Source organism: Prunus avium, chromosome 8, assembly GCF_965620075.1.
Source record: "Prunus avium chromosome 8, drPruAviu1.hap1.1, whole genome shotgun sequence".
Classification (NCBI taxonomy): Eukaryota; Viridiplantae; Streptophyta; class Magnoliopsida; order Rosales; family Rosaceae; genus Prunus; species Prunus avium.
Window position 1 is genome coordinate 29,910,278 of NC_142291.1, and position 72,089 is coordinate 29,982,366.

The 72,089-nt window shown below is 35.3% G+C and overlaps 2 protein-coding genes, 1 long non-coding RNA gene, 1 other non-coding gene and 3 pseudogenes across 4 annotated transcripts; 5 read left to right on the top strand and 2 right to left on the bottom strand.

Annotated features, from left to right (window-relative positions):
- The first annotated feature begins 6,476 nt into the window (after nucleotides 1–6,476).
- On the top strand, nucleotides 6,477–8,322 carry LOC148292516 (pentatricopeptide repeat-containing protein At5g39710 pseudogene; annotated as a pseudogene).
- LOC110753481 (pentatricopeptide repeat-containing protein At5g39710 pseudogene) lies at nucleotides 7,404–8,322 on the top strand (annotated as a pseudogene).
- Nucleotides 8,323–33,446: 25,124 nt separating this feature from the next.
- Nucleotides 33,447–33,774, bottom strand: LOC110753484 (signaling peptide TAXIMIN 1 pseudogene; annotated as a pseudogene).
- A 10,555-nt stretch (nucleotides 33,775–44,329) lies between these two features.
- Nucleotides 44,330–44,611, top strand: LOC148292517 (uncharacterized). The gene has a single exon (XM_088245847.1). It carries the CDS (start codon nucleotides 44,330–44,332, stop codon nucleotides 44,609–44,611), a length of 282 nt encoding a protein of 93 aa, XP_088101973.1.
- Nucleotides 44,612–53,032: 8,421 nt separating this feature from the next.
- On the bottom strand, nucleotides 53,033–54,372 carry LOC110753482 (uncharacterized). Its single transcript, XR_002526177.2, has 2 exons — nucleotides 54,233–54,372; nucleotides 53,033–53,588 (listed from the first exon to the last, which is right to left on the bottom strand). It is a non-coding gene; the product is annotated as an uncharacterized LOC110753482 (long non-coding RNA).
- An 11,306-nt stretch (nucleotides 54,373–65,678) lies between these two features.
- Nucleotides 65,679–65,785, top strand: LOC148292518 (small nucleolar RNA R71). The gene has a single exon (XR_015827218.1). It is a non-coding gene; the product is annotated as a small nucleolar RNA R71 (small nucleolar RNA).
- A 3,023-nt stretch (nucleotides 65,786–68,808) lies between these two features.
- On the top strand, nucleotides 68,809–70,598 carry LOC110767916 (CDPK-related kinase 6-like). Its single transcript, XM_021971580.2, has 4 exons — nucleotides 68,809–69,010; nucleotides 69,084–69,146; nucleotides 69,248–69,417; nucleotides 70,079–70,598. The coding sequence occupies exons 1-4, from the start codon at nucleotides 69,008–69,010 to the stop codon at nucleotides 70,188–70,190; spliced, it is 348 nt and encodes a 115-aa protein (XP_021827272.2). The 5' UTR covers nucleotides 68,809–69,007; the 3' UTR covers nucleotides 70,191–70,598.
- Nucleotides 70,599–72,089: the final 1,491 nt, after the last annotated feature.

Consider the following 72,089-nt stretch of genomic DNA (forward strand, 5'->3'; position numbering starts at 1 on the left):
ATTTTAACATAGAGAGAGAGAGAGAGAGAGAGAGAGAGAGAGAGAGAACACTTATGAGAGGAGTACCAAGAGGACCATACAAGATAAACACTTTTGGAAAAGAAACGTGAGTCAATTAAAAATATTAAATAATAAGGCAAATGAGAGTTTAGCTTACAAATCCATGAACACTTGCTTCTCCTTCTATACCAAGAGGACCATACAAGACAAATACCTTTTATGGGTTACAACACCTGATTGGAATTATTAAAGATGAGGGAAAAGATCTGGCTTGTAGAGGGCAATGCGATATCGAGTTCCTTCAATTGGGTATTCCTCCTCCCAGAAATAGAGCACGTCCCCAGCTGCAATCCCTCTGTCATTGACAAACACTCTCCATCCTCTAGACTGGAAAACTGGCTTTTCGTATCTGCCCCTTTTTCTGCTGGATAATTTGAACTCGTAAACCTTGTGCTTCTGGTTGTCGAAAACTCTGATTGAGACATCACGATCTGGATCGGCACGAGGTAGCATCGCAAGCATGGCGCTGGTCACCACAAGTCTTTCAACATCGCTGGCCTTTAACACTTTCTCAAAACGATCAACAAGCTCCATGGAACTCTCTCTCTCTCTCTCTCTCTCTCTGTGAGAAAATGATAACCAAAAAGCTTGCAACTTTGATCGCTATATGCCCTGCCCTGCTCTGCTAAGTGAGGTTGGTTTATATAGTTTTGAAGCATATTGGCCTTTAGTGCAGCGATGTTGACAGTAAGTAGTAAGTACCCTACCCATCCAAGATAAAGGCAGAGAAAAACGTATGTTAAAAGGAAAAATCAGGTCTGAAAACAAAACTCAGCCTCCTTCTAAAAAACAAAAAGCAATATAGCTCTGCTCTGCTAGGTTGTAGGTTGTATAGTGCCAAGAATATTTATATTCAATATTTGTACAGAAGAGAGAGAAAGAGTCAAAACATTTGTTTTGAGGGTTTTCTAGTGTCAGTGTGGATTCCATCTCTAGTTTTGTTCAAATGGGAGCATTTTTGCTCACCACTTTAATCATAGGTGTACCTTCACCACCATCCTCAAATGCTTGACACGTGTCCATAGACATAACCATAGTTAACTTTTGCTTTATATTTATGGAATCATGATTATACCTATGGACACGTGTCAAGCATTGAGGATAGTGGTGAGGATACACCTATGATTAAAGTGGTGAGCAAAAATGCACCGCTTTCCTCATCATGCCTTTTGTTTTTTCATTTTAACCAGTAGTAATTATTTTGATATGAAAACCTTCCTTTTTATCTTTTTGGCTTGAATCCTTCAAACTCTTGCTTTACAAATTGACTTTCTATCAAGCCTACTTTTGTTTCGATGTGTTACTTTCTATCAAGCCTGCTTTTTAGTGCGGATAATTCCATCTCTAGTTTTGTTCCTTATCACTCCTTCTTTTTTCTTTTTCTTTTTTAAAATTAATTTTAACTAGCAGGAATTATTTTGATATAAGTTTAAATGTAGAAATATTATTATGATGAGAAATATAGCATTAATAAGATCTGAAGGAGATGTTTAAAATGAGTCTAATATCAGACATATTTTACAACATATACTATTTACTAGTGAATTAATTAGGGTTCATTAATGTATTAAATTTTAACTGTCTGTTGTTAATGCCATTTTCAAAAGAGAGAAAAATGGTGACCATAGTGATTGGTCATGTACAGAAGAAACAACGGGCCCACACGTACCCTCACCCATGCCATACATGCAACTTTGCAACTTTGCAACTAAAGTTGTTGTCAATGGTCTGCGTTAACTAACTAATTCAAATTTATGATGACAAAGATTCCAATACTCCGTAATGATTCAAACATATCATCTTCGAAGAGTCCAAGTTCGCAATAAAAAGGGAGAGGCCAAGACTGGAGTGTGCACTTTTGCTGTCTCCTTGGCCTGATCAATGGCAGAATCCACCTCCTTTTCTACATCCTCAACCTGTAATCATCAATCACATGTAAATGATATGTATGCTAAAAAAAGTCTCCAATTTTTTGTTTCTGTTTTTTTGTTTTTTGCTGACCATTGTAGTAACGCCGACCATTGATAACTAGTTTAGTTTCAATGCCTTCTTTCTTTTCATTTTAACTTTTTTTTCATTTCTTTTCATTTGTTTTTTTATACAAGCATTGTTTTCATTTTATTTATTTATAATAAGTAAGACAATAAAATATACTATTTACTAGTGAATTAATATGCACACCAAAGTAAATTTAATCACTATTTGAATGGGGTTGAGTAATGAATTTGCGTGAAAATTAAAGTAGATGTTCTCATCATCTTCACAAAGTCACTGACTTTGTCAACAGGTTGTAAATATTCCCATGTTATTCACAAATGAGTAACACCACAGTAACTACCCATCCAAGATAAATTTTACAAGAAAAAGACAACCATATGTTAAAAGGAAATTGCATGGCTCCTGATACATCTTTGGGTGCTGGGTGAGTGGAGAGCTTCAGTTTTATAGTCAAACATACCATTTATAGTCGAGATTAGACTAGGCTTGTCTGGGCTTGTCTCATGTCATGTGCACAGGTAGCGACCTAGTGGCGTTGAAGAGCCAACGGCAAATACAAAAAATGAAAGCCAACCACAGAGAGAGAGAGAGAGAGAGAGAGAGAGAGAGAGAGAGAGAGTGCGTGAGTGAATGAGATAGAGTTAAGGTAAGTTTGATTTACTGGATGATTTTAATCAACACAAAACACAATCTCAATTCCCAATCACAAGGACAATTAATGCTTCCTTCAATTGCCCTAATTATTACTTAGAAATGTGAACCTTTGACAATAAGGCAGAAATACAATACGCTTTCAGGGGGGACGCTACAGAACGGCCAATTTGGATACTCCTTCTAGATGGTACAACAATGCATCCAAGAATTAACAAGATACATATACTCTTTTTTCTTTTAAATAAGATCAAAGATAAATTTTAAAAAACACTAAAAGAAAAGAAAGAAAGAGGGTGCAGCCGATGGTATTACATCTGTTTTGTGATGCCAAAAGATGTTTTTATGGACCAACTTGATCTTGTAGTATTATTAGTTATTACTGATATAATTTTATGTTCGAATTCTCCTCCTTGACATTTAAAAAGAAAAATGCTTCATGGACAGTTAAGGTTTTGCAATTTTTTTTTGGAGGAATATTGTTAGCCAATGGTCCAAGACTGGAGTGGCTCTCTTAAAAATTTAATGTTTTTTTTTTCGTTCATGTGTAGTTATTGTTTTTGAAGATGAAGATTTGAGTATAATTTTGTAAACCAAAATAGTACCTATATTTTTTTCCATGAGTTTTACAATGGACAAATGCATGTTAATATCAAACAAACAAAGCATGCATCCATCGCCTACAAATATGTACAAAATGCATGTCAAATATGGACTAAATGCATGTCAAATATGAACAAAATGCATGTCATTTGCAAAATTAGTATATCAAAATTCATATGAAATCATCCATTAATCTAACTAAAATCAACACCAATTAATCTAACTCAAAGTACATGTGATTTGGAGGTCATGAAATAAAAGTACATGTGATTATGAGTTTGGGGTATTTTTTGGTGAAATTTTTGGAGCACATATGAATTTTTAATGAATTTCTAAAATTGATCTAGTTAAAATTTGACACATGGCGTCTTGATAGTGGACCATATTAAAAAGGAATGCAAATTGAGAAGCACATGATTTTAACTACAAACATGTCGAGTCATTTTCTTCTTCGACTGGTGTCTGCAACTTAAGTGAAAAAAATTTCAAAATCTTCTAAAATCTATAATTTTGGTTGTGGAGGTCCAATTGACGAACAGTTTTCTCTTAATGATCGTGAGATCGAGCTCAATAATCTAAGGTAAATATTTAGGGTCTCCCACAGTAGCAACAAAACAGCCTCTTTGAGGCTTTTAATTGAATACTTGGTGGGCACAAGCAAAAGGGCAAATTGCTACATGTCCAACGCATTTTTCGGTGCCGCGGGGGGTGTTAGGATACACCTGCACCTCCTTGCGCCTCTATCGCTGGCGGCGGATATGTATCATAAGCTATGTTGCACGGACACGGACATGGGGACACGGAAACGCGACACGGCGACACGAAAAATCTCAAAAAACTAGGACACGGATACGGCTAGGACACGGCAATTAAAATAATAATAAATCCGAATATACTTACTAGTTATATATATTTTTAAAAATAATTGACCAATTACTCAATACTTTAATGTCACAAGTTATATACTATTTTTAAAAATAGTCCAGCCAAAATGATGTGCTCTGCTATGAAGGAACAAAGAAACAAAAAATCAAACAGCAGTTCATAATAAAACTGAGAAAAAAATTTAAAAAATAAATTAGAGCCTCACCTCCTTCACTAGCAGTTCGTAGAGAAGAAAATAAGAGATAGGGGGAGAGAAGGAGAAAATCACGAAGAAGAGATAGAGGGAGAGAAATAGAGAATAAGAGATAGAGATAGAGGGGGAGAGAGGCCAGCACACGAAGAATAGATTAGAACTTTAGAAGATGCGGCTTCTCTTCTCCTGCTGGCTGTAGAAAGACAGGTTTAGCCCACTTTTCAATTTACATTTTTAGCCCATTTAAAAAGATTGTTTCAAATATGTCCACATATGTTTCAATAATTATGTTTGGACCCACATTTTTATTTTAAAGTTTCAAATGGGTCCCTGCCGTGTCTTTGACTTCCATTGACCCGTGTCCAAAAGTGTTTTGACCGTGTCCAAAACGTGTCTTGACCGTGTCTTGACCGTTGACCCGTGTCCAAGCCGTGTCCGGGGCGTGTCCGCGTGTCCGCGTGTCCGACACTCCGACACTTCGGCCTGATGGAGTGTCCGTGCTACATAGATCATAAGTCTGAATACATGTGCTTTCGGTTGCTAATTCAGGGTTAGTCATTGTTTGGGTTGTGCATGATTCTCTCCAGATCAATTCAACATGTTGTTATGTTTGGTCACTGGAGAAGTTTTATCCATATTATTCATCACATAATTGCTTTGTACGTTTGTTTATCAATAATATACTATCGCTTATTTTCAAAAAAATACGTAATGGGCTATATTTGGAAATAGATAATAATATAGTAAATTGCTTTTCCCCCCAAATCTATGCAGCCTATGGTTGCCTTCTTTATAGCTCTGTCATCTGCATTTCCTAAGTTTTTTTTTTCCAAGCATATGCATTTCCTAAGTTTGGTGATGCATTTTATTATCATTAATTTATATTTTCTTAATTAGTATATGTATATGTGTGTGTGATTTCTTCTTAATATGTATTGTTTGTTAAAAACCCAAAATATTTTCCATCTTTTCTTTTTTTGAAGACCTTTCCAGGGGCGATAGTATATTAAACTCACATATACTATACGGATGCTATGAATTAGAAGAGTGTTGCTTCACCAGCTAGTTGCTCGCCAGCAGATGAATCAACCTTTTTAGTTTCTTCTTTCTACAAATTTGCTTTTGTTTTTTTTTCTCCCTCTTTTTCTAAGAAAAAGGCAAAATGATGACATGTAGTCTAAGGACTGCTTTTTGGTTCCTTGGTGAAACCTATGATCGAGACATTTATTTGAATCTCAACAAATCTGATAGATATCAAGCATGTTCACTTTTAAAAGACCTTTTTCCCTTCAACCTTTCTAATAAACTGTCTTGACGATTAGATAGGTAATCGAGAAACTCATCATGCAAGAAGTAAATCAAAGCAAAATAAATCTGGTAATAAAAGTTTGGATGACAACATGATTAGCCGAAACTACAAAGACTACTTGCTTACCTACTTGTTTTCAAATTTTATCGCTTCACTAAAAAATTCCCTATTGATCGAGCTAAGCCCATCACCATCACTTTTATTGTCATTAAAACCTTAAGAGCGTCTTAATTAGAATATGTGAGAAAGTTACGTAAATGAAAGACTAGCAAGCATGTATTTTTACATCTAAAATAGTCGGCACCGTACTGAGAGAAAGAGAGAGAGAACACCATATTTTACATATTAATCCACACAAAGAGGGAGCAATATACCACGATTGCTTTTGAAGAAGACGTTCTTCTTATGTAAATCACAATTTACAGGAATCTTTCATTGCAAATATAAGAAAAATTTATACACACATGTTAAATTATGATTGGCATGAAACATAAGTTTCTACGAGGCGAGCATTTTCTCGATTTTTGTTTCAACTTGAGCAAGAAAACATCTCTAATGGACCCAAGGGTTCTAAATGTCCAAGTCCAGCTACAGGGATTGAGCAAATTCCACAGCTGGTTTCAGCCCTGGAACCGAATCAAAGCGGGGCCTGAAATTGAAAGATCCACAAGAAAAAATAGATTTTTATTCATACTTTGACTCTCTTGTAATTTTCGTCTTCTCCGTTCTACTTCCCGCTGTACTTCTGATAAAGCTCCAACTTCCTCAATTCCGGAAATGCCCCTACTGAAACCTCATATTCACAAGCCATCTTCCTACCTTGTGCTCCCTCCGACACCCTGCTCGCAGAAAGAGCAATCACATACCTCAAACGCCATCCCCACAACCTCACTTCTCTTTCTTCCGGTTTTACCCCTGAGGCAGCCTCCTATTTACTCCTCAAGTCCCAATTCGACCAGCCCCTAACCCCAAAGTTCCTCAGCTGGGCTCGGAACCATGGTTTCTTCACCTTCCAATGCAAGTGACTCGCCCTCCACATCCTCACTCGCTTCAAGCTCTACAAGAGCGCCCAACCCCTCGCCGAGGACGTTGCCGTCAACACCATCGACGATAGGGGTAATTTGGTCTTTCAGTGCCTCAGTGACTCCCTGCATATCTGCAATTCGAGCTCGGCGGTTTTCGACTTGGTGGGGAAGTCTTACTCTCTATTGAATTTCATTGATGAGGCTCTGAATATTGTTAATTTAGCCGAAGTTCATGGATTTATGCCTGGTGTACTGTCATATAATGCAATTTTAGATGCAATAAGTTGGTCAAAAGAGTCTGTTCAATTTGCTAAGGAGGTGTTTTCTGATTAGCAATGGGGTATCCCCGAATGTGTATTACTTACAATATTTTGATTAGGGGTTTTAGCGGGGCGGGGAATTTGAAAATGGGGCTGTAGTTTTTTGGTGGAATGGAAAGAAATGGATGTTTCCGAATGTGGTTACTTATAATCAAGGTATTAAATATCGATAATATCCCCGATATTATCCCGATAATATCTGATTTTTGGGGGTCCGATATTTTAACAACTAACCATAGTGTTATCGTCAATATATCGATATTATCCCGATATTATCCCGATAATATCCCGATATTATCCCGATAATATCGAGAAGATATTTTCAACATTTTTATGAATGATTTGGGCAATATATCGAGATGGGTATGCCTCCTGATGAATTTACATACACAACATTGATCAATGCTTACTGTGTGGAAGTGGATTTAAATAAGGCTCTTCATTTGAATGATGAAATGATACAAAAATGATTCCTACCTGATGTTGTTACCTACAGTGTGCTCATTTATGGACTGTAACAAGCTCGAACGAGGGAGGCAAAGAGGCTTCTGCTCAACTTGTTCTATGAGGAGTCTGTCCCTGCTCAACTGCACCAATGGTGAATTTAAGAGTGTGGTTGCTCTAGTAAAGGGATAATGTATGAAGGGTTTGATGAAAGAAGCACACCTAGTTTTTGATTGAGAGGAAACACAAGCCTAACGAAGCAGTTTATGATGTTATTATTCATGGTCATTGTAAGGGTGGAAATGTTATCAAGGCATACAATCTGTACAAGGAAATGTTGCATTCTGGTTTTTTTTTTCCACATACTGTGGCTGGTTAAAGCACTTTTCACAGAGGAGATGAACAATGAATTGAGTCAAGTCATAGGGAACACACTGACAAACTGTCAGCTTTCTGATGCTGAACGTGCAAAACTACTCGTTGACATCAACCATAAAGAAGGAATATGGATGAAGTTTTTAATGTGCTTAGTGATATGGCCAAGGACGGCCTCCTTCCAAATAGTGGAGTAAGAGCTTCTGCAGGGGGATAACTAATGGCAAGCATTCTCTTATTAAAGGGAGCAAAAAATGATAGCAAAAGTTCAAGCTGATTACAATCTTTTTGGTTGACAGAGTAACTGATGAAGCCGAAGTGCATATTCACCGTGATTGTGATTATTGTCCGATAAAATACTTCAGTGCTATGGTGGCTTGTGCAGATAAGCCTTATTACTCCATGCCCATGTTTTCTTACAATCCAGCCAACCTTTTTATGAAGATTCTTCATTTATCATGCAGTTACTTTCTTACAAGTTCAGGTAATGTGTGTGTGTGTGTGTATGGATAAGGTTTTTTTTCATCATGGAAGAGAAATGGAAATACATTGGCCGTACAGATTGTTGTTTTTGTATACTATGTGTACTCATGACTCATTATTGGACTTTTCAGTTTCAGTTAACAGATAATTGCAGTTTAATCTATTCTCTGCTACTTAGTCGTTCTTCAGAAGATAAAATAAGTTTCATACCAAAGCACAAGCAAACAAGGACCTGAAGAAGCATTAGCTCCTGTCTTCCTTGTAGTGTAACTGCAAATAATGTTTCTCTGCACTGCCATCTTCGCTTGCCGGTGTTGCTGGAAGTTGACATCTTGTGTTGCCTTAAATGTATCTTGAGAAGCCAAGGATGTGGATCTCAAGCTGCATCTGATGAGATTTGAAGAATAATATACTGTCCTAAATATTGATTTATGGCGATTAAATCTTCAGATTTTACAGATGTATATATCTCTGATGATCTGCTGTATTTTGACAGCACAGTATACAAAATTGTAACCTGATATTGTAAGTGTAATTGGGCAAAATTATTTGTGCAGCTATTGAGTTTGTTTTATGAATAAGGTTTGAAAGAAACATCATGCATGGCATTTGATATGGTACTATGCCTCCCTGAAAATCGGATCGGCAGCTACATATATAACATGCCTGTTATGTGATCAATCTTGTGAATGCTAGAATTTCTCGTATCCCAATTTGATTGAATAGACCTCTGAAGTCTTAACCTATTGACCAAACTAAGTCTAGGATCGACGCTGGATTGGTTACCTTGCAGAACTTGTGTATCCTCACCAGAACTTCCAGGAACCTCAAATCTATGGAATTTTCCATCAATCCAGCGCCATACAGTCATCTGCCCTCTGTAGCTGTGTTTCACGACCAAGTATTAACATTTACTTAGGATCTATGGCACCTCACTGATGGAGAGTAGTTTACTTCTTGCTTAAGCGTATCTTCCGTTGGCATCATAACTGCTATGCTACTCATATTGTCTCTTACCAGCATGGTCATTTTGCTTCTTCTCTCAATTAATAATAGGTTTATGATCTCAATCACATTTACAAGCAAACCACTTTAACATGGTAGATGACAGATACAGAATACTTGTAATATACTGACATCTGCCATAAGGTAGTTGACAGAGGAAGGTAAATATAAGGACAATTGTAAATGTAATGACTCATGAGATTTGTTTGGTAATAAACTTTGGGTATGAAAGAGAAAAAGTGAGATTAAATCAACATAAAGATATTATTTGTGGGATTTCTGTTCACTTTCTTTAATTTTCTCAGTAACCAAACATATAATAACTAACAAATACATACGATTCAGGTTACTGTTTTTGCCCATTTACAAAATCTTCTTCTTCATAGCCTATTTATTCGTAGTTGCTGCATCGATGAGGCTTTTATTTATTTAAATTTTTTGAATTTTTGAATTTTTTGATTAGTGAGGAGATGGGAGATCAAATTGCTACCCCTTTTAACATTGGAAATGAGCAGTTACCACATTGGTGGTCTCCCCCTTCTCCCCTGCTTGACACTCAGGTTCGAAAGGGGTTTCTTTCCTCTCCCAAAGTAACTAAAAAAAACATTTATCTAAATCATCTCGATTGGGCTGTTTTTGGTGGCTTTCTATCTTGAGATCTGTTGGGTTGAGAACATGATTGAAAAAGTATAGGCTAGGACACGTGTGGAGGACTAGACTAGGTTAGCTTATAGATGACTAGATTTCGTGTGAAATCAAAGAAGAACATGGATATTGTCTTCGCACTTGGATGGATGAATTATTCATAAAAAATTGATATCTTAAAGTTATCCCCACCAACTCATCCCCCAACTTAAGAGACAACATCCATATTTTCTCTTGATTGCATACTTTCTCTTGGATGGATATTTAGCTGTAAACCAAGCTAGCCTAGTCTAGCTAATCCAAGGGCTGATTTCTACTGTAGTGCTGAGTTTCATTTTTTCGATGTAAACTCTAACCATCAAGCTTGCTACTATAGTGTTGATGTTAGTGTGACGTTATGCTCCACGTGTCAACAGTAAAAAAAATTTGAAAATCAGTCGTTGATGTCAGCGTGACATCAGCACTGACCCACCAGCCCACATAGCCCAATGGCTACAAACCACGTTGCTTTTCATGGAGCCTCTGATAAAAAAATCTTGCCAAATCCAACGGCTGTCCAATTTTTGACTAAAAAATTGAAACAAATATAAAAAAAATTCTAGAATTTTTTTCTATAAATACCTACCAATATTATTCACTTTTCACACCAAATCTTCATACAAATTCATCTCCTTCTAATATTTTTAACTTTCCACACCAAATTTTCTACCACAAAATTCCATTTGTGCAAAATACAAATGGCCTATTCCATCGAAGCTGGAGGGTCATGGACAAACGTTCGAAGAGGTCAAAATCTTGGTGATAAGGTAAAAAAAAAAAAATTGTCGTTTTATTCAATTTAATGTCATATATATATTTCTTGCATTTCCAATTTCATTTTTTTTAATAGATTATTCAAGGCAAAACAAAAAAGAGGAAAACCATTACACATGGCTACTCAAGTGAACAATGCCCATAGTCGGTTCTAGTGGTGCGTTCCGTGTCGGAAATAATGGCACTATTACGTCCTCCAAAGGAAAATACTCCCCCACATCGTGATCCGGTGGAACCGCCTCCGCCAATGATTGAGTCGTCCTTGTACTCGATTATGTCGGACTATGAAGACCGGGAGTATTTCAATTGTATGATGAGTGAGTTGGTATTTCAATTGTATGATGAGTCAGATATGAATTTTATAATAAATATGGACACGTGGCAACCGAAAATCTTATCCGAAAATTTAATTTGAAAATTTTATCCGAAAATATTATCTGAATTTTTAGGTGAGAATTTTATAATAAATATTGACATGTGGCAACCGAAAATCTTATCCGAAAAACTTATCAAAATTAATGGTTTAAGTATAAAAAATAGAAAATAAATTAAAATGAATAGTAATTGCCATTGCCCTTACCTTTTGGGTGAAACTTAAAAAGGTAAGGATGCCACTCTTCACGTGAATAGTGACAAAGCTTGCCTTGCCTTTGCCCTTGCCCTTTGGGGGTGGAGGTGCTCTTAGAGTTGCTTATTAGCATGACATGAGAATAAAAATAAAAATAAGCCTTAGTTGCTAAGTTTCATTTTTTCCATGTAACTTGCTCTTGTCCCTATAATTCTATTTTAGAGTTGCTTAGGAATAAAATAAAATAAAAGCCTTAGTTATACTGGATAACTAAGGCTTATTTTTATGTATTTAGCCTTTAAGCTATAACTAAGGCTTATTTTTATGTATTTAGCCTTTAAGCACTTTGGTGGGATAAGATTAGTTGCTCTACAAGTTTTTTTTTTTATTTTAAAGGCTTTTGAGCAGTGGTAGATCTAGGATTCTATGGACAAGGGGTCACAGTGTAAAAATTCCGAAATTTTTATACGAAGAAAATAATACTAAAAAAATATAAAGATAGAACTTCCATTCATAATTCATAAAAAAATCAATAATATAAGTTACAATTGTCCACGATGAGTTTTTATCTTTTGAAAACATTGCATTATAGTTTCGTTATCAATATAAGTAAAAACATCCCTCTCAATGTAAACAATATCTCATCTACTTCAATTGGTCTTGCACTTGAACTACCCGGATTAGACGGAGAAGGACTACCCGTAGATAATTTTCTTTTAAAGAATCGTTCTATAAATTTAAACATTAATTAATTCAATTAATCATTAAGTTTTATCCAAATTATCATATGAATATGAAAATGTCAATAACCCACTACCAATAATCATTCAACCCCTCTTATCCCAGCGTGCATCCGCCTCTACTTTTGAGCGTAATCTTGTACTTGTAATTATGGTCACAAGAATTTATATTTTTTCTTGTTCAATACTTCAATTAGACTTTGCTTCTTGTCACCAAGAATATGGTGATGATGAGTAAAGGTCGTTCCCAAGGGCGGAACCAGGAATTTTTCAACGGGTGGGCTAGCTAAAGTTATTAGCTTAAAATTTAATGATTATTTTTTTGGTACTTACAATTTCTGTAGTCATTCTAGAAATTAAAGTAAACATTAAATAATATAAACCACACTAGTTCATATCTCCATAGAATAATTTTCAATAAGTTTTAACATAAACCAAATAGGGTTTAACATCATAGTGGATTGAACATCTAAGGCTTTTTACCTAGATTGACCTTAGGTTCTTTCATGCATTCATATCATACATGAAAAATTGTGTTATGTAAAAATATTGACTAAGTATGAAAAATGGGTTTTTGGAATAATCATTTTCTCAAGATAATTTTTGGCGGCTTTTATTCCTCACACATCAAATAAGAAAACTTGATTTTATGGGATTTTAGTATGAAGTATATATTGACTTAATGAGCCATCATTTTTAGCCTAAATCGTATTTTGCACTAAAACCGATTTTTCATAATTTGATTTGGTGGGAATTTGATTTTCTAGTATTTTTATTTGAATCCAAATGGGGGGTACTTCCTTATTTACATTGTAAACTTAAGTAAATGGAGTAATATAAAAATAAATAAAAGTAAAATGACAAATAAGGTAAATGTTGAAAATGGAAATAAGGTAATCTATACACCGCCACTGACTAGGCTAATATTGAAAATAAGTTAAATATATAGGTTTATATTTTTTTTCTTAAAAAACCACACTGGGCTACAGCCCACTGTAGCCCTTAGTGTGGTTCCGCCACTGGTCGTTCCTTTTTTATTTATTTATGAAAAGTAAAGGTTGTTCTTTTTGTCCATATCCGATTCATTAGGGTAGAAGCCCATGAAGACCCTAATCCTTGGGAAAATTTAAAAAAAAAAGTATATGCCTTTGAGCATAGTTAGTAAAATATAGAAACAGAAAAAGTATGAATAAAATATGTATGTTAAAATACAAATGAAAAGTTTTATAACTATATAATATTTTAATATAATTTATTTAAAATTTGTAATATATATTATTTTTATTCAATATTATGTGAAAAATATGTATAATATGTGAATTTTTTCTATACGTATATTATTAAATTTTTTAAAACAATACATATATTAAACATGGAAAAATACATGCATAAAAGGGAACAAGCTCTTGGGTTGAGGCAGCGAGGTCGGTGGTGGGGTTTTTGTTTTTGCCCATGAATGGAACAAGTTCTGAAACCAGAATTGGTAGACTGCGCAGAATTAAAAGGGAATATGCAGAAGGAATTGCATTATAATTCATTGACTGGTCCAAAGGATGACCTAGAGGACTTGAATCCAAGTTAAGTTGATTCTTCTGTTGCATTAATTCCAAGTTAAGTTGAAAAGGGAATGGAGATAGAAAGGGCGGCGGGCTCCGCATGTTAGAATGAATTGAAGCAAAGGGATATGTTAGAGTGGCGGGCTCCGCATATTGAAACTGAGAGAGAACGAGTGTGCTAATCTTTACATGCCAAATCCAGAAGAGGGAGAAATTGAGAAATCACAAAAGAAATCTTATTATTTTGATATAAGTTTAAACATAGAAATCTTATTATTATGAGAAATGTTCCATTAATAAGATCTTTAAAATGAGCCTAATATGGAACATATATTATTTACTAGTTAATTATGTGGCAACACTAAAATAATTATAATCATGTAATGATTGGAAGCTTCTTCTACACACGTGCATGCATGCATGCTCACTCACGTGACCTTGTTATAATGATTGGAAGTTTTTCTCCATTAATGAAAATCTTTTTTTTTCTTTTTATAAAAAACATTTCCTATTAAAAAAGATGATAGTATACTATACTCACACATTACACATTTTCTTAAAACACTACGCCTTTCCTATTTCCTATTAATGACAACCTTTCTTTAAAAGGGTGCATTTTTGCTTACCACTTTAATTATAGGTGTACTCTCACCACCATCCTCAATACTTGCTTGACACGTGTCTATAGACATAACAATAGTTAACTTCTGCTTTGTATTTATAGAATCATGATTATACCTATGGACACGTGTCAAGCATTGAGGATGGTGATGAAAGTACACCTATAGTTAAAGTGGTGAGCAAAAATACTTCCTTCCTTAAAACACTACACCTTTCCTATTTCCTATTAATGACAACCTTTCCTTAAAACACTACACCTTTCCTAGTAATGACGACCTTTTTATCGCTGCACGACGACGGGTCACACTAGCACTAAATTATACTAGAATAATGGGACCGCATATATCTGATTCCAAAACACAGTCCCTATAGGGACTATTATTTTTTGTAAGCACGCAAACCGTAAGAAAAGATGAACACCCAAGGTATAAAAACCAACCAAACAGATGGCGACTTACATGAAAACAAAGCACGCTATTGTACTAACCTCAATAAAATAATATTTAAAAGTAAATAGAATATAAAATTCATCGTTAGATACAAACATTCAAAAACTTGTAATAACTTTGTTAACTATCTAATCTAGAGAAATGATATTTAAAAGGGCTTTTAGATATGGGTCCAATTTCAGCAATACAGTTTGATTGCAAGACAGTAATTGTTACCTATTATTTCCAGTCCTAATGCCCAGTCGTGCAGCCACCTAAGCAAATAGTGTGCCCACCAATTTTAATGTATTTATAACTCCTGCCATTATATACAAACCGAAAGTAAAGGAGGTAGATTCAAATTGCATATCTAACAGCCCCCAAATCGAAGAAATCCCAAAAGTCATGCTCTGTCTTTGCCAATTTTCACTGATTTTTTGGTTCCTTAATAGGAAGATTTTTGGGTTCCTACTTATGATTCACTATTACATATGGAATAACCCGAATTTTTTGGATTATCATCAGTTGTGGCGTCAATTGAAGTTCATGTATCCCAGATAAATTCTCTCATTCGGCATACGTTCATACTTTTCTGTTACAGTTTGTTCTTGATGCTTTCTGAGAGTCTGTTTGTTGTTGCTTTCCTCAATCATTGGTGAATGGTTTTGCTGCAAATTTTTTCTAGCATATCCAACTCTATTTGTTGGCTTATGAATCTCTAATAGACAAATATCATAACTGGGTTTTCCTCAACTAGAACCTATTGTATAGGTAATCTCTAAAACTGTACCTATGTTATAGGTATGTTGCAGAACATGAACATCATATCCCACGAAATATATTAGAGAGAGAAACAGAGAGCAGATGAAAATGGGGAAGTTAATGTTAATGGTGGTGTTGTTACTGATTTGTGTTATGATTTTGGGTGGTGCCAGTGGCCAAAGTGCGAGCAACGTCAGGGTCACGTCCCATAGCTACAACCCAGGGCAGATAAATTGGGATTTGAATGCAGCAGGGGTTTATTGCTCCACTATATCCAACTTTATTTGCTGGCTTATGAATCTCTAATAGACAAATATCATAATTTGGGTTTTCTCAACTAGAATATGTTGTATAGGTAATCTCTGAAACTGTACCTATGCTATAGTTTTTCTACCATAATCTGTCAATGGTAAGAACTATCACTTTGTGACTTGATATGGCACTTCACGTAGAACCTAACCGACAGGTAACCTCTTGAGTGTGTACCTATGGCACAGGTAACCGTTTGGCATATACCTGTGATATATGTACAGTGTCGGCGATTACCTATACAATAGGAGCTTACCTATATGATGGGTGCTATAGGTACATAATTGATTGTGGAAGATATGATATTTTTGCAATTTTTTCTGTTCTTGCCGTCTGAGGATTGTTTAACGTGATTTGTGCGATTTTTCTGTTTTTAAGGTTACCTTATTTATATCTTAGGACAAAATTGGAAGCACAACATAAATTAAAAAATAAAGAAAATAAAATATAAACCTCAGAAATTAAAAAAAGGTAAGTAATCCTACGTGGCACAAAAGTCAGAGTACTTGAATTACTAACAACAAGGGTGTGGATTGCACCCAAATTCTATCATAAGAATTGGACTTATACCGAATTAATTATATTTAAAAAAATTACATTGAAAACAATACATGCTGAAATAAACCAAGCTATTTAGTACGGTAAAACTTCTGACTCTAACTTAGAAGCTAGCACTTTTCTTTGTAGTTTAAGCCTCTACGTCAATCTGTCAAGAGTTAAGACATGAATTTAAAGAGTTAAGACATACAACCAATGAACACGTCAGCCTTGTCCAACACCAATGAAGTCTCATATCATTCACATTCATTACCAAATACAAGTGCCCACTTCTTCTTAATTAGGTTATGATTGAATTCAGACTTGTAGAGATCAACTGGTTAATTTACAATTTCCAATATTCCATAGTGATTCTATTTTGGTTGAAACAGAAAACTCAAGTGGGACTTTAGAGGGAATTCAAGGAGGTTACTAGGGTTCCTTAATATTTTTAAAAATTAGGGTCAAGTGATGAATTCTTGACCTGCAAAGAGATTGAAGGATTTGATTTCAGATTTCGGTTTTTAAAAACTGAGGTTTGCAGAACCTGTAGTTTAGTATGTATTGGCTAATATGCCACGACGTCTTAAGAATATAGATCAAAACATTGATATCTCAATCTCAATAAAAGTTGCCTTGAAGGAAATATAAGAGAGAGAGAGAGAGAGAGAGAGAGAGAGAGAGAGTTGAGCCTTGAAGGCAACAAAGCAAAGGCTGACCCCAGTCAATAAAGCATACAAGTTAGTCCAACCTACAAAGAAAATGGATATGCATGCACACACCGCTAGACAAAGCAAGCCTAAAAGAAAAGCCTACAACAAACGAGTTTTGACTTCAGCGCAGGGCTAATGTTTTATTATTTAGGAGTATTTGCTAATTAGCAGGATGGGTCCATGCCAAGGGTTTATGCTTTTTTTTTTAAAAAAAAAAAAAATTGGAAAGAAAAGGGTTTATGCTTTGAAGGCTGGAACTGATGAAGATAATGATGATGATCCCAATAGAAATAACGTGAACCATTAAAAGTAGAAATAGGGGATATAGCAGAATGAAAAAGAAACGCCATTTGATCAATTAAAAATAATACTTGAGGGAACATGAGCTCACAAATCCATTAACTTTTGTTGCCTCCCTCCCGCGCAAGAAAAAATGCCATTTGACCGTATTTCAAACTCAGGTTTAAAAGCAAAATAGAAAGGTTCCTATTTCAAACATTACTTTAACAATTTCACAATTTATGTAAAAAGGCATATTAATTAATTAATATTCTTTGGTGAATCTCAATAAAAATTTCACAATTTATGCTTTGTTTAATTATTATGCTTTGTTTAATTATTATGTTCTTTGGTGAATCTCAATAGAATCATTAGTTGCATGGGAATATAAAAATAAAATATTAATAAAATAAAAAGGAGGTTTTTTGTGTTTTCACATAGCCCCTAATGTCCTAGAAATTACACAAAAACACCCCCTCAGATTTCAAAATGATTTCACATAACTTCAAAATCCAAAAAAAAAACCCTAAAATTAGATGTAACAATACTTATGGATATACTAAAATACCCACTTATGGATATACTAAAATACCCTTCATGGTGGTTTCCTCCATGGCCTCCATGGCCTCCATATCTCCTCCATCTCCTATACTCCTTGAATCCTCAATCTGATGAGTCCCAAACCATTTAATGATTTCAATACACTCCCAACTTCAGAGAAAAAGAAAAATAAGGTCTTTCCCAAGTTCAGAGAAAAAGAAAAAGAAGGGCTTTCCAAAGTTAAGATTAAGAATACACTCCTATCCTCAAAACCTGTGATCTCAATCTGTAGAGGTTAGGATCCCCATCCATGGTGTACTCGAATTTCTTCTCAGTAACTTGGTGACTAATGCCTAATAAACACTTAGCGCAAGTGGTTGTGGAAAATAATAAATCAACCCCACCCAAGGTGCAAGGAGACTGTACGAGCTGAGAATTTTCTTTTCAAAACTGCAAAAGATTTTAGAAGATGGAAAAGAGATTGAGGAGACAAAGTCTTTTTTTTTTTCTTGGTGGAAGAGTAAGATGAGTTTGATGAATAACTTTTGCAGGTTCTCAATTTGCCGTCCGTGAATAACTTATGTAGTTCTAAGTAGTTCTGATTTGAAAACCCTAGCTGGCTACCCCTCCTCCAGGTCAAATTTCACTCTTCTGTTTGGTAGCTAGTGCGTTGCGAATAGCTAATTAAGTTTCTGGATATCATTAGTGATAATTATCAAGAATACATACATACATGCATACATACAGACAGACAGACAGACAGACATACTTTGGCTAATTCAGTTTCTGAAGATGGAGAAGAGATGGAGGAGACAGAGAAAATAAAAAAAGATGAAAACCATCAATCTCGTTATAAGTTACAAGATTAACTGATTACAACACTTGATTGGAATTAATTATTAGTGACTGTAACAGGGAAAAGACCTGCCTTGTAGAGCGCAATTCGATATTGCGTTTGATGAGCAGGCTCTTCCTCCGCCCAGAAATAGAGCACATCTCCAGCTGCAATGCCTCTATCACGAACAAAAACTCCCCATTCTCGGGATTGCAAAACTGCTTTTTGATATCTTCCGTTCTTACGGATGGATATCTTGAACTCATAGGTCTTGAGTTTTTGGTTGTCAAAAACTCTGATAGGGGTATCGCGATCAGGATCCACCGGCGGCAGTATTTCAAGCATTGCGGTTGTGACCACAAGTCTTTCCAGATCGCTTGCGTTTAACACTTTCTCAAACCTACCATTCTCCATATCTACTATCTCTGTGTGTTTGTGTGTCTATCTGCTTCATAATCTGCCTATAAATAGGCCAGGAACTGCACTTCACACTTTGTTGCCACTCAAATCCAAGTGATGATTTGCAAATCTCCGTCCGAGTCACTGGTGTCTTTTATAATCCAAAGTGGGGTGGGGTCTTTGTTTGTAAAATTCATCTAAAGTTCACTTACTTTAACAGGCGTTTTGTTTTGTTTTTTTTTCATTTTAACTAGTTCTAATTATTTTGACAATGTTTTACCATTCTCGTTAAACATCTTGAAAATGATATTATGGCTAGTTTGTTAAGCAATTACTAGTCCGTAAGTAAGTTGTATTCTATAAATAGAGCTACACTGTTCATTTGCACAATTATCAGAGATTAACAGAGATAAGAAATTTCCAGAGGTTTCTCAGATTCGTTTTTCTCCCACTTGGTTCTTTGTTCATGAGGTTTCTCATATATATACCATTTACTAGTGAATTATGCGGCATTAATAATAATATAATCATGCTTCTATTTTACAACACATACCAGTGAATTGCGTGCGCTATTTTCAAAATTGTTGAATTTGCAAAATCTAGATACATTAATATACAACAAACTAAGGTAAATCCTTCTATGGGTAATTAACTTACCTATACGCATTTATAGGTATATTATAAAAATAATTTACCTATACACATTTATAATATTATACCTAAAATAATTTGTAGGTATTATTTATCCCCCTGCAATCAGCTTTAATAATAAAATGCTTTGCCATTATTTATCCCCCTGGAGAAGATCTTATTCCAATATTTGGAAGCAGGAAGTCTTGTGCACAGTGCACGGACCATTCCTAATCCAACATATGTCCTAATCCATTTAAGTTTTGATTTTTTTTTTTGGTCGATATATTTAAGTTCTGATTAGCAGACACTTATGATGATTTGAGGCGGCGCCACTAAGGGACTATAGTCATTTTTAAAGAACTTTGTTCAGTTTCTCCTAAAAAGCATAAATGTTTGTTGGTAACAACATGCTTCTTTAATTGGCTTTGCAAAACAAAAAAAAGAACAAAATCGGAGAGACGAATTAAATATTCAAAAGAAGAAGTTTCATTAACTGATGTGCATGTGCAAGCTTTCTGGTCAAATGCTTGTCATGAAAATGGAACTCCCATGAAGGCAAGTATCTGCATCCATATCCTTGTTTTCCCTTAAGTTTGACTTATAACTTTTTTGGTTCTGCAATTTATGGGACGCTATCTGTGACTGTGAAGGACCTTTTAGCGAATGTGTCTGTGTGCAGTACTCTACACTAATTATCCAACAACTACCATTTTTTGTGTTGAACTAAAACACAGATTTGCTTGTGGGATGCATTAATGACATTATTTTTAGTGTAAGGAAAGTGACACATGTAATGAAGAAAAGGGAGAAGGTCCAAAGGAGAAGGTTGGAGAGAAGGTTGCTAGCATTCCCGCTTCCCCATTTGTGGGAATTCTGTTCACTTTCTTCAACTTTCTCAGTAACCAAACATATATACAATAGTCCATCAATCCCAAAACTCAATAACTCTAATAACTAACAAATACATACGATGTCATATATGTTACTGTTTCTGCCCATTTATTAAATCTTCTTCTTCATAGCCTATTTATTCATAGTTGCTGCATCGATGAGGCTTTTATTTATTTATTTTTCTTTTTGAATATTTTGATTTGTGAGGGGAGATGAGAGATCAAATTGCTATCCCTTTTAACATTGGAAATGTAGCCGCAAAAATTGTATCTAAATCATCTGGGTCTTAGACCACCTCGATTTAGTGGCCTCGTGCGCTTATGAACATAAAATGATTCCTACGGCAGCAATCCCAAACAAGTTACTAAGAATTTCTAAATTTTAGGCAACTTGCTACTTCTTTGAGATAAAAGAGCCCAGGCCTATCTTGAGATCTATTTGGTTGAGTAATTGATTAAAAAAGTGCAGGACTAGACTGGACTAGGTTAGTTTAGAAATGACTAAATTTCACGTGAAATCGAAGAAGAACATGGATATTGGATGGATTAATTATTCATAAAAAGTTGATGTCATAAAGTTATCACCACTCATCTTTCACTTAATTATCCTTATAATTAATTAAGTATGCACCAATAATTAACTACCCAAACCCAACAAAAGGAGATTAACTATGACATGTTCATATTAATATGTTTCAAAAGGGGAGGCATAAGTCTTTCGAGTATTAGATAATTATACACAAAATAATTATAACTAAGTAATTCAAGCAAAATAATCAATCCTGAAACTCTTTTTATGTTTTCTTCCCCATAAGCAACTTCTTGCTAATCGTCATTATTTTCATATCATCTTTCTAATGATAATGCCTGTACATCTAGCTTGAATTGCTTGTCCTCGCTGCAAGTCGAGCTCGGAGGTTTTCGACTTGGTGGTGAAGTCTCATTTGAATTTCATTGATATGGTTCTGAACATTGTTAATTTAGCCGAAGTTGATGAAGTTGATGGATTTATTCCTGGTGTGCTGTCATAATGCAATTTTAGATGCAATACTTAGCATCAATTGTCTGCTACTGAAGCAGCACACAAACCAAACAAGGGCCTGAAGAAGCATTAGGCTCTATCCTTGTAGCGAAACTGCACATAATTTTTCTCTGCACTACCATCTTCACTTGCCGGTGTTTTTGGAAGCTGGCATCTCGTGTTGCCTTAATGTATCTTGAGAAGCCAAGGATGTGGATTTCAAGCTGCATCTGATGAGATTTGAAGGATGAAATTGTTAGAATTCACAGACTATTATCTGAGTAATTTGGATTGTTGGTTATGAAGCTCAATAGCTAAGAGAAAATGAACACACCAGAAAATGCTCAGAGAGCTTGGAGAAGATGAAAACGAAGAATGGGTCTGTTAACTCATTACCAATTCACGCACAAGTTGTGCAGTACAAATAATACCTTTAGGAGAGAATATTCCTCTCTTACATCAGCTCAATCTAGCCATCCAAACTTCTATCCTATGAGATAGAGACACATGGCAACAACAAACACTCACATTACAAACTAATGTCTTAGCCGTCCATTGGACTATAATCCAATGGCTCACAATTAAGTACACAGCTTAAACAAGCTTAATGGATCTAAACGAATATTTCAGCTAAATATACTTATATTTCAACACTCCCTTCTAAGTGTTTAGCTGAAATAACCCCAAGCTTTCTTCTCAAATACTCAAAACGATCTCTAGCCAATGCCTTGGTAAAAATATCAGCAGTTTGCTCTTCTGTTTTGCAGTACAATAGATCGATTTCTCCATTTTGCAAGGCATCTCGGATAAAATGAAATCTCCTGTTGATATGCCTTGTCTTATGATGATGCACAGGGTTCTTGGTTATGGCAATAGCAGAGGTATTATCACATAGGATTGTAGTAGCACTTACTTGTTCTTCACCAAAATCTGAGAGAACAAAACGCAACCAGATTGCTTGTGCAGTAGCTTCTGCTGCACTAACGTATTCTGCCTCAGCAGTAGACAGAGCTACACTACTTTGCTTGACTGAAGCCCAAGAAAACACACCTGATCCAAGATTAAATGCATATCCAGAGGTGCTTCTCATGTCATCCTCACTTCCTGACCAGTCACTGTCACAGTAGCCAATGAGTCTAGCTTCTTTTCCTTTCTCATATGTAATGCCATAGTCAAATGTGCCCTGAATGTACCTCAGTACCCTTTTTGCAGTTCCCATGTGTTTTCTAGTAGGTCCATGCATAAATCTGGCCAAGAGACTTGCTGCAAACATAATGTCAGGCCTTGTTGCAGTCAAGTACAACAGGCTGCCAACAATCTGCCTATAGACTCCTTCATCAGCTTGTTCACTTCCATCTTCCTTGGATAGCTTTTCATTTATTGCAAGGGGAGTAGCCACTGCTTTACAGTCCTTGAAACCAAACTTATCTAGCAATGTCTTAGCATATTTCTTCTGGTGCAAGAAAATATAAGACTCCGTTTGAATCACTCCTAACCCCAAGAAATGGTGAAGCAAACCGAGATCAGTCATTTCATATTGCCTCATCATTTCAGTTTTGAACTCCATTATCAAAGCTTTTGAACTTCCAGTGTAGATAATATCATCTACATATAATGAAACAATGATAATACCACTTTCTGCAGCTTTAACATATAGGGTTGCCTCACTAGGACTTCTCTGAAAACCTGCCCTGGTGAAGTAGGAATTGATTTCCTCATACCAAGCTCTTGGAGCTTGCTTAAGTCCATATAATGCCTTCTTGAGTCTATACACTTTGTCCTCTTTGTTCTTAATCATAAAACCAGGAGGCTGATCCACATAAACCTCTTCATGCAACACTCCATTCAAGAATGCCGACTTCACATCTAACTGAAACAATTTCCACCCCTTTTGTGCAGCCAAAGCCACCAAAGTTCGAATGGTATCCAACCTAGCAACAGGTGCAAACGTTTCATTGAAGTCAATCCCTGGTTTTTGAGAGTAGCCCTTAGCCACTAGTCGAGCCTTGTTTTTCTGAACTGTGCCATCCAAGTTCAGCTTGGTTTTGTAAATCCATTTGACACCAATTACTGGTTTATCAGTCGGTCTATCAACCAACTCCCAAGTCTTGTTCTTTTCTATCATTTCTATCTCGTTTTCCATTGCCTTTTGCCATGCTCCATCCTTCATAGCCTCTTCAAAAGTCTCAGGCTCGATAATACACAAGTTACATCTTGCATACACTTCAGCAATACTCTTGTATTTCAAAGGTGTGTGGTCAACATCCGGTGATCCTGAGTCAGAGTCAACCTGCCCTTCTTCTGAAATTTCTTCTTGACTCAGGCTAGAGTCACTAGATTCCTCTTCTCTCTCGGTGAGTGACTCATTAAGAGGTATAGAGATATCACTTTCTTTATGTGCATTCCAATCCCAAGCAGCAGCCTCATTGAATATCACATCCCTGGAAACAATCAGTTTTCCAGATGTAATATTGTATAACCTATAGCCCTTTTCACAGCTGCCATACCCCAGAAATATACATCTTGTACTAGCCACATCGAGCTTCTGCCTTTGTTGATTTGGAACATGTGCATAGCACAAAGATCCAAACACTCTTAAGTGTTTAACTCCTGGCTTTCTGCCACTATAAGCCTCAAATGGAGTTTTCTTGTCTAAGGCCTTGGTTGGACATCGGTTCTGAACATACACAGCAGTGTTTACTGCCTCAGCCCAAAATTCTAGAGGTATTTTCTTCTCAACCATCATGCATTTAGCCATCTCCATAATCGTTCTATTTTTCCGTTCTGCCACTCCGTTTTGCTGTGGTGAATATGCCACAGTCAGCTGCCTTTCCAATCCCATGTCTTCACAGAATTTGTTGAATTCATTGGAAGTATATTCTCCCCCTCTATCACTTCTTATTCTCTTCAACTTATATCCACTTTGCAGCTCAACAGTGGCTTTAAATTTCTTAAAGACATAAAGAACTTCAGATTTGTATCTCAAGAAATATATCCAACACATACGAGTGCAATCGTCTATGAAGGTAAGAAAATACCTATTTCCAGCCTTGGTAACAGTCTGCATAGGTCCACAGACATCTGTGTGTACCAACTCGAGTGGACTTTTGGCTCTGCTTGTTGTTTCCTTTGGAAAAGAATCTCTGCAATGTTTTCCAAAAGCACACCCCTCACATACTTCATGTACAAGCTCAATTTCTGGTAATCCAAGTACCATTCCTTGATTTTGCAACAGCTTCAAACTGGTGAAATTCAAATGCCCCATTCTCCTATGCCAAACTAAGGATGACTCTACAGTTGCTCTTAGTGCAACCTGCAGGGTTGAGTGAAGTTTTAAAGGAAAGCTTCTATTGCCTCTCATTTGCACACTTGCAACCAGATTTGATAGGGAACTATCATCATAAATCTCAGCCTTATTGGCACCAAAAATCAGAACATATCCATGCTCCATCATTTGGCCAACACTGAGCAAGTTTTCCTTGAGACCAGCAACTAACAGTACCTCTTTGACATACCTTCTTCCCATCTTAGTGTTAACAACCAGATTTCCTTTTCCAACAACATCAATCAATTGTCCTGTGCCCATTGCCACTTTTGCAGTTACATTCCAATCAACATCAACTAGCATATCTTCTCTGCCAGTCATATGATTGCTGCATCCGCTATCCAAATACCATACATCATCACATCCTTTTACATTAGTAGTACTTTGATTACTAACATAAAACATGGTTGGTGTGGATTCGGTCTGAGTAGCATAGTTGAGCTGTTGAGGTGATTTCTTGCTGTAGCAATCCTTTGCAATATGGCCAAATTTATCACAATTGTAACATTTTGGTTTTCCCTTAAACCGACATTCACCAAAATGTAGCTTGCCACAATGTTTGCAGGGGTTTCTAGCTCCATCAGTGGGTTTATTATCCCACTTTTTGCCTTTTGTTTTCCAATTCTTTTGATCTTTAGAACCACTCTGACTTCCACTATATTTTTCAGATTTGGGATTCACACTAAGGCTAGCAAAGGCTTTCTCAGTCTTATCTCCAGAATGCCTATCTAGTCTTAATTCAAAACTCTTCAAAGAAGCTACCACTTCTTGAACCTCAATTTTATCCAAATCCTTAGAATGCTCAATAACAGAACAGATTGCATCATAGGCTGATGGCAAACTGATTAGTAGTTTTTGAACAATTCGTGCTCTAGCCAAATCCTCTCCATAGCTCCTCATTTGGTTTATCAGATCAAATAATTTGGTAATATAAACAGAAAAGGACTCATCATCCCTCATTCTCATATATTCAAATTCTCTTCGTAAACCTTGCAATTTAACACTTCTAACCTGTTTATCACCATGGAATTCCTTCATCAAGATATCCCAAGCACCCTTAGAGGTTTCTTCATGAGAGATTCGAGGGAAGATCTCTTCAGACACAGCTCCTTGAATCAGACCCAGAGCTTTGGCGTCCTTCATGAGTAGCTCAGAGACCGTCATCTTCCCAGCACCACTAGATTCTTCCTTTTCTTTCTTCTTTGCTTCAGATTCGTCAGCTCCCTTCGAATCTGAGCATTCGATTCCCTTCTCAACCAATTCCCAAAGGCCATGAGATTTGAAAATGGTTTTCATTCTTATGCTCCAGAATTCATAGTTCTCTCCGCCAAAGATCGGCGCTCTCAACTCACCACCTCCAGACCCTGCCATGGTAGACACAGATCTTTCAAGAGAATGAGTTCTTCAAATCGCAGCTCTTCACAGATTCAATCGCCCAGCTAAACAACCAAACCTGGCTCTGAGGCCATGTTAGAATTCACAGACTATTATCTGAGTAATTTGGATTGTTGGTTATGAAGCTCAATAGCTAAGAGAAAATGAACACACCAGAAAATGCTCAGAGAGCTTGGAGAAGATGAAAACGAAGAATGGGTCTGTTAACTCATTACCAATTCACGCACAAGTTGTGCAGTACAAATAATACCTTTAGGAGAGAATATTCCTCTCTTACATCAGCTCAATCTAGCCATCCAAACTTCTATCCTATGAGATAGAGACACATGGCAACAACAAACACTCACATTACAAACTAATGTCTTAGCCGTCCATTGGACTATAATCCAATGGCTCACAATTAAGTACACAGCTTAAACAAGCTTAATGGATCTAAACGAATATTTCAGCTAAATATACTTATATTTCAACAGAAATGCTGTATATAACGTGCCAGTTCTGTGATCAATCGTGAGTGGGAGGTTGTATAACGGTTGTATATTCTCATATCTCAATTAGATCAAACAGACCGCGTAAGTCTTAACCTATAGACCAAACTAGGTCTGCGATAAAAGCTGGCTTGGTTACCTTTGCAGAGCTTCTGTATCCTCACCAGAATTCTGATTGTATTCTTCTCCCAATAATTTGTCTAAGCTGTCCTTTTAATTTCTATTGATGGAAACATGAAAACTTCCAGGAACCTCAAGTCTATGGAATTTGCCACCAATCAAGCGCCAAACAATTCTCCGCCCTCTGTAGCAAACTCCATCATCCAGATTTTCATAAAAGAGCACTAGTCTTAACAATGTCATCCAACTTGGAACTTAGAACTTGAACTCTCCTCCTGTTAAGGATAGAAGGCTATGTTTCACTAGCTCAACCAATTATTAGCATTTACTTAGGATTTAAGGAAAATCACTGTATGCAGAGTAGTTTAGTTGTTGTTTTAGTATAAGCATATTTTTGATCGGCATCTTAACTGCTACTTTGTATCTGCTGTCAGTCATGGAAGAATCAAATCTCAGAAGGGTACTGTTGCTGGCAGCGGCATTCCTTCCATTAGTGCTTCTCTACATAACTGGCCACATTGCCAGTGCAACTGTACAAGGCACAAGCACGAAACATATATGTTATCTGAGAGTTCTGCAAGACCTGAACCCGAAGAGGAACAGACCCCAATAACACAACCATGAAACTATTGAGCCTGGAACTTTCTTGCACAGTCAATTTAGCAGATTTAAGCGAGAATAACATTTTAAAAAGGAAACTTTTTCATAAGAAAATGCTAGCAACTAACCCATTATAGGGGATCAAAATTCAAAATGCACCAAAGAAGTACTCTCATCAATCAATATGATAATTTTCAATAGTAATATTGCAATGTTAAGAAGTACAAGATTGTAGGTAGACAGATTTCCTTCCAAATCGACATAAAACCACACTGGCTACTAATCCCCTCACCAGGCCCTGCTTACAGAGATGAGAATGCAATGCTATTGATAAAACACTAGTGAATTTCCACTTTTTCTACCAATCTTGTAATTTTCATTACCATGTCAGTTGGTCCCAGCAATTATATGACAGGCATTACTTATTAGCTTAATCCAAGTTCTACACCCTACACCTAAAAGGAAGAATAAAGATAACAATCAAAAGGACATCCTTACATAGAAATAAAGAAGGGTTAAGAAGCCATCCCTTTACTGAGGAAACATGTCCTATCTCGACGAAAGCCTCTGATGCAAATCATCAGCCAATGCTTGCCTCAAGCTTTCCCCAAAGTAGTAAAACGACTTCTCACTGTCAAGCACCCTCGGTGGCGCCCCACTGTCATCAGGGTCCTTCCAGAGCTCCGGTTCAGGCTCTCTCGCAATCTGGCACAAATTATGCAACACACAACAAGCAACAGTTGTCTGGGGCACATGGTTAAGACCCACATTGAGGTCCTGCAGAATCTTCCACCTCCCTTTCAGCAATCCAATTGCTTCAACCACAACAGACCTTCCCTTTATAAGCATTCCATCGAACAGGTTCTGTGCAGGAGTTCCCATCCCATTTGGGGAAAAGGGTGTCAACAAAAAAGACAGCAAGGGATAGCACCAGTCCCCAACAATGTAAGGCCTCACATGGTGACCCCTCACATTGATCACCTTATCCCAAACAATATCACCAGAAGTCAGCCTATTATACAAAGACTATCTCTAAAATGGGTTGCGTCGTCTGTGCCTCCTGGAGCTTTGACACACACATCCCAGAAGATTTTCTTGTGATCAGCCACAACTTCGAGCAAAACCGAAGGGTACCCATATTTGCATTTGTAGTTTCCAGGCAAGTTGTGCTTGTGGAGCTTGATTGGGCTACCGTCAAATGTTGGGAAGCGATGTGAGCTCCTCGAAAGCCTGGGTGAGGAGATGGGAGATCAAATTGCTACCCTTTTTAACATTGGAAATGAGCAGTTACCGCGGTGGTGGTCTCCCCCTTCTCCCCTGCTTGACACTCAGGTTTGAAACCCTAAGGGGTTTCTTTCCTCTCAATGTAACTAAAAAAAACATTTATCTAAATCATCTCGATTGGGCTGTTTTTGGTGGCTTTCTAACTTGAGATCTATTGGGTTGAGAACTTGATTGAAAAAGTATAGGCTAGGCCACGTATGGAGGACTAGACTAGGTTAGCTTAGCAATGACTAGATTTCGTGTGAAATTAAAGAAGAACATAGATATTGTCTTCGCACTTGGATGGATATTTAGCTATAAACCAAGCTAGCCTAGTCTAGCTAATCCAAGGGCTGATTTCTACTGTAGTGCTAAGTTTCATTTTTTTGATGTAAACTCTAACCCTCAAGCTTGCTCTTGTCCCGATAATTTTATTTTAGAGTTGCTTATTAGCATGACATGAGAATAAAAATAAAAATAAGCCTTAGTTGCTAAGTTTCATTTTTTCCATGTAACTCGCTCTTGTCCCTATAATTCTATTTTAGAGTTGCTTAGGAATAAAATAAAATAAAAGCCTTAGTTATATTGGATAACTAAGGCTTATTTTTATGTGTTTAGCCTTTAAGCACTTTGGTGGGATAAGATTAGTTGCTCTACAAGTTTTTTTTTAAAAGGCTTTTGAGCAGTGGCAGATCTAGGATTATATGGACAAGTGGTCACAGTGTAAAAGTTTCGAAATTTTTATACGAAGAAAATAATACTAAAAAAATAGAAAGATAGTACTTCCATTCATAATTCATAGCAAAATAAATCATATGAGTTACAATTGTCCACGACGAGTTTTTATCTTTTGAAAACATTGCATTATAGTTTCGTTATCAATACAAGCAAAAACATCCCTCTCAATATAAACAATATCTCATCTACTTCAATTGGTCTTGCACTTGAACTACCCAGATTAGATGGAGAAGGACTATCCGTAGATATGTATAATATGTGAATTTTGTCGGTATTATTAAATTTTATAAAACAATACATATATTAAAAGTGAAAAATACTTATATACATGTATAATATGTATATTGTATAGAAAAATACATGTATAAAAATATTTACGTATATATAATACGAATATTATACTGAAAAGCCTATACTTGAAAATGCTAACTAGGCTTTTCAGTATAATCCGGTCATCATTGCCATTGGTTTCCCCTGGACACTACAAAGATATATGGGCTAATAATTAATGCACGAAGTGTTTAGATGTTTGCGCAAATATTTGTTGGGGTTTTCTTGGTAAGTTGAATATCTTTGTCGCGAGCGCCGGCACGCGGATACCCCCATCCGAACCAAACGACAAGAGTGCCATGTTTAACTTTGACTTTCCCATGCAAAGTGAGAGCCAATACATCACATGAAGGTCGCCAAGTGCATGCATGCTTAAATGCTTTGGAAAGAAAAAGTTGGTAGCTACTTCCTAACACGTGGGCTAAAATTTCTTCTATAATTTGTTTATCATTGTTTATTACTTTTATGCGATTCTTTTACTAACCATATTCTTCCATAATTTATTTCTCATTGTTTCAATCGTTGATATTACAATTTACGATTAATGAACCAAAGTACATTTTTAAAATTAGGTTTTCGGAAGAATTGTTCCCCTTTTACTCATCACAACAAAAAAAATATATCCCTAAAATGTTAAAAATTATAAGCTTTTATATTTTCTCTCAAAATAACAGTAAGTTAAATTTAGAAATTCATAAGTAATTAAGTCTTTCGAGATAAGGTGCTTTTCGAGGTGACTAAAACTAATGCGTAGTAGGGTAGCTAGTACTATATTAGTAAAATATTGACATTAGTATTTCAACAACCCTCTATAGTCTATAGGTATGGCTACATAAAACAAGGTAACGAGATTATCTTTATTCTTTGAGGAATGCTATTCACAATCGCTCAAAAGCGATTCTCACAGCACTTGCTAGACACGTGTACCCGTTCCCATCCTTTCTTTTTTTTAATTGTTTTTTCTCTTTCTTCTCTCGGTTGCCTCCCTCTCTCTCTTATTCTATTACTTTTCTCTCTTTCTTCTCTCTGTTGCCTTCGTCTCTCTCTTTTTTCTATTTTTTTTTCCATTGCTCTCCCTCTATTCTCTCCTCCTCCTGCTTCTTCTCCTTCTTATTTTCTTTTCCCCGTCTCCGTCTTCTTCTCTGTATCTGTCTCCATCGATGGGTTGTAAAAACCCAAACCTTTTGTAACACAAAAACAAATACCTCAAGCTTTAAAAACCCAAACTTCTTCTTCTCTGTGTATGTCTTCCCCCAAATCACAGTTCTCTCCCTCAGATTTCTTAACTTTCTTCTCTCTTTTCTCTCTGTTTCTCTTCTCTCTCTTTTTTAATTTCTTCTTTTTCTTCTCATCTGGTATCCGAGAAAGAAACCCATTTGATGGGTCTCGGAAAAATTCTAATGGAGCTATTGGTGCTGGAGGTGTAATCCGTGACTCTACAGGGGACTGGGTCACAGGGTTTACAGTTAATTTGGGTAAAGGCCAAATCTTAGAGGCTGAGATATGGGGGCTGTTCTTTGGTCTCAAATTGGCAGCTGAAAAAGGCATCCCCAACCTTGTGGTTGAGATGGATTCTGCAACTGCAGTTCAGCTTTTGAGAGAGAGACTTAAGACTTGAGATTAAAAATGGAGGGGAGTGCTGAGGTTTCAGACCAGAAAAATAGAAACAAAAGGGCTGTGCAGGCCAGATAGCACGGAAGGGAAGAGGAAATGGAGAGAAGGAAGAGAAAAAAATAATAGAATAAGAGAGAGAGGGAGGCAACCGAGAGAAGAAAGAGAAAAAACAATTAAAAAAAAGAAAGGATGGGAACGGATACACGTGTCTAGCAAGTGCTGTGAGAATCGCTTTTGAGCGATTGTGAATAGCATTCCTCTTATTCTTTTACTAGAGGGGCAGACGTGCATGATATATATATATATATATCAAGGAACATTCTGGCTTTGAAGTTATCTCCTATTCTTAGCTAGGCAGCCCAAATCTCTAGGCATATGCACATTACATCTTAGGGATCATTGTATTTTGCTTTAGCAAATCCAGTTGTTTCACCGAAAAAATAAAATCCAGTTGTTTCCAGGTTGATTTCAATTCAATATTAAAGGTAAGAGTAAAAAAAACATTCTTGGAAATAGTTATAGTTTTTTTTTATTTATAGTAAATTGAACTTAGACCCATAAAATTCATTTTTAATCACATACAACCCTTTCCTTTATTTTTCTATTTAAAATACCCAATTTTTTCAAATAAACCCCAATGATTGGGATCCAAGTAAGCAAGTTACCTAATCTAGCTTAAAATTTGATTTATTCTATTATTCAGATTCCAAAACAACCCTTATTTACAAGTTAACGTGTTATGTGGGGGTGTAACTAATGACACACGTTGAATTTGGAAAGATTTTCAAATGGTTGTAATGGATGCAGGAATTAATTTAGAAACTTATTTGAAATTAAATATTAAATTCAATATTAACATATTAGTAATCTACATGTGATTAATGTTTTGGTTTATTTAATAATTTTTTGTTGTTGTTTTGCTTTTAAGAATTATACTACTAGTAATCAATTTTATTATAGTTTTATGAATAATAATGTACATTCTAATTATGTTGAAAAGCATTTTGATAATCTATTTATTGTTTATTTTATAAGAAACATATTTTTTTAAATGAAGCTATTTTTTCTCTAAATAATGTACCTATTTTTTTTTCTCTAAATAATGTACCCTTTTTTTCTCTGAATAAAGTACCTATTTTTTGTTTTATGATTTTTTTTTTTAATGAACCTATTTTCTCTCTTCAAATAATGGACCTATTTTTTTTTCTCTAATAATGTACCTAGTAAAACAATGTACGTAATTTTCTAAATGAACTTATTTTTCCTCTCCAAATAATGTACCTATACACTTTTATAAGTATATTGTAAAATAATTTACCTACGGGTAAATAATGTACCTATATTTTCTATAAATTATTGTGTACTTATTTTTAATTTATGAAAAATATACGAAAATTTCAATTACAAAGTAACTGACTTAGTTTTTTAATTTTTTTTGGTAAGTAATATACCTATATTTATTTAAATAATATATTTATACTTATATATTTATATTTATATTTTTCATAGGTACATTATTGGATATGTAATTTACAGATTTTTTTTTTTGTTTGCAATTTTAGGGGGCGATATGTGAGAGGGAATGACAACCAAAAGAAATGGGGTGATTGATAGGCTATTAATAGGGAGTATTAATTACAATTATGGTAGTTAATGAAATGCTTGAAATAAATTATAAATAAAATATGAAGTCTGATGGCAACGATGTAAAAACATAGGAATACTACGACCTATTATATCCTATTGGTCATTTAAATTTGAAATTGGGTTTTACACATAGATTTATAGAGTGATGGGTATATGTCTAAGAAATAGAAAATATAGGGATCTATATTGGACAAGCCCTTTTTTTTAATATAAAACACCAAATTCAGTGATAAAACTAAACTAAAAATAAAAAGAATAAAATTTAAACAATCTGAATGAGATGAGATTAGCAGGGGATTTGAGAAGTGAACCTCCATCACATGAATTGGGGCTTTGACCAACTCCACGACCACCGTCACGCACAAACAGCACGGGCATACGCAAGTCAACAACAATCCAACGATCCAGATAACGATGCCGACGATTGAGAGGACGAGGGAGAGGAGAGCAAAAGGAAGGCCGAGCAGAAAGCCTAGAGGCCTGCAATCACCTTCTGAAGAACACATTTTCTCTCACTTTCTTTCTTCTTCTTTTTTTCTGGGATTTTGGTTCTTCAGCAGCAACTGCTTGAGAGAGAAGAGAATGGAGAGAGACTTGTTTAGTAATGGGAGACGGCACACGCTGTGTGTTGTATTGTTGGAAGTTTCTTGTGTTTTTCTGGAAATAGTTTTAGTTACTTGGACTAGGGATACCAGTCCATGACTTTGACTCTTTTATGACAATTTCATTGTCTGGGATAAATATTATTCATCACTTGAGATTCAGAGAAAAATATTCTTGACCATTTGAGATTAAGAAATAATTATTTTTTATCACCTGAGCTACAAGCTACTGTATGTAAAACTTTTTAAATGAAGCAGAACGATGTAATTAAAATACAACATTACTATTTGTCAAATTGTCATCACCAGAAGTAGAAAAGATACAATCTCTACAGGAGCAATATGCAAAAACTTTCCATATATGCACCCATCAGGGAAAAAAGCATACACAACAAGGATACAAAAACAACAAAACCAATACAAAGAAAGGCCAAGATGGGGAAGAGCAGTACCCATCTATTTATCTAACATAGTTAGGCACTCTCTAACGAGCAAACTGGACAAAGCCAGAGTAAATTGCAAGAATAACTAACCATAATTCATTGAAAATAGGTTAGCTGTAATATTCTTGAAGATCTGGGTATGTGGCTACCGAAAAAGCGGTTTGAGCAGTGCAATTCTGTACTCTGTATGATAAAATGCATTCTCCTCCCGCCAGAAATACATGAAATCGCCAGCAGCAATGCCTCTCTCCTTTACAAATACTTTCCAGTGTTTTGCCTGGAAAACTGGTTTTTTGTACCTGCCTTGTCTACCAGATAAATAGAACACATAGACCTTACCCGTTTCGTCTAAGACTCTGATTGGGACATCATTCTCTGGATCTATTTCGGGCAGGAATTCAAGCATGCCCTTCATCACTGCTAGTCTTTGATTGACATCAGACGGCGTCAACTCTTTTTCAAAGCGATTCATCTCTCTGGGGCCTCTAGTACAAAGTTTGAGCACCAAACTAAAGCTATCGAGCTCCGTACGGACGTAGCTAGCTGCTTATGTTGAGATGAGTTGATAATATTGGTGAGATATGCATATATAGAGCACTCTTCGTTTTGTGGGAGCCGAGTCCAGGGGCGGAGTTAGAATTGTAAAATTAAGGGGGTCGAAGTAGAAAATACGAGTAGATAAAATACTTAAGTATTCAATAAGTACATGTTTAGAACTAAATATTTCTATTTTAGTCATGTCTAATTTGTTTTAGAGGGAACGGCAACTCCAAGTCTAAGAGTGGCTCCGCCACTGGCTTAGTCATTTTCTCTAAGTAAAAATTCATTACATAGCATGAAACAAGATCATATATGTACAACCATAGTCTAAAATATCGACCATATCGACGAAATATCGAGGATATTATCGTTTTTTCGAATCACGGATATTTCGGAACGTATCCATACACATATCGTATAAATATCAATAGTATCGATGATATTATCGGAAAATATCGATGTGGATGATTTCACTCACACTTCAGCAATATTTTATCAAAATATTGAAAAAAAGGAAAGAAAAAAATCACAAAGCACACACGCAAAGGTATTTGAACTCCTGCCATTTCACTCCTCCAACGTCTTAACCACCATGTTGCTTATGTTTTTGTAATAATACGGAAAGGGGAACTCTATGTGGTACTAAGTCACTCATGTATCTTACCATACAATGTATAAAGTGTAAAATATTTAGTAAATCATTATATATAAATGATTATGGTGTGTTTAATATTCTTTCATCTTACTACATTTTTTATACACTCACAGCATTTGTCAGCTCGCTATATAATCAACTTAAATCAGTTAAACTAAATATCCATTTCCTTCAAATTTTTTGTGATAAACTAATAGATAATTGACTAAATAAACATCCTCCAAAGTTTCAATAAAAATTTCCAAGTTTTTCTTACAATTTCCGTGGTTTTTATTCAATTTTTATCGATATCGATAATATCCCGATATTTCCATTGAAATTTCGTTGTTTTTAGACTACCGATATTTTTGATACCATCGATATTTTAGACCCTATGTACAACAAATAGTCCAAATGATTTTGCATAGGTAGGGCCCAACAGCCCTAATTAGGAAGCATAAGTCCGTAATCGTAAATCAAATATGTGATGTAAGCAAAACGAACTTACATTTATATTTATTCAAAAAGAACTAGAGATCGATTCGGTAAAGTAGCTATTTATATTACAGAAGGCCTAATTAGGGTTAAGGAGCTCCCAAAAGTAATTTTGCAACTTGCGGCAGGACCCTAATTAATTCCGAGAGGTGATGGAGAGAACTTCAATCTAAGCATGGTCCAAAAGAGGTGATGTGGAACTTCAATATGAAAACAAAAGTACATTACAAACTAGATAGGGATCTTAATGCCATACATATCAAAATAAATTCTAATAACCACATCGATAGGAAAGTTACTGAATCATGTACAAGAGTTACTTGCTAAATAATCAACTAGCATATTAGCCTTTCCGTAAATATAAGCAATTGTTACTTGAGAGAAAACTTGTCCAACAAGTGCCAAATAGTTGTTCACCTATTTTGGTTTGTCTCTTATGATGGTAGGGTAAAGTTCCTCATTGCCTTGAAAACCATTAACTAGTCAACAAGTCAACTTTCTTTAGTGTGCGAGCGTGCCACTGCTAGCAATGAAAAATTCTAGCAGACCTTTTGAAATAGATAACTTGCGCCCCAAGTCATTGATTTATAAACAAACGATTGTGAATTTGGGTAAGGAATATCTCCCAAGTAAGTTTTTTTCTTGCCTCAGACTGGTGAGGACTTCATAATTTTTCACAGTACAAAGCTGGTAGTTCTGGCCAGAATAGATGATAAGAAAGAGAACTGTTTTCAGGCAGAACTCTCTTTTACAAAGCTCAAAAGAGAAAAATTGACTCTAGAAGGACAAAAAGAAGGCTGGACTTCCATTTCTGTCTGGGTAGATGCTTCTGATCCGGGCTGGATTGGATATGCCTGGGCTGGACTGGACTGTCGGCAACTTCAATTGCTAAGTTTCAGTTGTAAATCAATACCAAAGCTTGAGTTTGGCAAAGCTTTAATCTACTTCAAGCCTTGGAAGGCTTTTTGAAAGGGCAGAACTGCGGCCTCTTCAGTATAGAAAGGGCAGAAGTGGCTGGACTTGAGGATTACTGAGCTGGAACTGCGCTGTGGTACTTGTTCTGCTTAGTCAATGCTCTCCATAAATTCGTTGAGGTTTTCGTATTTGTAAAAACCCAGACTCTGCTTGCTTTGGCTTTTGTTGGACCAAATTTGTAACGAGAGAAATCTCGTTTTGAATGAATTTTCCTAAGTCTGAAACTGGAGGTTTCAATCTGTAACTGGCTTCTTTCTTGTGGCTTAAAGAGCTTTCGGTTGCTTCAGTTTGTTTGAAGGTTCTTTGAGATCAAGTGATCATTTTGAGTCTTTTGTCTTTTGATTGATTTTTTGGTTGTTTGATTGATTGTCCTTTGCCCTGTTCACCTCCTCCTATATTTATATAAAAAGAAAAATGTTGGAGTGGGATTTTTTAATGGGCGGCAAAACAAGATCTTTTCATTTTTTAAGTAAAAAGAAAAGGGAAATTATCTTTCCTGGTAAGTAAAAAACCGCCGGCAGTTAAAGCCATCACTTCTCTGTTATCACTTCTCTCTTTTTAGAAAAAACTGATCCCTCTTTTTAAGGTTGCTATGATGGTTAGTTGATCTTCCAGATGAACAACTCTCGGTACTCTACTTATCTTTTTTTAGAAAATGTAGTTTGCCTATACCTTGGAAATGTTGCCTGCCGAATTTTTCTGTATATAAAAAAGGATTTTGATCCTACTTTATCTGTAAAAGACTGAAGAAATCTTTCTGCAAAAATGTCTTCATTAACTCCCTGTTGCATCTCTATGTGACTTCAGTTGAAATTGTTGACTCTTCAAGGTCAAGTAGTCACGTGGGTTCCTTTTGAGAAAAATCTGTTGCCTTGTTCCTGGGTTTTTGAAGGAAATGGTAAAGTTGTTTATAGGGATTGGGCCCAATTTTGTCTTGTAACTGCCATTTATTTTGGCATTTTTACAACTCACCCTTTTTTTAAAAACGTGGGCTTCTGATGTGGATTGGGTTCGATATTTTTTGGAGCCCAATCCTTTGCTTCTCCATTATTGTGGGCCTTTCCTTGTGAAAATGGGCTAACACCTCTTGTTTTCTTTTTTGGCCCAAACAACAGTATATTAGTGATCTTTATGGTGATAGCAGAATTGTTTCTGTCATTATTGACATGCTTATAGTCATCCAACTTGAACTTCTCTTACACTGAAAATATTCAATATTTTCAGTGGCAAGGTGATTCATTGTTAAACAATTTTTTTAATAGTTTGTTATATAATATAGAAATTGTACTACTTAAGAGCACCTATAATGGACTTTCAAAATTACTTTTTTAAATAAAATTTAGAAAGGAAATGAGAAAATTTACCTCCACCATGCTCCTCCCTATTTAACTCCTAATAAGGAAGATCTCTATATCTGAGGAGAGAGAAAGGAGAGAAAGGACTCCTAAAATTTAACTAAGAAGCATGATTGTTGCCCAAACAAACAACCCCCCAAGCGGTTATGACAAAAAAAAAAAAAAAAAAACAACAACCCCCCATGCGTCGCTTCTTTCACTCTCCCCTATGTCTCTTTTCTTAATTTTTTTTTTTCTGCAGTGTACTTGAACTTGAATTGGGATCCCTTTGTCTCCCCTTGTCGTATCTAAAACGCGTCCCCTTCCCATAAGATGGTACGTACTCCATAAGATTATGACAATTTAGTATTTTCATGCTTGCGAATTCATAAACAATTAATTCAACTAATAAGACAATATTACTATTATTATTATTTTTTGCCAAGTTAAGAAGGGAAGGGGTATTCTTGTACAGTATAAATGTGCCATGTATACGTACAAATCAATGATTTTTTTCACCAAACGAAACTCCATTAGCAAAACTATATAACCCTCACCACAAAAATAAAGTAGAAGGGCGAGTATAGACTTCTAGGCGGGCTAGGTGAATGGAGAGCTGCAGTTGGTACACTAGCAATTGGGCTTCAGCTTTCTTCCGCATGGAGCCCACTCGGTTGCAGGGGATTCAATTTCAACCATGAAAACCCAATGGTGGTTGAGCCCAATTCATAGCTCCTTTTGGAAATATTTCGTGGGGTGAGTTTTCAACACCTTCAACTTCAACCTCAAAATCACAAAGCTTCCTCCTATTTTGCATAATTACTCAAATTATTTTGTGTATAATTATCCAATATACTCGAAAGACTTATGCAAAGCTTTAGCGTAGCCCAATTTTTTTTGTGGGGCCCAGCTCATTTGCTTTCTAAGAGGATAAAGTATCACGCGTGAGCAAGAGTACGAAACATATATATATTAAAAATCTTTTTAAATGTTTTAAATTCATTTTGTTCCTTGAACAGCTGCCAAATACTATTTGTGAACTTTATGGAAATAGCAGAATTGAATCTGTCATTATTGTAGTCATCCAACTTGAACTTCTCTTGCACTGTCAAAAAGAAAAAAAAGACATCTTGCTTTTGATTGTTATTCTTATGTTCAAATATTCAATAGTTTTTTGTAGCACGGTGATTCATTGATAAACAATTTTTTAATAGCTTGTTATAAAATATAGGAATTGAAAGCCAATTAAAGGGGTTTGACTTTAGTCAAAGATTGGTTATTGGGCCTCTTGGGCTTTGGGGATTTACTAAAGACACCCAGACGAAGAAATGAAGGATTGAGTGATGCGTTTTGGTTCATAGATTTGAATATCGGAGGAAAGAGAGGGGAGCTAAAAATTGGAGGGACATGGAGTTTTTTGGTTCATAATATTGACTGACAGTTTGACTAATCAAAATCTAATTATACTATATATTTTGACCAAAAAGGAAAACAGAAAAAGAGACAAAATCAATCTCAACATGTACGTCCTAACATGTGGGCCAAAATTTCACGACACAAAAATTTAGCTCATCCATCTTCCCAAAAATATAAATTTAGCTCATCCCCACATTTAAATTAAAGCCCACTATATTTTCTTTTATAATTTGTTTGTTTATTACTTTTATGAGATTCTATTACTAGCCATACTCTTCTATAATTTGTTTCACATTGTTTCAATTAGGGGTGGGCACGGTACGGGATGACACGGGATGGAGGTCATCCCGGTGTCAATCCCGAATAGGAGAATCGGGACGGTATGACACGGGATGGGGGATTTTCAAAACACGTTCAAACCATACCGGCCCAAACCGGGACCGGTATGATTCGGTATCAAAACTGATACCGTTCACTTTAGCTAAAATTTGATTTTTTTTTTCTTCAGTTTTTGTAGCGGCCAAATAACTTCAGTTTTTGCAATAGCTGCCAAATCATGCAAATGGTGACTCCTGTGAACCCAGTTGAAAAAGAAAAAGAAGTCAAAAGCAGTACCGGTGTCTTCCAGTGTGCATCATAAAGGGCTTATCACTTGATGTAATTCGCAAGACAGCATACATAGAAATATCTAAATTAAAAAGAGACCATCAGCAAAAGGGGAAAAATAATTTCATACCCAGGGTTTGCTGGAGCCCACGAACCATTGGAATGTATCTAGCAGATAAAGATGGGGTGCTATGCTGGAAGACACTAGGAATTTCCAACAAACTTGTGTAAACATGAGCATGATCAGAGCCTTCAAGTTTAATACTCTGCCCTCCCTTCCACCTGTGGGTAGGGAAAGAGGTCAAAGAACAGAGAGATGGAGCAGACGGAGAGAGAAGAAAGAAAAGAAGAAGAGAGGAAGAAGGAAAAAGAATAAAGAGAGAGAGAGAGAGAGAGAGAGAGAGAGAGAGAGAGAGGAAAAAAGAATTAAAAAAGAGAGGGAGGAGAATAAAAAGGAGAAAGACGAGAAGAAAGAGAGGTTGACTAAATCTGAAATGTTGGAAATAATATTTTAATATTTAATATTTAATATTAATTAGTTACTGTACGGTACGGTATGGCACCAAGCGGGATCACAAATCTGATACCGGTGTCGTGCCAAACAGTAACGGGATGACACGGTTTCATCCCGTTTAAGCATCAACACCAAACGGTTTGGCACGAGTTTGACACGGAATGGCACGGTTTCGGGACGGTATCGGTATTCCGGTTTTGATGCCCACCCCTAGTTTCAATCAATCGTTGATATTACTATTTTCAATTAATGAACCAAAGTACGTTTTTACAATTAAGTTTTCGAAAGAGGTACCAAATTCGAATCTCCCTTCATATACTGATCACAAGAAAAAAGTATTCATAAGGTGTTAGAAATTATAGGCCTTTATATTTTCTTAGTAGCAAGTTGAATTTAGGAATTCTTTTTAAGTGATTAAGTCTTTCGAGATGTGGTGCTTTTGGGGGTGACTAATGCTTAGTAGGGCTAGGTAGAACAATATGAGTAAAATATTGACATAAGTATTTTAACAACCCTCTATAAGTATGGTAAGGAGATTATCTTCATTCTTTTACTAGAGGGGCAAGACTTGCATGATATGACATATTTTAATTAAAACATATATTATTACTAGTTAATTATACGGAACATATAATCATGTAATGAGATCTTTAAAATGAGCCTAATATCAATCATATTTTAATCAGAACATATATTATTTACTAGTTAATTTAATTATGCGGCATAATCATGTGAACATATAATCATGTAATGATCGGAAGCTTCTACGTACACACATGCATGCATGCATGCTCACGTACGAATTGGTATTGAGAGATATTACATGGACCTAATAAGCACACTGGACTGGAACATCATCACCTATATTACCTAACTCTCAGACTGGCTTTGGTTAGATTTTGTTATATTACTTTAAATAACAAGTTTTAACTTATTTCAACAAGTTTTCATTATTGTTTGAAGATGTCATAGTCTTTTTTATGAGATCATCTGTAAATACTGCTGTATCAATCATTTTATAAATAAATAAATAAAAATTAATTTTGAGAAAGTTATCGGTTTCGTAGATGCGATAAAAATACCATCTAATAAAATTTGCAAGTTTTGAAAAATTACTACTTTTCAAATTGTTTTTAATACAATAGAGAGAGAGAGAGAGAGAGAGAGAGAGAGAGAGAGAGAGGTGGATGTCGATAGTGGCTGGGATGGGGTTGTAGGGGCTGGGGTTGGGGTGGGTAGGGGGTGTTATGACTGTTGGGGTGTGGTGGTCTAGGTTTTAGTTGAGGGTATTGAGTCTATTAAGGGAAAAGCGCTGGCTTGAAATTTCATTCACAAAAAGTAATTTTCTTTGTATGATTATTTTCCTTAAACACTTTCTTTTTTTAATTTTTTAATTTGTGCTCTTTGACTAACAGAGTTGGATTGGACATGTTTAATGGATCTCAAGCTACTTACCATTCATTATTTTGGTATTATTGTTACTATTAACATCTTCATTTACTATTTTGTCTTTCTCAAGTTTACTTTTTTGTTTTCTGGTTAACAAGTGTTACTTAATTAATTTAGTCAGTGCGTGCTTTATTACATGTGAAAGAAATTTTGAATGTTCAAAGTGCATCAAACTGAAACTGAAACTGAAACTTAGTCTCATGCCTTCGCTTTTAGTGCGGATTCCATCACCAGTTGCAGGGGGATACAAAAACAAAATATTAAAAATAATAATATGAAACCCTAAACCCCATTACCCCCATCCCATCACTCGCCAGCCATCGCCACTTCTCTCTCTCACCGACCCAAACGCCCCTTCCCCGAACCACACCATCAAATCACACCCCTCTCCCTTACCCACCACCCAAAGTCCTTCCCACCTTCATTTCTTGGCACCCAAATTTGTCTAAATTCAATGTATCTGCACCCTTTCTTCTCCCATTATACAATACTACTGTAGTAACCCTAAACCTAATACATCTTCCATTCAAATATAGCCACATGTCAATTTTTGTACAGCCAGCCCTCTCCTTCGATCTCCTCCTCTGCCATCTTCTCTCTCTGTTCTCTCTCTCCTTCTAGAGCAGCGCGGGTGGCCCTATCTTAAATACCTTGAAGAAATTAATTGTAAACTTTGTTACCATTTCTCATTACTGTGGCTGCATAGTTGAGCCCAACATACAAGATTTCATAGTTAGTATCCACAGTTCATGTCGAGTACCTACATCTGGGTTAATGAATCACTTCATGCATGACAAGTACAGAAAATCATCCAGCCATCTTCATAACAACAGTAATATTATATATTTTTTATTCAACATATATAAGCCACAATGCTAGTACATTATAACAGTACTCGCATCAGGCACACACGGACAAACACCCAAGGAATAAAACTCACTAAATACACAGATGGTGATTAATTGACAGCAACACTGACATGAAGACGAAAAAGCACACTCTCTATGAAGGACCGACTAGACAAAACACAAAACAAACATGTTGCTGCTGCTAACTCATTAATTTCTAGACACCATGAAGATCTGGGTGGCCGGGAAAAAGATGTGGTTTGAACAGTGCAATTCGGTATTGTGTTTGATAAGTTGGGTTTTCCTCCTCCCAGAAGCAGACGACGTCCCCAACAGTAATGCCTCTGTCGTTGACAAAGCGTTTCCATCCTCGAGACTGGAGAACTGGCTTCAGGTATCTGCCGCGCCTACCAGCTAACTTGAACACGTAAACCCGATCTGTTTGCCTATCGAAAACGTTGATTGAGATAGCATTACCTGGATTGACAGGAGGCAGCACAGCAAGAATTTCTCTGGTCACTACAAGTCTCCCAACATCGGTGGCCGAGATCACTTTCTGCACACCGTGTGCAGGCTCCATCGATATCATCACTCCCTCTTTACAAATGAATTCAGTACCAAACTACAAAATGTTCACTTAGCTACTTATCTTCTGATGTTTCATTGATTTAGAGGAGCTCAGCTCACTCAGATGCTACTATATAAAGAGAAATCTGATATCAGGGTCACTACAGGTAGGATATGATTTTGGAGTAGCCCTCTTGAAAGATGTAATACTTGTCAAAGATGTAGGCCAGGGAACTGCCAGCGCATGGCTTTAAGTGGGGTTTCCATCTCTATCTCTGTCTCTCTCTCATGTAGGCCAGGGAACTTCCGGTGCATGGCTTTAAGTAGGGTTTCCATCTCTATCTCTGTCTCTCTCTCATGTAGACCAGGGAACTTCATGTAGGCCAGGGAAACTTTGAGTGCATGGCTTTAAGTGGGGTTTCCATCTCTATCTTTGTCTCTTGTTGAAAATAAACATGCTTTATTAATTAGATTCATGCGTTATGTATTTAGTTGATGTATAAGCATTTAGAAAGATTCTAGAAGTTGATTGGGCGCATGTGTTCAAGACTAGGAAGTAGTGGGGCTTTATTACCTTCAGTGGTTGTAATTGCCATATATGTCAAAGTCATGTAATCAGTTGGCTGTACCCAAGCAATATGAAATAAAGTAACTTCTCCCAAATATTGTTCATTGTGAGTTTTATGAGTGAGGGTCCATCACCTTCCAACAAATTGGCATGAGAGCCATAAGAAGAAGTTTAGAAGATGGCGAACAATTCGATGGCTCCATTTCAAGTTCCTCTATTGACCAAAGATAATTATCACAATTGGAGTGTTAGCATGAAGACTTTGATTGGCTGCTATGATGCTTGGGAGGTCGTAGAGAGAGGAATTGACGAACATGGAGATGAAGCAAATTTGACTAATACCCAGAGAGAAGCATTGAAGGAAACAAGGAAGAAAGACAAGAAGGCACTCACCCTCATCCATCAAGCCTTGGATGACAAGACATTTGAGAAGGTTGCATATGCATGTCCAACTAGCTAGTTATACGATTGGTGACACTTAACAAGCATGCATATTTACTTTGAGTGCTACTATTTCCACCCATCTGTCCTATTTTTCCACCCACATTATCTTCAAAATTTAAAAACAAATTTATCCATTTGTAAAATGACTTTTAAGGACTTTAGATTAAAAAAAACACATATTCTCCTTCATCCTTGTCAAACCCCAACCCCTCCCTCTCTCCCTCATCCTGACCAAACCCAAATCAAAATTCCAATAAAGCTTCAAAATTTCCAACTGGGTCCAATCCAATTCCATCAGATTTCTTCTCAGTTTCTGTACCCAAGGGCACAGGCTTTCTGTTCCATTTGCTCAGTTTGCTCTTCGTCTTCTTTCTAATTCTGGCATTTCTCTCCGTTATTGTTTTCGTTTGGTGGAGAGACGATGAACATTGAGAGCGATTTTCTTTATTTTAAAATTTTTTAATAATACTTTACAGAGGATCCCACGCGTTTTGATTGATAGGGGTTGAAGGTTTGAAGCATGCTTTGAATGAAAATCAGGAGAATTTGCTTGAATTAATAATTAAATGGTATTTTAGGAATTATGGTGGGTGTAAAAATAGGATTATGTTTTTTCAAATTTACATGGTGGGTGGGAAAATAGGACTGGATGGTGGAAATAGCAGCACTCTTTACTTTTCCCAATGGTATAACAGTGTTAAGGTAAGTTTGATTTCCTGGATGATTTTAATCCACACAAAACACAATCTCAATTCCCAATCACAAGGACAATTAATGCTTCGTTCAATTGCCCTAATTATTACCTAGAAATGTGAACCTTTGACAATACGGCCAATTTGGATACTCCTTTTGGATGGTACAACAATGCATCCAAGAATTAACTAGTTATTACTGATATTAAACGAAAGCGATTAAATTATAAAGCCCAAAAATTAGAGATTTAATTAGATCATCCCACATTTAGATTAAATTATAAAGCCCAAAAAATAGAGATTCCATGTTCTTGTATAATTTGTTTATCATTCTTTGTTCCCATCATTGATATTAGTATTACTATTTCCAATTAATGAATCAAAGTGCGTTTTTAAGATTAGTTTTTCAGAACAAGTACTAAATTCGAATCTGTTAGAAATTATAGGCCTTTATATTTTCTTTCTCAATAGTAGCAGCAAAGTTAAGAATTTCTGTAACTCCACTGATTATTTTGAATGCAAAAATCAAATAATTGTGTGTGGTGGAACAAAATATCCCCTCGAATAAATTCTTCTTTTTTATTTCCAAGGGAATGTTGTTATGTTGCCTCGAAAACCTGATCAAGAAAGTTTCTCACCTTTCTCTATGTGACTTTGAAAACCTGTCCATAACCATATTGACTTTAATGATTAAATAAGATATTTTTAATTTATAACACGCATGACAGGAAAGTGTCAAACAGTAGATGCTTTTTATATTCAATAATTCCAAATTAAGAACCTTTTTTGTTTTTGTTTTTTTGCATCCATTACGCGTAGATGCTATAGATACTTGACAAAAAAAAACAGTAGATGCTCTAGAAAGATATGTGGCATCCATTACACGTACAAAAGTCTCCTGAGAGCAAAAAAAAACAAAAACGAAAAAGAAATATTGTGCCAGACCAGAGGGTTGTCCTTTCGGTTTGGTAATGGAGCTCTTTTTATGCCCTCTTTTTATTACCATCTTTCAGCCCTTTGGAGTTTGGACGGGCTTTTTCGACCAAAACAAGGCAGGAGCTGTTATAAAATAAAAATTGTGAAAAAAGGATATTTTAACACAAACCTCTTAAATATTTTAGTAAATTGAGCTTAGACCCATAAAATTCATTTTAAATCACCTACAACTCTTACTTTATTTTTTTTATATTTAAAATACCCAATTTTTTCAAATAATACCTTATGATTATGATCCAACTAAGCAAGTTACCTTATATAACTTAAAATATGATTTATTATATTTTTCGGACTCCAAAACTACCCCTATTTATTAGTTAATGTGTTATGTGGGATGTAACTAATGACACATGTTGAATTAAGAAAGATCTCTAAAAGGTTGTAATGGATGTAGGAATTAATTTAGAAACTTATTTGAAATTAAATATTAAATTTAACATTAACGTATTAGTAATCTATAGGTGATTAACATTTTGGTTTATTTAATAAAAAAATTATGTTGTTTTCCTTTTATGAATTATACGACTAGTAATCTTTTTTATTATAGTTTTATGAATAATAGTGTACATTCTAATTATGTTGAAAAATAATTTGATAATCTATTTATTGTTTGTTTTTTGAAAAGCATTTTTTTTAAATGGACCTATTTTTTCTCTAAATAATATACCTATTTTTCTCTAAATATTACTTGTTTTATGAAAAATAATTTGATCATCTTTTTATTGTTTGTTTTATGAAAATAATTTTTTTTTAAAATGAACCTATTTTTTCTCTCCGAATAATGTACCTAGTAAACCTAGTATAATGAACCTATTTTTTGGCTAAATTTTGTATCTATTTTTTTTCTCTAAATAATGTACCTATCACTTGTTTTATGAAAAATAATTTGATAATCTATTTATTTTTTGTTTTGCGAATTTTTTTTATATGAACCTATTTTTGGTTTTATGAATTGTTTAATTATACAATAATATTATTTATATCACATTTATGCTGAAGATGCTGCATTACAGGTTGTCTATTTCCCACTCAAATTCGACGCTCAAAGAGGGTCGAGATTTGGAAGAACAGAGAAAGAAAATAAAGTTGAAGAAGGGAAGACCCAAGGTAAAGTGCCAATTTGGTAAATTTGGAGAAATAGAAAGGTGCAGCTGCCAATTGGAGGGAATGAATAAACATTGAAAACGAAGTCTGCGAAAAAGGAAGAAACAAGGATTTAAAAGATGAATAAAAGTGGAGGTCATGTGCACGCACAAAAAACTAAGAAGAATTTATACATATATATATATATATATATATATATATATATATATATATATATATTATATTTATTATCTTTCCCTAATTTTATTTTATTTTCTTTCAATCAAGTAGTTTTATAATAATGTTTTATTAATTTTATATTAGTTTTTTCTCACTCATTTGTGTCGTTTTCTTGAAGGGAGGAGTTAGGGTTTCCATTTCCACGCAGCTCACTCTCTATTGCTTTCTTAACCGCCACTAATTCTCAATACATAAAAATTTCTCTAAAGGTCTGTTGCTTTTACTTTTTAAAAATTTCTCTAAAGGTCTGCTGCTTTTACTTTTTCTTTTCCATGCACCAAAAGGTAACTTCATTTAGCAAAGGGATGACATAATTTAGCAAAACGGATGACATCATTTAGCAAAAGCATCCATCCAAGATAGTGAGTGCTACGTACTTTAGATGTCATAGTTTTTGTTGTCAAAGATGTCGAGTAGAAGGGAACATAATTCGACCGAAAAGAAGAAGGTGAACTGAACAAGTTACTCTTAACTTATTAAGGGAATCAAAATGAACTTTTAAGAGCATTTCCAATCGATATGTCAAAAGTGCCACATAGACATTTAACAGCTAGAAATAACATCTCACACACTCCAACCGATGTGTCAAAGCTGATGTGGAATGAAGGCTGAAGATTGAGATGTTATTTTTGACATCCCAAAAGCAAGATGTCAAATGAATATTTTATTATTTTTTCTTTTCTATTCTTTTTAATTAAAAATAAATCAACACTAAAATGTAATAAAATAATAATTTAATTTGACATATCAGGTGGAGTCTAAAGCTGTGTAAAATGTCAAATTGCCACATCAGCCATCAAATTTAAATTTGATGTTTGGTATTTGACATCTCCCTTGGAGATGCTCTAAGAGAGAGCAAGAAGTCAATTAAAGCAACAAAACATCTGGTAATAAGAGTTTGGGATCACTACATAATTAGCCAAAGCTACAAAGACCACTTGCTCACCCTAAACTCTAAACCCTCTCACTTCATCCCTAAAAAGGTATATGCTTTTGAGCATACGTAGTAAAATATGAAATACGTATGTGAAAATACAGATGAAAAATTCAGCCACTATATAATATTTTAATATAATTTATTTAAATTTTTTAATATATATTATTTTTATTCAATAATATGTGAAAAATATGTGTATAATACTTAAAAATTTTGTATGTATTATTGAAAATTTTGTATACAAAACACGTGCATTAAATGTGAAGAATACATACGTATATATACAATTGTTTAATTTTAAAAACATATGTTTTATCAAATCTTTCATATGAGTATGGAAAACGATAATATTTTTAAAAACTATGTATGTATATGTATAATAAGAGTATTATTAAAAAAAAAAAAATGCTAACTAGGCTTTTGAGTATTATCTGGTCATCATTGGGTTCCCTCTTGGACATTGCAAAGATATATTGGCTAATAATTCATGCATGAATTGTTTACATTCGTGCGCAATTATTTGTTTAGGCCAATAATTAATGCACGAACAAAATTTCAGTTGAAGTTGAACGATTGTTACAAGATTGTAGGAATTGACAACAGTTTTAGAAGAACGATTGTTACAAGATTGTAGGGGGACAGATTCCCTTAAACCACATGGGGGGCCCCCGCACCCCGGGAGGAGGGGGGCCGTAGATAAAGTTAGAATCAAATCTTGTTTGAATTAAATAGTGTGCCCCCACTCATCTGTTTCATTGGGATTTTTGCACTGACTCACTATTTGTTATCATATGAAGAGATGTCTTCATCGTAGAGCTTATAATGCCATCCCCTTTTTCTTCCTTTCTATTTTTATTTCCACTTATTTTTCATGTTCTTCATATCAACTGAACATAGACCTTCATTTTTTTCCCTTTTATTCCTGACCAGGGCCGGCCCTGACTTTTCGGTGGCCCTAGGCAATAAACTAAATGAGGCCCCTTCCCTTAGTATATATAAAATTGCAAAAAAAAAACAACAAATAAAATGATTTTATGTAGAGTGTAGCCATATCTCCATATAAAACAAAAAAATTCTGATTACATATTTAATATCATGAAGGAAATTAAAAATTTACAAACCAACATTCCAACAACCAATAATGGGAACATGTCAAGATACATTAAAACTAAGTGTTTGTACAAAATACTAAACCCTTTCCCTTAAGATTAGCTTCTGGCTTCAAGCTTCATCACATGAGTTTAGCAAAATCAGCTTTAAAAACAACATATGAAATGGTTGCAGCAAATTTGGATGGGTACAAAATCTTCCTGTAGCCTTCTTCCTCCCAAACAGGCAGCCAATAAGAGATCCATCCCATTACAATGTGCAAATATCTGAAGCTTTCCCTTTATCAAATAGCTGCTTGATTTCCTCTGCACCATTTACAATCAAAAAAGTAAAAACTGTAACATTAAAAGTACAATCAAACACTGAAAAATCCTTGATCTTCTAGCACTTTGAGAAACTCCACTCCGTACCTCCACCTGATTCATGTACATCTGCAATGATAAGATATATGCAAGCTTTTGTTAAGAAAAGTTTAGTAGATGTCATTGTGCAGTTTTATAGCGACTTATATAAGGAGACTTGGGAGATTATCTCCACCAGGCAGATGATGTTTTGCCTTAGAAACAAATTCAAATTAAGTGAGCTAGCTGTATGCTGTAAGTTAGCGGCTTGATATCTAGAAAAGTCAAATTAGAGTGCCAGTATGAATCTATAATTATCCTTTGCGGAGTTTCGTAGAGACAAAAAACAAGTTAGACAAGAATAAAATCTGAACAATAATCTGATTACCACTCTGTATCTCTCTGTGTTTTGTTCCTATTGGAAATTGAATTGAAACAATAGTTTGCTGGGTAGGAACAAATATAAAGAAAAAATTATAAATCTGATTACCTTTTCAGTTTCTCATGCTCCTCCCCTCTTGGTCACCATCAATCTCAAAGACAATTTGTGAGTTTTTTGGGTGAGATTGAAACTTAGGGTTATAATATGAATCTGATATGAGAAAGATGATAGAAACTGAAAATAAAGGATATGGATAATGGATTGAAGGGAGATGGGAATAACAGAGAAAAATATAATGGTGGATTATTAAGAGATCGATGGATTAAATAGAGCTCCATGGAGAAATAATTAGGAAAGGGGCTGTTGCTCTTGGCTGGCTGTGTGGCGTAGGAAACAAAGAGTTTCTGAATGGGAAGAGGAAGAGCCTTCCTCGTTCAATTACAACGCTGACTTTCTGTTTTTTTTTTTAAATTTTTTAATTTTTAGTTGGACAATAAAATATATATATATATATATATATATAGTCCCTTCAGTTGAGGGATCACTCAAATAGTGTTATTTGAGGGATGGGGCGCTCAGCCGTTGGATCTCTTTTAATGACATCTTGCGGCTGTGATTCTTTTAAATGTTTTAACCCATTTTAACACTCCTGACCCGAAAAAAAAACACGCGATGGCTGAAGAACCTAAGGCACGCACGAAGAAGAGGAAGAGCCCACCCTTCCAAGACGAAGGAAGATCTGCCATCGCAAGTTGAGCTTGCGAGGATTCTATGCCAATCAGGTAGGCGTATCCATAGCGGCGTTTATGTTTCGTTCTAAATCTGGGTTGTGATTTTCGAATTGGGGTTCTGCGATGGGTTTTTAATTTTGAAAATTTCTGGGCAAGGTTGAGATTACACCTGATTTCTTGTGGGTTTGTTGATTTCGAATGAATGACAATGGGTTGGTTCTAGGACTCGCTATTCAGAGAATGAGTTTGTAAAATTTTCATTATTGACTTATTGTTGTTGTTGTTGTTGTTATGATATCTGAATTGAGTTCTAATGGGCATGAAGAGAAAAAAAAAATACAGGGACAATTTTATATTCTGATATTAAATAGTGCATGGGCTGTATGCCTTAGAATTATTTAGGTTTTTGTTCCTTACGATGTGAAATTTGGTTTACAAAGCCAAACCTGTCAGCCTTCAACTTTAAAGTCTTAACTTTCATAATAATGGAAAGCTTTCATTAGCTATGACATCCTTCTTAAGCTTTAGGCATACATGCCTACTAGTGTGTTGAGCTGACATCCTTCCTGTGGGATTCACACTTTGATTTGTGAATTTTCATTTTTTTTCCACATTCATGTCAATTTCCTCTACTTTCTGTTGATTTCGATTGGGTTTTTATGTGTTTTTTTTAAAGGAAAAAAATGAATTGTTGTGGGTTAGTTTTAGGACTCACTAATCTGCAACAAATAGAGAATGAGTTTGTGTAAATTCATGTCATTTACTTATTGTTGTAAGCCAAGTACAGATTACTATAAAAGTGGCTTTAGTACCTTAAATAAAATGTAACTGTTTGTTATGGTAAACAGAAAGAAAAAGGTCACTTTCCTTCATTGTCTCTGAAGCATATGTTTCAATGTGTGCAAGTGAAGCCTAAGGATTTAATATTTTTGTTCTGCAATAAGCCTTGTTGCTTATCATGTTGCTTCCTCTTCAGTTTCCATGATGGTTCTTTTATTGGAACTACAAAGTGTTTAAGTTTTTATATATGTCCATTATAGTTCCAACTTCTGATATCGAATTCGATTGGATGCAAGAGATAATAGAATTCAGTTCCTTTTTTTTTTTTTTGGAGTCAGAAGATATTACAATTCTGTTCAGTTCGGTAACTTGCTTCTTTTACTTCAATAAAAGATAAATATAATAGAATCTCTTAACTGATTTGTTGATGTTCATAATACTTATTTCGCTTATGCATGACAGTGATAATAAACTTTAAATGCTTTGTCATTCATGAAGCCATTAAAATTACTATAAATTCTTTGAAGTACCTAGAGTGTATCTCTTTGTCAGATGCTTATGGTGTTTGAGTTATTAGAAAAGAAAACATGATAATTGAAGGTATTTATATGTTTCTTTTGTTTTTGTTTCCTTGCAGGCTATATGGCTAAAACGAACAAGATGATCATTTTGCACGGAAATGTTAAGTTTGGCTTTAGTAGATGGAGGCCGTGGCTCAGAGTTTCTATGAAATCATGATCATTTATGTTTTAGTGATGCTTCTTCTTTTAAGAGTGTAAATTGTATGCGCAATAGATATCTCAATGCCTTAGATTAGATTAGGTGATGTAAATCTAACGTTTGTTTGTTGTATCAAGGTAATGTCACTTGGGACCTGTAATTATCAACGTTTGATAGTTGAAAGAGGTTCATGGCAGTTTAGAGCTATTCATTTGTTAGCCTTACAACTTCAAATTTCTGCATAATTCACAGAGAAGTTTACATACAACCCCAATAGTATTACAAACATTTTAATGAAAACAACCAAATCGTGTTTGCTCCTTCGAAGCTCTTCTACAGAAATTTGCCACAACCGTACGAGCATTTCAAATCAAAACATTCTAATTCATATCTGTGAAAGAAAACACAGGGAAACTACCACACTATGAACTGAATTAAGTTTTCATTACTAAGATAAAATAAACTTGATAACATCGAGTATTCATTACAAAAGGGAAAAACAATTATGTACAGCACCCATTATAGAAAGTGAGCTCGTCATCCCTATACAGATCACCAACCCACCAAAAAAAAAAAAACCATCCTATTACAGAGAAGAAAAGAAAAGAAAAATTAGAATAGAAGATGCCATATTGCTGGCTAAAAATGGTACATATGCTGCAATGGTGTCGCCACCTCTGCTGCTTCCCTTGGTAGAGACTCGAGTGCAATCCAAGGAAGCTTCATCCTTATGAGGGCAGCAGCAACATCAGTAGGTAATTCAACAACTGATTTCACAGTTTCATTAAGCCTCATCCTTATGCAGCAGCAGCAGAAGCAGATTTCTATTATCTCAGGCACAAATTCCAGACATAATGCTAAATACCAACTGCTAACAGAAGAGATACCATATACACTTCATCTCATTCAGACGAGAGACCATATACACTTCATCTCATGTGGCATGTCTACTAACAAAATCCTTCAGCAAATTCTCAAGAGCTACATATGAAAACAAATAAATAGAAAATGTAAGCATTAACGAATAGCAAACTTTAGTAGTGATTAAACCTTGTAATGGAACCTGCTATGAAAAAAAATTCACAAATCAAAGTGTGAATCCCATAGGAAGGATGTCAACTCAACACATTAGTAGGCATTATGCCTAAAGCTATAGAAGAAGGATTTCATAGCTAATGAAAGCTTTCCATTATCATGAAAGTTAAGACTTTAAAGTTGAAGGCTGACAGGTTTAGATCTGTAAACCAAATTTCACATCTTAAGGAACAAAAAACTAAATAATTCTATGAGGCATACAGCCCATGCACTATTTAATATCAGAATATAAAATTGTCCCTGTATTTTTTTTTTCTCTTCATGCCCATTAGAACTCAATTCAGATATCATAACAACAACAACAACAACAATAAGTCAATAATGAAAATTTTACAAACTCATTCTCTGAATAGCGAGTCCTAGAACCAACCCATTGTCATTCATTCGAAATCAACAAACCCACAAGAAATCAGGTGTAATCTCAACCTTGCCCAGAAATTTTCAAAATTAAAAACCCATCGCAGAACCCCAATTCGAAAATCACAACCCAGATTTAGAACGAAACATAACGACACTATGGATACGCCTACCTGATTGGCATAGAATTCTCGCAAGCTCAACTTGCGATGGCAGCTCTTCCTTCGTCTTGGAAGGGTGGGCTCTTCCTCTTCTTCGTGCGTGCCTTAGGTTCTTCAGCCATCGCGTGTTTTTTTTTCGGGTCAGGAGTGTTAAAATGGGTTAAAACATTTAAAAGAATCACAGCCGCAAGATGTCATTAAAAGAGATCCAACGGCTAAGCGCCCCATCCCTCAAATAACACTATTTGAGGGATCCCTCAACTGAAGGGGACTATATATATATATAATATTAAAAATTTTGCGGCCCCCTTAATTGGAGGCCAATGGCCAAGGCCCTTCTTGCCTACCCCCAGGGCCGGCCCTATTCTTGACTTTGGTGCCAAGGGCGGATCTATGTATGGGCACTCTAGCCCAGTGCTAAATTTGGAGATGAAAAAAAATTAGTGTTAATTTTATAAGTGAAACCCAAGTTAATTAAAAATAGTCCACCCCTCTACTCCTCTTTAAAATTGTACCAACCTATATCCAATGGGTTCTTTAATATTAGTAAGATCTCTCTTACTTTTTGTTTTATTTTCAATTTCAATTGTTATTGTTAGCTTTTTATGATTTAAGATTTAGGGCTCTTTTTTTTATTTTTTTATTTTAACTAGTAGTAATTATTTTGATATAAGTTTAAATGTAGTAATATTATTATGATGAGAAATATAGCATTAATAAGATCTGAAGGAGATGTTTAAAATGAGCCTAATATCAGACATATTTTACAACATATACTATTTACTAGTGAATTAATATGCACACCAAAGTGAATGGATCCCGAGCTAGCAAACATAGACATCATCCAAATCTAGGATAATTTGGTCTAGTATGTTTAGGCTTCTATCTTGAGATCTGTTGGGTTCAGAAGTTACCTAATCTAGCTACCAAAGGGGTTTGAAAACTCATTCATTTCATAAATTTGATGATGCATTTTCTTAATGACAATAGTATATATTGGCTAATATTGCCACGATGCCTTTAGATAGCACATTGTGACAAAGGGCATGCTAGTAGCGTTCTGCCCCCTATAGATCCAAACCATGATATCTCACTGAAACCAGGAGCGGAGGACAACTGAGTAATAAAACTGGAGCAGTAGTGGTTGCATGTCGGGGAGGCTTCTCTCTCTCTCTCTCTCTCGGGAACATACAAACAAGGCACGTTACGTTTCCATAGGATACTAACAGCCGCTCCATAAGCGACGTTTGGCAGGCAGATTAGGTTTTTAATAAAAGGCTTTTTATCACAAATGGTCCTTGACGTTTACGAAATTATCACGAATGATCCTTAAGGTTTTTTTGTGACACTAATAGTCCTTAACGTTTGGACTTTTTATCACAAATGGTCCCTGCCGTCAAAAATTCTGTTAAGTGTATGATGTGGAAGATAAGTGGAGCCCACATGTCCAATCACATTGTGACATGTGGATTAAATAAATAAATAATTTTTTTTTTTATGAAAATCCATTAAAAAACCATTTAGCCACTCTCTATCTCTCTCTCTCTCTCTCTCTCTCTCTCTCTCTCTCTCTCTCTCTCTCTCTCTCTCTCTCTCTCTCTCTCTCTCTCTCTCTCTCTCTCTCTTACCTCCATTAAAAAAAAATAGGTAAAAAACGTACAGAAGTTTCACATAAAAAAAAGTGCGAACCTCTTTTATATGTGGAAGCAGAGAGATTCTTCCTTTTAAAGCTTATAACATATTTTGTGTGGAAACACAAGCACCACCTTCCTTCTCTCCCTCTTGCTCTTTTACCTCTCAATCTATCTCTGTAACTCTGTTTCCGATTAACAAAAGATGTCCAATAACGAAGAGCCTGTGGAGGAAACAAATGGGAATTCATTTCACATAGTGAAGCAGGATTTGAAAGATCGGTGTAAGGTATGGCCAAATTTGAATGGTTTTTTAATGGATTTTCATTAAAAAAATATTTATTTATTTATTTAATCCACATGTCACGATGTGATTGGACATGTGGGCTCCACTTATCTTCCACATCATACACTTAATAGAATTTTTGACGGCAGGGACCATTTGTGATAAAAAGTCCAAACGTTAAGGACTATTAGACCATCTCCAACCCAATGGGTGGAAACTCAAATTTTGAGTTTAGCCTCCAAAAATCTTCTCCAACCCATGTATTTGGGAGGGTGAAAATTTGAGAAAACTCAAAACTAGACTGGAATTCCAGACTGATTTCTGCCTGGACTGATAAATTTGTGGGCCCCAAATCTACTTTAATTTAATTTTTTTATTTTTGCTGGAAGCCCACGTGATGGGCAATACATGCTGGGCCCGCTGACAAGTGGGAAAAATATGATTCGCTTTTCCTTTATTAATGGCCAACGGCTACTTTTTCAAAAAATATGTTATGCTTTTCTTTTCTTTTTTTAATTCCAACAGCTATAAAAATATGTTGTACTTGTTTTTATTTTTAAGTGAAATTCTATTATGTTTTGGAATTTTAATTTTTTTGGTTAAAATGTTTAGAAAATTAAATCACGAGTATTGAAACAAAAATAATGTCAAGAAAAATTAACAAGAAAAAAAATTTAAGGGTTAATCATTCTTAAACAATTTAATAAAGTTGCGGACTCAAATTATGAGTCTGCAAGGTTGGAGGAAAAAAAATTTGAGTCCTAAAAATACATGAATAGTTGTATTTTGAAAGGTGAAAATTTGAGTTTAGCCCCAACATGGTTGGAGATGGTCTTAGTGTCACAAAAAAACCTCAAGGACCATTCATGATAATTTCGTAAACATCAAGGACCATTTGTGATAAAAAGCCTTAATAAAAAGTAAAAGGCATAGCCTGAGCATTAGTACTTCAAATTGGTCCATGAGATCCTTGAACAAAAAGAGTTTGAGTTGATAATATTGACATTAGATGCTTAGAGCATCTCCAACCGATATGTCAAAAGTGTCACATAGACATTTAACAACTAGAAATAACATCTCACACACTCCAACCGATGTGTCAAAGCTGATGTGGAATGAAGGCTGAAGATTGAGATGTTATTTTTGACATCCCAAAAGTAAGATGTCAAATGAATATTTTATTATTTTTTCTTTTCTATTCTTTTTAATTAAAAATAAATCAACACTAAAATGTAATAAAATAATAATTTAATTTGACATATTGGGTGGAGTGTAAAGCTGTGTAAGATGTCAAAGTGCCACATCAGCCATCAAATTTAAATTTGATGTTTAGTATTTGACATCTCCCTTGGAGATGCTCTTAGAGAGCCAAACCATAAGATGTTACGTACTCCATAATATTATGACAATTTAGTATTTCCATGCGAATTCATAAACAATTAATTCAACTAATAAGAATACGGCCAATGTGCTATATGAGTTTGAATATAAGATTATTGATATGCAAATTAATGTCTTCTTTTTTTTACTGAGTGAGACTCCGTTATCATTATTCACTTGAAACTTTTATATGACTAATCGGTCTACGTACAACCATCACCACAAAAATAAAGGAGAAGGGCGAGGATGAATTCCCAGGCGCACGGGGTGAGTGGAGGGCTGCAATTTGGACAGCTTTCTTCCAAATGGGGCCCACTCGATTTCAGGGGCTTCAAGTGGGCTTCAAAAACTACTTTTATGTATTTGTATCTAGATAATCAATGGGTAATGGCTGTTTTTCTAGTAGTTAAGCCCATCACCATCACTTTTATTCTCATTAAAACCTTTGAGCATCTTAATTAGAATATGTGAGAAAGTTACGTAAATGCAAGACTAGCAAGCATGTATTTTTAAATCTAAAATAGTTGTTCGCACCACTTTGCAAAACCCAAGGGAGATGTCGTATAGCAGTGTAGCTTGGAAGTCCGAGTGTCGTATCCACAGAGAGCAGTGTAAAGAAAATAACAGAGATGAAAAAGAATAATTATGATTGAGAGGTAGATTTATGCAAGATTTGATTTAGAGAAAATTTAATTGATTAAAACACTAAGGCATTGGGGTACCACTTTTAACATAAGCATGCAACTCTTAATAATTTGATCCACAAAATATTTTCCATTGTAGTTGTTCAAAATAATTAAAGTTCTTTTTAATTTCCTTTAGAAGTATTCTAAGCATAACTTGTACCATTGGCAACAAACTATCAAAAAATAATCTTCATCAAAATTCTATTAATCTTTAGTAATTCTCTTCTCTTTTAAAAGCATGAAAGTTTTTACTACACAATGGGAAAAACATGATTGAACCCATGAAATAGATTATCAAACATTCATCAATTAATTAAAAAGAAAACTACAAATTCCATTTGAACAAAAACTACAAATTCACATTAAAGCTTAAGTTTGGATCAAACTAATAAAAATTACACACTTATATTAAAAGCTTTCTCCCTAGCCTTAGCTAGGGAGTTAGTTCCCCATAATAAAATTAAACTAAAAACAGAAATTAAAACTTAGAAAGATGGAGGGAAGAGAGAAAGCTCAAGAGTTGTGGAGCTTGGTGTCATTTTACAATGCCATATCTCCTCCTATTTATAGGAAAATTGGAGCAATTCTAAATTCATCAAATCCCTCCATTCATGAATTTAATATGTATTCCACTTGCCATCAAACCAATTGCCAATTTGCTTCCATTACTTATTCCATAGTGTTGATGACTCCATTCTCCAAATTCTTCATCTTGTTCAATGCACAACCGTAACCCATCTCTTCATTGTTTCTTCTTTTGGCATGGGTGTGGCACTTCATGCATTCTTTTCAATTCTTTTCTTCTTGGTTGCTCCATCCATTGCTTCTTTTCCTTTCTTTTATGCCTTGGTGTGGCACTAATTCTTCATCATTCATTTGGTCGTTCCCAACTACAAATTGTTTAATGCCACCAAGTCTCCATTTGATAATTCTTCAACCTTAAGATAAAATAATGAAATCATCATCAATTATGTAATGGGTATGTAAGCAAGTGCAAAAGTGAAAAACAAACCTAATTAACTAAAATTGTAAGAAAATTAATTACTAACAAATATATTTAGGGATAATAAATGTGATAGTTTATGTGCTCATCAAATACCCCCAAACCTATGATTTGCTAGTCCTCGAGCAAACTAAAATTAAAAACTAAGCATAAATGAAAACTAACTATAAGCCACTTTCGTAGGGATCTCGATTGCATTTAGCGTATGCAATAAGCCTTTAAACCCCTAGGTTGCCCTAGTGGACGAGTTATAGTCTCGTGAGGGTTTTCAGGGATGATACCCACAAACATATGAAATTTTAAGTAACTCTCCTGTCAAATCATCATCAAGAATGTTAAAGCTCAAAAACTAAGATTCTCAATTCATGAACAAATTTAAAAGAGCGAACACAAATCCAAAACTTTAAGTTCTCCCAGTCTAAAGTCAAAGTCATTTATCACCATTAATAAACTTTTCATTTGCTTGCTTTGGTGTAAAGTGAACTAACACAGTTGAGAAGACAAAAATTCAATCATAATCACACCATCCTTGCTATCTTAGATTTTTTTTTTATTTTTTAATAAATATATACATGCTATTATGTGGACTGTGCAATGTTTAGCTCCCTTAAGCTTTCTAATTAACCCATGTAGCAAGTGTTAGGCCAATGACTCTCAAACACAAAGGCTTTAAGGCATTAGGTGTTGAAACACCCCGATGAGCTTAATAACTCGAGTTAAAAAGGCTACAAAGCTAAACAAGTCACACATGCATTTTTTTATTATTATTTTTTTTAAGAACTTCACGGTTTAACGCGAACACTCACTACTGATTAGGCAAGAGGCCCGGTTACTAAGTGAAAGTTCTCTTTTTATTCTTTTTTTTTTTAAGACAACAAAGATAATTACAATCAATCTCAAACTCTATCTTCTCAAGCGCATTAGTGTGAGTGTGAATTTTTCAAAGCTTAGCTCATAAATCATTCATTAAGTAGAAATAAATGAAAAAGACTAAAGACTGGATTAGTTATCGTATCGCTCAAGTGTTCTCAATTTTAAGCTCATGCATGAATATCAAATCTCAATTTAATGCAAATATATTTCGATGACAACAAGCATAGAGGTTTTTTTTTTTTTTTTGGTTGATTTTTGTTGATTTTTTTTTTTTTTTTTTTTTTTAAGGAGAAAATTTTAGAAACAAATTGTGATAACTAATTCCACTCCCCCCCCAACTTGAATGAAACATTGTCCTCAATGTGTAAAACTTAGAAATAAGCAATGTTATAACAACAAATGAAGGGTAGTAAAGTAAATAAAAAAAGAATTAAAATACAAAATAAATAGAAAATACAATTACAAAACAAATAACAAACAAACAAAAGAAACAGGAACCCTTAATCACACAAGTATACAAGCAACTCATGGATGACCAGTTAAGGGCCTCAGAAAAGACAGCCAGGGGTTCCGGGAAGGTTGGAGGGGTCACAATGGTCCCGCTTAAAACCCAAACTTCTTAGACACCGAAAGTGTCGCCTAAAGAACTCCTAGACACTGTATTGACAGAGACGCTCACTGGAGTTACCAAAAGTCAACTCATATTATTTTAATTATTAAAAAAAACAACTTAAAATAATAACAAAATAAGTAAAGAGAAAGGATTGGAATGCTCCCCCTTGAAGCGATTAGGTCGAGCATGATACCAAGTAAAGATAGTCTGAAAATTCAATCCTGATAAACAGGATTCTCCAAGTGAATCGTGTCATCCTGCAAAACAAAATTCTCCAAAAATGGTTTAAGACGTTGACCATTAACTTTAAAAACATTACCATTCTTTGGATCCTCAATCTCTACTGCTCCAAAAGGAAAAACTTTTGTGACCACAAATGGACCTGTCCATCTGGAACGCAGTTTACCAGGAAAAATATGCAATCTTGAATTATATAAGAGAACTTTCTGTGATGGTTCAAAGTTTTTCCTCAAAATATTTCTATCATGAAAAACCTTCATTTTCTCTTTGTAAATTCGAGAGTTTTCATAAGCATCATTCCTTAATTCTGCCAACTCATTCAACTGAAGCTTCCTATTCGAACTTGCATTATTTAAACCAAAATTAAACAATTTAATTGCCCAATATGCCTTATGTTCAAGTTCAACTGGTAAATGACAAGCCTTACCGTAGACAAGTCTGTCCGGTGACATCCCTATGGGGGATTTGTATGCTGTACGGTATGCCCATAAAGCATCAGTTAATCTCAAAGACCAATCTTTACGGTTAGGACTCACAGTTTTTTCCAAAATTTGTTTTATCTCCCGATTAGCAAGTTCAACTTGACCGCTTGTTTGTGGGTGATATGGGGTAGCGACTTTATGAGTGACACCATATTTTTTCATTAAAGCCTCAAAAGGTTTATTACAAAAGTGTTTCCCCCCATCACTTATTATAGCTCGAGGTGTTCCAAATCTTGAGAAAATGTTTTCTTTTAAAAATCGCAAAACAGTTTTATGATCATTATGTCGACAAGGAACAGCCTCTACCCATTTGGAAACATAATCAATACCGACCAAGATATAAAGATATCCAAAAGAAATAGGAAATGGACCCATAAAATCAATGCCCCAACAATCAAATATTTCAATTACCAAAATTGGGTTCAAAGGCATCATATTTCTACGGGTAATTGCCCCTAACTTTTGACAACGGTCACAAGTTCGACAAAAAGAATTAGTGCCTTTAAAAAGTGTAGGCCAATAAAATCCACACTGCAAAATTTTTGCAGCGGTTTTCTTTACAGAAAAATGACCACCACATGCTTCATTATGACAAAAAGAAATTACTGCATGGATTTCATTATCAGGTACACACCTCCTAATGATTTGATCAGGGCAGTATTTAAACAGATATGGGTCATCCCAAAAGAAATTTTTAACCTCTGTAAGAAATTTCCTCTTGTCTTGAGCAGTCCAATCAGATGGAATTTTACCTGTAGCAAGAAAATTAACAATGTTAGCAAACCACGGTAATTCCGAAATAGTAAATAATTGCTCATCTGGAAAAGAATCATTAATTGGTAATGTTTCAATGGAATCCTCAAAACTCAATCTAGACAAATGATCACCCACTACATTTTCTACTCCCTTTTTATCTTTGATTGTGATGTCAAATTCTTGAAGTAGTAAGATCCACCTAATCAGTCGAGCTTTAGCATCTTTCTTTTCAAAAAGGTATTTTAAAGCTGCATGGTCAGTGAAAATAACAATAGGTGATCCAACTATATAAGCACGAAACTTATCCAAAGCAAATACCACAGCAAGGAGTTCTTTTTCAGTTGTAGAATAATTCATCTGAGCACTGTTCAAGGTTCTGCTTGCATAATGGATGACATGTGGCTTCTTATCCTTTCTTTGCCCCAAAACAGCTCCAACCGCAAAATCACTGGCATCACACATAATTTCAAAAGGTAAAGTCCAGTTAGGTGGTTGCATAATTGGAGCAGATGTGAGCATTTCAATTAATTTATCAAAAGCCTTTTGACATGAATCAGACCACTCAAATTTACTGTCTTTTAATAGGAGATTACACAAGGGTCTAGATATTGCACTAAAATTCTGAATAAATCTCCTATAAAAACCAGCATGACCTAAAAATGATCTGACATCTTTAACAGTTTTTGGAACTGGCAATTTTGAAATCAATTCAATTTTAGCTTTATCCACGTCAATTCCTTTAGATGAAACAATATGACCAAGAACAATTCCAGAAGAAATCATAAAATGACATTTCTCCCAATTTAAAACAAAGTTTTTCTCCTGGCATCGAACCAATACTTTTTCCAAATTACTCAAGCAATTATCAAAAGAATCACCGAAAACAGATATATCATCCATGAAAACTTCAAGAAATTTCTCAATCATATCACTGAAAATACTGATCATGCATCTTTGAAAAGTAGCAGGAGCATTACATAATCCAAAAGGCATTCTACGAAAAGCAAAAGTACCAAAAGGACATGTAAAAGTAGTTTTTTCTTGATCTTCAATGGCAATTTCAATTTGATAATAACCTGAGTATCCATCTAGGAAACAATAAAATTCATGACCGGCTACCCTTTCTAAGATTTGATCAATAAAAGGTAAAGGGAAATGGTCTTTTCTAGTTGCAGAATTTAGCTTTCTATAATCAATGCACATGCGCCAACTTGAAACAACTCTAGTAGGTATCAATTCATTTTTATCATTTTCAACCACAGTTATGCCAGATTTCTTAGGTACAACTTGAGTAGGACTTACCCATTTACTATCAGAGATGGAGTAAATAATACATGCATCTATTAATTTCAACACCTCAGTTTTAACAACATCTTTCATGATTGGGTTTAACCTACGTTGTGCCTTCCTGGAAGACTTGGCTTCATCTTCTAAAAATATTTTATGAGTACAAACAAGAGGACTGATTCCCTTAATGTCAGCAAGAGTCCAACCAATGGCAGATCTATGAGAATTCAACACATTAAGTAACTTACCTTCTTGCAAAGAGTCAAGTTCAGAAGATATTACCACTGGAAAAGTGTTGTGGGACCCCAAGAATGCATGTTTAAGTCCTGTGGGTAAAGGCTTCAATTCCAGCTTAGGAACTTCCACATTTGATGGCAATGTCTTTTCCTTCCGAGGTGGAAGCTTCTCAAACCTTGGTGTCCATTTATCAACCTGCAAGGAATTAAACAATGAATTAAGATAAGTAATTTCCGGATCCTCAAGTAATTCAGATTCTTTAGAATTCAATAAAAGAGCCTCTAGAGGTTCAGAAATACTGGTCTTCTCAAATTGATCTTGCACAAGAGCTTCAATCAAGTTCACCACTGCACATTCATCATCTTCATAAGGTCGCCTGAAAACATTAAAAATGTTAATTTCCAATGTCATGTTACCAAAACTGAGTTTCATTACCCCACTTCTGCAACTAATGTGTGCGTCACATGTAGCAAGGAAGGGACGTCCTAAAATGACAGGAATTTCATTTTCAGAATGCAAAACAGGTTGTGTATCCAAAACAACAAAGTCAACAGAGTAGTAAAATTTGTCCACTTGGACCAACACATCCTCAATTACCCCTCTCGGCACTCGTACAGACCGATCAGCAAGTTGCAACTTCATTGTTGTGGGCTTCAATTCACCAAGACCTAACTGCAAATATACTGAATATGGCAATAAATTTACACTAGCCCCCAAATCAAGCAAAGCACAATTGATGTAATTTTTTCCAATTACACATGAAAGAGTGGGACTTCCTGGATCTTTGTATTTAGGAGGGACCTTATGTTGCAACAATGCACTCACATGTTCAGTCAAAAATGCAGTTTTCTTCACCTGATGCTTTCTTTTAAAAGTGCACAGATCTTTTAAAAATTTAGCATAAGAAGGGATCTGTTTAATAGCATCTAACAAAGGAATATTAACTTTGACTTCTTTATAAACATCCAAAATTTCAGAATTTTGATTCAATTTCTTTGGAGGATTTAAAGCTTGAGGAAAAGGAGCAGGAAAATGATATTCATTTGATTCATTCAAGTTGGACATGTTAAGTTTATCATTATTCTTAGATTTTTCAACTTCCTTTGGTGAAGGTGTGTTGTCAATTATTTTACCACTTCTAAGAGCAATGACAGACTTAGCATGTTCAATTGAGGTTTCACACGAATTAACATTCTTTGGATTTGGTTGAGTTTGAGAAGGAAATTTTCCTTTTTCATTTATTGCAAAAGAATTTGTCAATTTAGAAATTTGGCTTTTAATTTCTTTATTTTCTTCAACCATTTGACCAAACAAGGTATCATACCTTTGATTTTGCTTCTGTTGTTCCTGCATAAATGCTTGAAGAGTATCGCTCAAAGAAGGTCTAGCATTAAATGTATTAGTTGCAGGAAACTGATGATTGAAAGAATTTCTATCACTTACCTGAGGTTGTGAATCATTGCTCCAACGAAAGTTTGGATGATTCCTTGTTGCTGGATTGTAAGTGTTGGAAAAAGGAGAATACTGTTGTTTGAAGTTTCCAACAGCAGCACAACGCTCCTCATAAGCTCCTTTCATTTCCTGAAAAAATGGGCCATTTTTAAAAGTATGACCAATCTCATAACAAGAATCACATACTTGATTAATATCAGCTTGAAAAACAGGTTGAGGCAAATTTGATTTTTCCGTTTTCAAAGCAGCTATCTCTTTAGTCAAAACCTCAAATTTTAATTTCCAATCATCTTCTTCTTTTAATTGATAAATTCCTTTATTAGTAGAAGATGTGGCAATTCTTGACCGATCAGTGGTCTCAACTGGACTGGGGACAGTCCATTGATGAGCTTTTTCAGCAATTTCATCCAAAAATTCTAAGGCATCATCAGGGTCTTTTTGCATAAAATTTCCATTACACATTGACTCAACAAATTGGCGATCATGAGGGAGAAGTCCCTCATAGATATAACTAGCAAGACGCCAGTTTTCAAAGCCATGGTGTGGGCACAAATTCAAAAGCTCTTTAAATTTTTCCCAAGTTTGATATAAAGTTTCATTTTCCTTTTGAGAGAAATTTGAGATTCTTTTCTTAAGAGCAATCGTCTTGTGATTAGGAAAATATTTGTTAAAAAATGCTTGAGTCATTTCCCCCCAAGAACCTATGGATCTAGCCCTTAATGAATACAACCAACCTTTGGCTTTTTCTTTTAAGGAAAAAGGAAAAAATTTCAACCTTATGAAATTAATCCTATCAAGTTGAACATTGTAAAAAGTGCCAATAGCTTCTTCAAATTCCCTAACATGCACATAAGGATTTTCACTTTCCATGCCATGAAAAATGGGAAGCAGTTGAATCATTCCAGGTTTGAAATCATAATTTGGCATGTTAGGTGGAAACATGATGCATGAAGGATTTGGTGCACGAATAGGATGCAAAAATGTCTCTAAAGTTCTAGGTGCAACTACTTCTTCTCTCATTTCATTATTCAAAATCTGAGCATTAACCTCTTGTTCATTATTCGCAATTTCTTGTTCATCATTCACAATTGCTGCCATGCTTTCAGATTTATTGGATATTTCAGTTGAAGAAGTTGAAGCAGAATGTTCTAAATTAACAGTTTCAGACTGTTTGACAAACCTTCCTGGGTGATCTCTAGGTCGCATAAAGTAAGTAAATAAATAAACAAAAACAAAATTTAAAAAAAAATATATATATTAACAATAGGATGAAAGTTGGAAAGAGTGTACCATATGTGAAGAATTTCACATAACCAGCAAACCTCTGACCAAGGGGATCTCTGTACTCTTTGACCAGCCGCTCCCCGGCAACGGCGCCAATTTGTTCGCACCACTTTGCAAAACCCAAGGGAGATGTCGTATAGCAGTGTAGCTTGGAAGTCCGAGTGTCGTATCCACAGAGAGCAGTGTAAAGAAAATAACAGAGATGAAAAAGAACAATTATGATTGAGAGGTAGATTTATGCAAGATTTGATTTAGAGAAAATTTAATTGATTAAAACACTAAGGCATTGGGGTTCCACTTTTAACATAAGCATGCAACTCTTAATAATTTGATCCACAAAATATTTTCCATTGTAGTTGTTCAAAATAATTAAAGTTCTTTTTAATTTCCTTTAGAAGTATTCTAAGCATAACTTGTACCATTGGCAACAAACTATCAAAAAATAATCTTCATCAAAATTCTATTAATCTTTAGTAATTCTCTTCTCTTTTAAAAGCATGAAAGTTTTTACTACACAATGGGAAAAACATGATTGAACCCATGAAATAGATTATCAAACATTCATCAATTAATTAAAAAGAAAACTACAAATTCCATTTGAACAAAAACTACAAATTCACATTAAAGCTTAAGTTTGGATCAAACTAATAAAAATTACACACTTATATTAAAAGCTTTCTCCCTAGCCTTAGCTAGGGAGTTAGTTCCCCATAATAAAATTAAACTAAAAACAGAAATTAAAACTTAGAAAGATGGAGGGAAGAGAGAAAGCTCAAGAGTTGTGGAGCTTGGTGTCATTTTACAATGCCATATCTCCTCCTATTTATAGGAAAATGGGAGCAATTCTAAATTCATCAAATCCCTCCATTCATGAATTTAATATGTATTCCACTTGCCATCAAACCAATTGCCAATTTGCTTCCATTACTTATTCCATAGTGTTGATGACTCCATTCTCCAAATTCTTCATCTTGTTCAATGCACAACCGTAACCCATCTCTTCATTATGCACACATGTTCAATTGTAATTGGCCTGAAACATAAGTTTCTAAGAGGCAAGCATTTTCTCACTTTTCGTTTCAACTTGAGCCAAAAAAAATCTCTACTGGACCCAAGGGTTCTCAATGTCCAAGCCCAGCTGCAGGGATTGAGCACATGGAACCAAACCAAAGCGGAGCCTGAAATTGAAAGATCCACAAGAAAAAATATGTTTTTGATTAATATATAAAACATCCTACTTTGACTCTCTTGTAATTTTCGTCCTCCCGTTCTACTTCCCGTTGTGCCTCTGATAAACCTCTAACTTCTTCAATTCCGGAAATGCCCCTCCTGAAACCTCATATTCACAAGCCATCTTCCTTCCCCTGTGCTCCCTCTGACACCCTGCTCGCAGAAAGAGCAATCGCATACCTCAAATGCCATCCCCACAACCTCACTTCTCTTTCTTTTTGTTTTACCCCTGAGGCAGCCTCCTATTTTAGGAAATGGCTCGATTTGATGTAGGTAGTCATTATGCATGTGGCTACCCTTAGATTTTCTTATTACTATTTATTAGTTTTTGGTTTTACTTGTTTGTTGGGAAGTCATTTTGTGTTAGTTATAAAAGTGGCTTCCGTAAGGTTATGAGTGAGTCAATTTTGTAAGAAAACTTGTAAAATTTCTCGTCGTCTTATATGTTACCTCAACTTAAATCAGAATTTATTTAATTTATTATTATTAGTTCAATTTGGCACTCTAAGCACAATAATTGGTATCAGAGCATTAATTTTGGTTGACGAAGATGGGTGACAAATCGGGATCAGAAAGAGCGCATCTTTTATCGAAATCACAAACTTCACATGTTGCAAGAACAACGGTTCAAAATGCAAAGTTAGATTAAAAGTAAATAAAACCTAGTGAGACGATTAGAAACTCATGCAAAATCCGACTAGCAAGAGCTGCTATTTTTGATCAATTGTAGCCTACTGAGTAAAAATAATCTCACAAGATTAAACCGAATTGAAAACCCGTAGCATCAAACAATGGGAGCTTCTATAATGAGGAGGTTGAGTGAGGAGCTTATTTGAGGAGGCTCATCTCACCATCAAAAGGGGTGTGGACCCCCCAATGCATCCCCCCATGTGCTTTGTTTTTAGTTGTTGATGGTGAGATTTCACCTCCTCAAATAAGCTCCTCACTCAACCTCCTCATTCTAGCCTCTCCATCAAACAATGGACTAGAAATAAGGAGACCCACTGGACTTGTTCAGTCCAAACCAGCCCACCAAACAGGCCTTTCAGTTGACCCACTGGTTAGGCTCTACGGGCCTGAAATAAGGAGACCCACAATAAAAATGAAAAAATGAGAAATGAAATATCATCCGACTTCGACTGTAAGGTTCATCTCCTCCGTCAGCTACCGTTGTGCTTCTGATAAACATCAAACTTCTTCAATTCCAGAAATGCGCCTCCTGAAACCTCAAATTCCAGAAAAAGCAATCACATATATACCTCAAACGCCATCTCCACAACCTCAATTCTCTGTCTTCCTGTTTTACACCTGAGGCAGCCTCCTATTACTCCTTAAGTCCCAATTAGAATGGTTGCGCTCTCTCTCTCTCTCTCTCTCAGATAATTTACCGCTCAAACTGTTCTTTTCATTTTGTCCTCGGCAGGCTTTGATGAAAAATGCTACAGATGCAATGAAGGAGTCTCGGATTTCTGATCTCATTGCATCGGTAATAATTTGGTTGCTAATGTTTGTTTTGATGTTCCATGCCTTTTTCTATGGTATTAGATGTGTTGTAAAAGTACCGACTGGTTATTTCTTCCATGACAGCTAAATGCACTTCAATACAGAAGAATGGATTTTGAAGAGTTATGTGCCGCTGCATTAAGTGTTCATCAGCTCGAGGCACTTGATCTTTGCGAACAACATGCTCGATGTGTGTGTTTGAACTTTTTGAGAGGGATGGAAACAGAGCAATTGTCATTGAAGAACTTGCTTCAGTAAGTTGAAATTTTAATGCTGCGTTTTGCAGTCTTGCTTTAAATTAAATTAAACAGTATGATAATCATAGGTTGATTTCTGAGTATTCAACGTGATACATATAAATTGGACTTGATTTACATCTCTAACAAATTCTCTTTGCCTTGTTACACTTGTAAATAATAAGCAATCAGAAATCACCTCAGATAAAGAGTTACTGTGGAGAGAACTAGTGATCACAATATTACACATTAACTTGTTTTGACCAAGTCCTCTTTTTGTTTCGAATTGAAGCAATGTATTTCACTCCTCCATCACAGTAATGATTTACTAGTTTGCTCCACATCCAGAGAAAAAGAAAATTTTGAACTACTGCAGTTAGTAATGTTTGCAACCCGGATTTTAGTTGAGCTCACTGTATGCAATTTCAATGCTCAAATTCGGAAAAATGGACTTGTTATATCATATGTAGGACTATAATGTGGGTGTAGTGTAGGTGGCAGGAAAGCTGCATGGCATATGCCCTATACTGACCTTTGATGCCATATTATATTAGTAAACACCATCGTGACCTGTTGATTAGCATTCTAGAAACCAAAAAGAGTTATAAGGCTCGGTACAATTTGGAATGTAGCAAACTGAGACTATTTTTATTTACTCTCTCTTCAAAATGTGTTTCAGGAACTTGGATTTGGTCCCTCAATCCCGCTTCATATGGTTCTCCATGACTGGATTAGGCACACTGATGGGAACGTGGATTTGTTGCATGGTGTGTCCAGCCAGATGTTTGTGAAAGCACAGTGAAGATATAGAGCATTATTTGTGTATGCTTTTTAGCCAAACGAGATGTGCTACGTGTTGATAGACATGGTGCTTGTGCCCAATGATTGAATTTCAAGATTTGGAGGCAAGATGGCCAATTTACAATCTGCTTTGGCACACAATGAATGAGGCTTCCCTGCCAATTGGTGGAGAGGGGTTTGAGCTTCCCGTACACTGCAGGTGCAAGCTTGGTTACCAGTTTGAATGCTGTGTTGTTGATACTGTGAGTGTAAAGCTGTAGTTAGTTTGCCTAAATGGGTAATTACATATTCTTCAATTCCTTAGATGTATTGTACACGTTGAATTAACCTCGTCTCCAACATCTGTCTAGTTACTGTGAAACATGCTTGAATTGCCTCAGTGTAGTAAAACTCCTCTGTGGCTTCAATTGAAAACCAAGCTTACTTTTCAGAGCGATGCATCTAACTCAGACTAGCCCAAAAGTTCTTTTTTCTTAATGTCTTTTTGCTTTCCGTTTTGATTGATACGGCTCTAACTACTTGTTTCATGATTAGAATTGTTCATTTTTAAGTAACTTTCAAGGGTTACTTTTGTTGGAAATTATATATTATAATATTTAATTTTAATGTGTGAATGAAAACAGTTATTATATTTAAATATGAAAAATCGCATAGCATACAAACCTGATGCAATTCAATTAGAGGACTTGCATCTTCCCTTTTGCATGGGTGTTGATAAGGAGTTTTCCCCACTCGTGCTATGTTAGAGCATCAATCTTCAAGTTTCTTTCCTAAGTGTCTTGAGAGTACAAATATATAATTGGTTCGACAGAGTTTTAAATTGAAGTGTTTCAATTTAGGATTATCGATTGTTGAATATTAGGAAATAGATGCTTATAGAACTGCGGGCACAATGGTAAGAGCGAAATCTGTCTTTAGGACATTGTAATTCTTGCAAGCCTCAATCGCTAAAGTTATCAGTATCTCTATTTGTGTTTGTTAATTTACATTAATTTCATGTAAATTTATTATTGTATTTGATGATTACAATTTTATTGAGAATTATTATAATTAAATTCATATTTCCTATTATTCCGCCAACAACTTTTGCAAGTGACCTCAAATGCAGGGCAACTAATGAGATTGACCCTATGAAAAAACTAGAGGTGCTAAATTGGATTCCAGCAAAGAATTGCACATAATACAGCTGACTTTCATCTAAGTTGAACCTAACAAAGTTGACTTCCATTGCACATCCTTATACCCCAAGACTTTCCCTTCTAATTAGGACTTTTGTATTTTTATCTATTTGTACCATATTTGGAAAATGGACCAAAATTAATTTATTTTTAAAATATTAAAATTACATTAAACCCAAGTCCAGTTTCATTCTTTCAAAACCAACAAAAAAGGCTTTTGTTTTTGTATTTGGGCCATTACTTGGTAAAATTCACTCAAACACCTATATCTCGAAATACTTAGCCTTGACTCACACTAAAGTTAGAAAATAGGTAACCGTTACGAAGTTGACTCACATGACTTTCTGAAGATGGGTTTTCACCATTAAGAGCGACTTTGATCACTGTCTCTCTCCGCAAGGAAGCAGACTGGCTGATTGACACCAAAACCAAGAAGAGCCGTCATTCGACTGGGTTTTCACAATTAACCTCATTTCATATACAAAAGCTAAACTCCTACAGTTATAATTATAAAATAATTTGAGTGTACTGATTGAAAATTAAATAAATGCAATAAAATAATATAAAAAACTTAAAAGTTAGCTATATACTTTGGAACAGAAACGTGAAAAATATACGTAAGGCTTGAAAAACATACTTTGGAACAGCCAGCCCTCCCCTTCCGTCTCCTCCTCTGCCATCTTCTCCCTCTGTTCTCTCTCCCCCTCTCCC

Bases quoted from the DNA above. Each gene is read 5' to 3' on its own strand.
- LOC148292517 (XM_088245847.1), top strand. From the start codon at position 44,330: ATGGCGAACAATTCGATGGCTCCATTTCAAGTTCCTCTATTGACCAAA.
- LOC110767916 (XM_021971580.2), top strand. The intron at 69,147-69,247 runs GTAATAATTTGG...CTTCCATGACAG, and splicing joins TTTCTGATCTCATTGCATCG to CTAAATGCACTTCAATACAG. The intron at 69,418-70,078 runs GTAAGTTGAAAT...AATGTGTTTCAG, and splicing joins TCATTGAAGAACTTGCTTCA to GAACTTGGATTTGGTCCCTC.